This window comes from Condylura cristata, unplaced genomic scaffold, assembly GCF_000260355.1.
Source record: "Condylura cristata isolate star-nosed mole 26May11 unplaced genomic scaffold, ConCri1.0 scaffold00002, whole genome shotgun sequence".
NCBI classification, from domain to species: domain Eukaryota; kingdom Metazoa; phylum Chordata; class Mammalia; order Eulipotyphla; family Talpidae; genus Condylura; species Condylura cristata.
Genome location: NW_004567103.1, coordinates 50,870,528 through 50,937,450, shown reverse-complemented (window position 1 = coordinate 50,937,450; position 66,923 = coordinate 50,870,528). Strand labels below are relative to the sequence as shown.

The 66,923-nt window shown below is 33.7% G+C and overlaps 1 long non-coding RNA gene across 1 annotated transcript; it reads left to right on the top strand.

Moving 5' to 3' along the window:
- The first annotated feature begins 7,377 nt into the window (after positions 1 to 7,377).
- On the top strand, positions 7,378 to 49,314 carry LOC105853761. The gene is made up of 3 exons (XR_001145527.1): positions 7,378 to 7,523; positions 47,800 to 47,926; positions 49,203 to 49,314. It is a non-coding gene; the product is annotated as an uncharacterized LOC105853761 (long non-coding RNA).
- The last annotated feature ends 17,609 nt before the right edge of the window (positions 49,315 to 66,923 follow it).

The window sequence follows — 66,923 nt, the reverse complement described above, 5'->3', positions numbered from 1 at the left end:
TTTTTTTTTTTGGAATATATTTTTTGCTGTACAGAAGTTCTTTAACTCGATGTAGTCCCATCTGTTTATCCTTGCCTTCACTATTGTTGCATTGGGTGCTGTATCTTCAAAGATGTTACTGAGGTGAATGTTGTGCAGTGTTTCGCCCATCTTTGTTTCCAGGTATTTTATGGTTCTTCACCCTTTATGTACAGAAAAAGTGATTCAAATTGTACAAGACATTGCTCATTATAGATACAAAGATACATCTCTCAGATCTCTATTTGAAACCTCTAGGTTTAGGTATGGTTTAGCTGCCTTCTCTAAGATCTTTCCCTTCCAAGTGTATCTTTTAATTAGTGACTACGCAAGGGTATGGCAGTAGGCAGATCAATTTTAGCTGAATGCAAGAAATACACTTATAAGCAATTCTTTCCTTATAGCTCCATGCTCTAGCTGGTATATTCTAAAGACTGCTTAAAACAACAGGAATTTATTGTTTCACAGTTCTGTAAGTTAGAAGTCCAAATTCAAACTATTGATAGAGTTTATTCTTCCTGAAATCTCTAAGCAAAATCTCTCCTATGTCTCTGAATTTCCAGTAGCATCAGGCATTTCTTGGCATTTTTCATCACTCCAATCTTCCATTTTCTCAGGCATTCCTCTCTGTCTCAGATTGTCACATGGAAGTGTCTTTACATGGTCCTTATTAGAATAATAGTCACAATGGATAAAGGAACCACACTACTTCATTTTAGCTTAATTGGTCACATTTGCAAAGACTAGTTGTGTGAAGTGCCTGCTGCCAGATTTACACAGCCAGGACAGTAATGTGTAAGGAGAAAGGGCTTGCAATTTGTCCCCTGGGTCTGTCAACTATACCAGGAGTTATAGAGCACCATACCATATTCAACATCTTCAGGTATGGAGGGAGAAAGATTGGAAAATATTTCAAAGGAAGGAAGAGACTTCCCCAATAAAATAGGAAGTGGGAACTTCAATAAAACAAATATACTAGCATCAAAATGTATTAATACGTAACAGAATTTCCATTTGTGAAGGATAAATCAGGCTCAACTTTGAAAAAAATTACAATCATATTTTAACTAATTTAACATAAATGGAGTCACCAATGTTGATTAGATAATGATTTAAATGTAAACTTTTACCTGCATTATCTCCATTTTTCTGAAAACTGTGGTGACTTTGCCATTAAATGTATTTTTAGAAGCCTTTGTTTGCACAGTGATATAATTCATACTGGCTTAAGCAGAAAAAAAGTATTAGGTACAAACCCAGTTAAACTTTTTTTCTTTTAATAATTTTTTTTCCATTATTCTCCATTTTGTAAACTTTCATCTCAGTTATAATCCCCGTGGACTTCCACCACCACTTCACCCATGTGCCAATTTATTGCTGCTCTATTTACAATATCAAAATTGTGGAATCAACCCAAACGCCCAAAAATAGATGATAGGATCAAGAAGATGTGGTATATATGCTCACTGGAATATTACTCAGTTAAGCATTTTTTTTTTTAAGATTTATTTATTTGTGCATACAGAACTGGGGTACAGGCCAGAGGCTCAGGGGCAGCGAGAGGCTTCACCAGAGACAGAGTGGGGAGCAGAACAGGCAGATCGCTGAAGTACACTGCTGAGGGGAGCAGCGGGCGGGTCAGGAGAGGTCTGCCGCGCCATGTGGTCACCTCCTGGGCAGGCGGGAATCGAACTCATGCGCCAAGTGGCTTTAGCTTCTCAATGCTGTGCTTTAACCCACTGAGCCACCAGGGAAAAGGAAGTGAATTTGATTCAAAGAAGATGTTTTCCTGAATGCTTGACAACTAAGAGAGAGAAATAAATATTAACTATGCTAGCCAGAGTGAGTAAGTATATAGCCACAAATCTGAGTAAAAATAAACAGATATGTAGATAGCAGAACAAACATGTATAGTCCAACTCCTGGCTGACTCCATCTCCAACTGAGGAAATGGTGAAAACTAATCAATGTTGTCATAATGCAAACTCAGTTCTCTGGAACTTGGTGAGATTTTAAGTGTTTAGATAAGATTATTTTGGAAAAATTAAAAAGTTTGACTTGAAACTCTCAGTCCCCTGTGGGAGTGTCATGCTACAAAGGGTAGTGAAGAGGATAAAGGAGAATCTAACACTTGCCAAACTCTGGACGTATTAAGTCAAAAAAATTAAAACCTAGTCTCACCTGACACTGAAACTAATTATAACAATATGCACCTGTAAAATGGGTTAGCATTGTTAAATCAAGTGAAGACTATTTTTTATCACTGTTCCTTTTAGATGACAATGCCTAGAAACTTCTTCAGCTGCTACCATTATTCCACGAGAGGACCTAAGCCTTCAGTGCAGGACATCCTTACAGACTCAATTCATGGCCCCATTCTGTGAATTGTGATTATGATTCTGTAGCTAAGGACACATCATGACTAGGATCCAGTTTCCCTGACACTGCTGATCTATATTCTGAATAACCGAAAAATGGTGCCACCAGTGGCCTTTACTTTTAGGACTCTGTGGGGAGAAGAAAAATGAAGATTAAGAGGAATTGAGAAGCTGTGATAGAGAGCATTTTAAGCTTCCCATGAAGGCCCAACCATCTATAAATATAAAAACATACAAATGCACTCAAAACAAATCCATTCTTGCCAACATCAATGTAAAGATATTTGAAGGGGCTGTACTTGACTTTTTGCTGGATACAATTCAATGATATCAGATGCTGATTTGTAAACAATTTAAACAATGCTCTTTGTTGTTTTACAAATGTGAAGTGGTAGGATTCCTCTGGGAATTCTGAACAAGCAAATATTTTTGTTAGACATGGCAGTGTTTTACAGGAATATGTTATTATCATTGGTTTCAGTGCAGGTCCTGAGAAGAATTTTTACTCAGTGTATAAAGGACTTGGAAAGCCTCCCATCTGGGGTATGAGAATCAGGCCTATTAATAAGAGAATTACAAATCTCAGAAGGCATGGATGGGAGAATAAACTTCATACTCTGCTTATGTAACAGCTATATTAACATGATAGATTTTTACTGCTCTATAGGATCCATTACTGTGTTTTGGGCCAGTAGTCCATGAATTTGAAGGATTTATACAATAGACCATAACAGCTCCTTAGGAACGATTATATCCCATCAGATGAAAAAATGTCTTTTTAAAACCTTCCTATTAACCTGTTTGCTCCATAGACCATAATCCTTTGAAGGTTAAATTATATACATAGCAAAATGGGCCAAATCACCTCATTTTGTGTTTTAAAATGTATTTATGGTGAAAAAGCGCTCCAAAATGGGAGAGTAGAAATTGTACCCAAGAGTACCATCAAATCAAGGTGATTTTTAAATGATTTTAAAGCAACAGGCACTACTTGCAATTTCTGCCAAGAATGAAATCTTGATAATCCATAGTTAACACTTCTTCTGTTACGTGCCTTTGACATTTATAATCATCTAAAAATAGATCAAACAATTGAATAGTCAGAGCTCTGAACTCTTAGGCAGTCACAACAAATTTTGATAAATATGTACACTATCTATATAAATGAAATAGAAAAACATTGAAATATATGTCACTATGTGTTATCAATGATTGATACTTATTGAAATGAGAAAAATTAGATCAGAAGAATTTTGAATTGTTGATATAATTTCCTTCCTTTCATAAATAGTGTTTTACTTAGTATTCTGTTGTACACATACTATTTAATGTATTTTAATCAATGTATCAGTGGGGTCTAAATGATTAATTTTAATATCTTGCTCAAATAATAGGAGTCTTGTGGAAACACCGCCTTAACTCATAAAAGCAACTTGGAGATCTGGAGAAGTTTGATGATCAGGGCATCCTGATGTCCCCTCAGGTAAACCACAAAGCAGCCTCCCACAATAGCCCAGAAGCAGAACTGAGAAAGAGAGATGCTCCCAATTCAAATTATGATGGAATCGAAATATTTAAAGATGAAGAGTAGAGGTTAAATTATTCAATTAAAATACTTTGGAGACTAATAAATAGTAAAAGAGTCAATTCTGAAAACAGATGACTTGTTTTTTTTAAGTCAGGTTTTTTTAGAAACAGTCTTTTTACTACTACCCTTGCATGCTGTTCTCTTCTTCCTTTGAATTCCTGTGTTCATTATTTTGCTATATGTTTTGGACAAACACTTTGAAGTCTTGGAGAAAATTGCACTATAAATCTAAAGAGAAATAGAAAATAAACACAATATAAATCTAAAGAGGAAGAGAAAATCAACATCTATGAACTCTCCCATAGTCTTCTCTCTAACATATAACAGGCTCAGGGCAAAAACAGACAGAATGGACAAGACAATAAAAAGTGATGAGAAAATTACACCCTCTAGTTAAGAAATCTCAGTTTTCCTACTCAAATGTGTTAGTTTCTGTATCACCTTGATCCCCATCAGCACACAATATGGCAGTAACACATTTTTACTATCTCATGGTACAATTCTCCTCAGATAGAGATCTGTAAATGGATTTAATGATAATATGGATCCTTCCTAATCTGTATGCTATTCCAGCTCATCTGTGCGTTTATACATTATTAAATATGTTGCGATAATTAAGAAGGCCACATTTTTAAAGTTTCCCTTGCCTAACCTAAACATAAACAGCCGGTATAATTGTTTAGCCTTTCTAGACATCATTTCCTCCAAATGGTAGAGATTAAAAGTGAAAAGTCCAAATAGCTTTTTCCTTGCCTTATCCACACCTAGCAAGTAAGAAGACTACTTCAATTCAATTCAGTTGCTTCTCTTAAAGATATGCAGGAGAGAAAGGAAGTAAATCAATGTTGTAAATACCTGCAAGACTTGTTTTCCTTTTGTGTTTGCATTTGTGCTAAGGGCCCAAGTTGACAGGAAGATATTCCCAAGATTATCAGACTCCCTGGATATTTTTAATTTGCTCTGAAAATGCAGAGTAGAGTTTTATATAGGTAGGCACTATCACATGGCTAAAATATCTTGAGGATCTACTCTCATTTTCAAGTTGGAGTAACACAGAGGTTAAAAAGGCACTTGCTTCTTCCTCAGGGAAACCACAGAATGTCCTCATTTCTTTTTTATTTTGGAAGCCTCTAGCTAATGCCTGCCAAATATGGAAAGGGTAAAATTACATTGGATATTATTCAAATTCCTTCATGACATTGGGGTAATGGTCTCATTTCCTCTCCAAATAGACCAGTTATGTGATTAGGTTATAGACTTTTGATTTTCTAATACCTAGTTGTGAATATTTGGCAATGAAAATGCCAATAGGCACAAATTCATGAATATAAAATGCTATCATTTGACATAAGTCTTCAAAGGAAAAAGCTTCTGTTGAAAGGATGTTAATTTATCTCATTACTTTGTAAATCACTAATAGCAATAATTTTAATGGATTTATTTATTTTTTAATTTTTTTAAAGATTTATTTATTTGTGCATACAGAACTGGGGTACAGGCCAGAGGCTCAGGAACAGCGAGAGGGGAGCAGAACAGGCAGATCACCAAAGTACACTGCTGAGGGCAGCAGGGGGTGGGTCAGGAGAGGTCTGCTGTGCCATGTGGTCACCTCTGGGACAGGCGGGAATTGAACTCATGAGGAAGTGGCTTTTTAAGCATCTTAGTGCAGTGCTTTAACCTGCTGCGCCACCAGGGAGGGCCTTTAATGGATTTATTTACTGAAAATTAATGAACATGGGAGTTTTGTATATATTTTGCTACAATTTTTGTTTGGTCATCTTCGAAGTTTCAACTTTATTAAAGGGGAATGATACCGAGAGTTCAATAATGAAATATTTCTCAACCTTTATATTCTTTTCATTCCTGATTGTGACCTAATTTGAGCTCTGTGCACCAGAGCAGCATATGTGTTGTGCATAGCACTACAGAGGATAACATATTAGAGAGTCAACTAACCTTCTTTCTACACCTTCTCCCAGGCAAAACATGCACCAGTCACATTACTGAGCTTTAGGTAAACCTAATATTGCCCTTGATGGGAGAAAGAATATCAGGTTCATTAATATTGTAAATAATATAATCAATTGGGAACACCATGTGTCAACCACACATTAGAAACATTTGCTTTTAAAAACCTCCCCCAGCAATTACCCAATTGGTATTTATAATTACAGTCACACACACACAGATCAAGGAAATTCGCTAGAGCAATTATCTATGCATGAATGATTTCACCTTGCAGGACACTAGTAGAAGTAAGATACCAAATAAAACTAGTTTATCTTTCACTATAGCTTGGAGATTGAGTGCTAGTTATGCTTGAAAACTGGTATGAGGGGTCAAGGTTAAGGTCTTATGCCCATCCAAGTAATTAATAAACAAGGAAAAGAAATAACAAAGAAGAGTGGAAAAGTGGAAAATATAGAACAAAAAGAAAGTATTAGTCTAGCAAACTTTCATACAGTACCCAAACATCTGTCTTAATTTTTTATAATCAGGTCATGCAATCATAGGGAACTGTATTTGATCTCAGCCTAGAACTACTTTCCAAACCAGAGTCTGAAACTGCATATATACCAAAAAAGTAATTTCACAAAACTATTCCACATAACTATATAAAAGGCAATTCCATTATTTTCTATCTATCGGGAATATGGCAACCATCTTTAAGGTTTCAAACACTACCTGGATCCCATAAAAGATCGATTCCTATAGATTCAAGTTAGAGTGTGGTGAGCTTTGAGAATGTGGGAGATAGTAAGGAGGCACTGAATCATTTAGAAAACTATTGGAACAAATACACTATGATGATCTGCCCAAATGAACAATTCAAAATCACTATGAAGCTTCCATTACAAATCATGGTAAAAGATAAATAATTCAAAATACATGACAATACTGAAGCTACCAGTTGCCTGATAATTATCCAAGGCAGCTGATATTGCTGGGTAATAGCAAATATTTTAAGGTTGAAGTCACCATTTAAACTAACTGCCTACGTATCTCTATATATCTTCACTATAATTTCTATATATTGTCTTTTGCTTGACCCCATTTCAGTTCCATAAGGAGAAGCACAGTGGATCAATATAGATTATGTAATGAGTTAAATTACTCAAATAGTGCATATAGACCCTCAAATGATGAGCCATTTGATTATGAGAGTGATTTCTTCTAATCACTTAACTTTTGCTCCAGCCATATTGAACCTCTTCAAATATAGTAAACTCATGACCTTAGAGCTTTGTTCTTGCTCTTTGTTCTGCCTAGTATGCTCCTCTCATATTTCTTCATGACTCATTCTGGTCTCTCAAATTTCACCATCTAATAATCTCCTCCTCTTCTCACCACCACGATAAATTCATTCTTTTACCATGTTTTATTTTTCTGCACAGCACTTAATATTGCCTCTGGTTTTATCATGGTCCCTAATTTGTTTTTTAGAATATAAATTTTATGAGAGCTGAAACTTAGTCACTCTTATTCACTACTTTCACCTCCAGAATCTTACAATATAGAAGGCAATACAAGAATAAATGGTGAGTAAATTAATGTACTTATTATCCATCTATAGTAAAAGTCTGGCAAATAAAGTTGATTCACTGGTTAGTTGCCATCTACGCTGTAGTGTAAGATCTTGGGATTGTTGTAGTTCTGCTGGCATTTTTATTGAATAAGTTAACTATAGATAAGCCATTCAAATATGAACATAAGATCTTTAAGAATGAATATTCAAGAATACTTCTTGGTAGGACACAATGTGAGAATTAAAAAATACATTGCATTGTGTAAGGCAGTTGGTTGACTTGGACTCGATAATCAAGACCCCGACTGCAAACGTTCCTAACCAGAAGTGTAGCCTCTTCCCATTCTCATAAAAGCTATTTAATGTATTTATTACTTACATATTACCTAGCTTGAAAGTAGTCCTATTTCCAAATTGTATCCTAATCTTAATATCACTTAAAGCTGTGTCTTTAGGAGAAATCTATTTTAAATAAAAACAATTACTTAAACATCATACCTGTATTTTGAAATTTTGGAAATGTAATCAGGGTAGACAGCTACTATTTTGTGTTACAAATCTGAATGTGAAATTTCAGAAATCCTCTTTGCATTAAAAATGAATTAACTGTGTGATTATTAATTGTGCATATTCCAATCCCTTTGTGCTGTACTGCATGTTTCTTGAATCTCATTTGAATCCTTTGGCTAAGTAATGTGTCAAGGGGGGTTCGAGCCTGAATGCCTGAGTTATTTAAAAGGCAGGACAGCACTTCCAGATTAGAATACCAATGAGTGGGGTTAAAAAGGCTCTACTGTAGTTGGAGGGCAGCTCTCAGTCTGAGAAGTACCTGAAAAGGACCTCTATGGACTAATTTTCAGAATCACATTGTAATGTGGGCTCATGTCAATCATCAGAACAGACAGCTTCATCCCATGATATAAACTAGTTATACATTCAAGAGCTGCCAGAAGATCTTCATTAAAAAGGGACTCAGCATTAAAGGGAGAAGGTTGTTTTATTATAATACTTCAAACACAGTTTTTTGTTTTATATGTTCCCAGAATTCTTTTTTGTTCTTTGCTGCAATATCAAAAAAGTACCACAGAAGAAGGAAAACATTAAATATTCCATTTTTTAATAGGAATCAAGGAAGCTTTCTGGTTTAAGGCATTAAAATCATATACATTTTCCCTAAATTTATTCATGGCTTTGAATAACAAAAAGAAATCTCTAGATGTAATAGGAGGATGTTTTTAATCTTTTGTGGGAAGGGATTTGCAGAGCTGACTACTCAAGGTAAAATATCTACTGGCAAAGTATATCAGTGAAAGCTTTATACATATAAATTTGTATAAAACCTTTGGGCTCTCCACAAGCTTCCAGATACCAGTTAGATATTACAACTGATGTCATTAAAATTTAATATAATTGTGTTAGGAGGAAAACAGGAACAATATCCATGTAAGTAAATCATTGACACTGTAATCTAGTATTTAAAGAAAACTAAACAGGGGTTTAATAAAATAGATAAATGTTATCTTTTTTACCTATATTTAAAAGTGTCATTTCCAAACATGAAATGTATTTGTTCCAGTTAGATAAACTCTTCAAAAATATTCAGTATATATACTTATTTACCTACATCATCCCTTTTCTATCATGAAAAATGTCAAAGCAAATGGCTTGGCAAATGGAATTAAAAAAATTACATGATCTCTTGCAAATAAGGTATTTGCCTCATGGACAAGTTCTGTTTCTGTCACTCACTTTCAGTGAAGAAGAGACAATAATTGTGAATCATTTTCTCTCCTGAACTGAAATTGCCAATTCGAGAACACATAATCTCAAGTTGATCTCATTATTTAAAAGTGTTCCTAATAGATGTATGAGTATTTACTTACAGACAACTCATTACAAACCACAATTTACAACTTTTCCTTATGACACGATCCTGCTCTATGTTAATTTTTAGTCCTTCCTCTCAGGAGTCTGTCTGGAAGCAAAATCATTAAAACTACTTGTGAAAGTGATGGGCCTGTCCTGGCAGGATGTTCTCCCACCATCAGGAGAAACAGAGCTTAATTAAAGGTCTTCTGATGTTCAAAGTCCAAAGGCCCATGATTTAAAAAAAAAAAAAAAAAGTGTGCTGGGAGCCTATGTCTTCTGTCTTCCTTCTATTTCTTCCCTGTAATATATTTTGCGAAAGATGACCCACTTTTTCCCATCATCCTCTTATAAACAGGCTCTAAATTCACAGCTTAGAAAGGATTGTGCATCCATTCAATGCTTTTGCTATTCATAGGGGGTGGTGACTTTAGCAACCAAAATTTAATAGAAACTGTTAATCATATTTTTGTCTAATTTCCACATTACTATGGAGAGATTCAAGATGGAAAGTGGAGTAAGGGAAGACCATTATATGTACACTTTCCTCTTCAGCTTGTACACTCTCCTGTTCAGATTTCTCTTGTTTTATATCACTGAATAGACTGGTGCTTTACCTATACTCAGAAGACATAGCAAACAGCATTCTACTTTAGCAAATTAATAAAAATGGCAAATAAATAATAGCACGTGGTACCTGAGCATCATTTTGATAGTAAGCCAGGAAAAATTTAGTTGGGACATAGAAAAAGGAACTGCTTTGCACTGACTGTTATTGGACTCAAGGTGAAAAATTGCTAGTTCACTGAATTTTATTGTCTGATGTAAATGTCTCAATTCTGAATCATTAAAAAGATCATATTTGTAGCACTTTTTTAATAATTAGAAATAATATTTTTAAGGAAAAAATATTACTATACCCACAGAGTTAACATATGTGAATAATGTAGTTTTATATGTGAATAAATGTCCTTTCATGGTTCATAATTGGTGTTCAGAATACATGGATCAATATAGAAGAATCTGTGCTGAAAGTGAAAAGGAAATTGATGTAAGTGTCTCAGCAAGTAAATTATTATTCATTGTGAAGTTGTTTAAAGTACATCTGACCAAAGAAGTCATTTGGGAAGCAGTATAAAAAGGTATAGGAATATAATTAAAAACTCTGTAATAAACCAAAATGATGATGATAATGTACTGTTCTTAAGTGGCTGGGATTCATGGTTAAAACCTATGAGTTGTGAATGTCTAATTAAATTAATTCTATTGAAACTCGTTTAGGATGTCTTAGGAAAAATCTGTTACCTATTTTTAGGTTATCATGATCAAGAAAATATATTTTTTGAATTTTTAAACTACCCATCACCTTTATAGTAAAGGATAGTTTTATGACAAATTAATCACAGTGGCCTGAAATAAAATATCTTCTCAAATTTTCATAACTGTTTTATAGTTAATCATATTTAGCTTAAACTATACTGTTTATTGATATTTTATGGTTATAAAAATTATTGATTTATAATACTAAATGAATTCCAGAGGTACATCTTTCCCTCTATGTGTGAATAAATCTTACCTCAAAAATAACCAAAGTTCTACTATTCCACTTATCACATTGACTCTGTCCTCTTTCCTCCCTCCCCTCTTCCTGTCTCCTTCTGGTATCCACTGTCTATTTTAAAGAGTATTGACATATTTAAATTGATATAATTTTGCTTAACTTTCCTCTATCTAATTTTTAAGGAAAACAGTATTGATAAAACAATGCTCATTTTAACACTTAGTGATTCTGTTTTATATCATATAAGCTCCAACAAAACACTGTTAACTGTTATAAGTGAATCTGATACCAAGACCTGTAGATATTAGGTGAGTATATTTCTTGAAGGAAATTATCATTTTCATCATTAATACATACAATGGTCAATCAGATATATTTATTCAATAATTCAAGGACTACTGTCATTAGCATATGAAATGAGCCCAAAATTCATAAGCCATTGAAACAATAAAATTTCCAGTACCTTATTTTATACAAATACCAGTATCTTACTTGAATACCAACATCTTATTTTATATGAAAGCAACTTCAAAGGAAATTTCAATGCATTTTCTTTATCTCCATAGAGCTTCTATTTCCAGTTTCTGTAACTGGTAGCTTCTGAATAAATTTTGTTTTGAAATGAAAACTGTGACAAGAACGACTCTGTCTATTTCATGATTTAATTGATTCAGTCAAAGCTAAGTTAAAGGGGGAATAATGCAACTCTATTCTATGACTGTTGGGGTGACAATGCAAGACCAATTTTGCCTCTGTTAGGGTGTATGAAAGAGGTTAAGAGATTTGATAGTATTATACAAATATGTTAAAATACATGACTGGATCAATAGTGATTAAATCACAATTAGAGAAAACTAAGGACTTTAACACCTTTTGTATATACACACATAAAATGTTAAATGCAATAAATATATTTCAGGATGATGGTGGTCAATAACCAATATCAATTTACGTAAATCAGAATACAGAGCAAAGAGCAAAACATATTCGGATTTATTTAATTACATTCTTACCAACTGTACAAATATTACTAACAACTTCATTGTCACAAATTTAAAGGGCAAAATATAGAACTCAAAATGGTGGTAGATATTGCAGTAAAGCAACATAGACATTGCTGACCCAACCTGACAATATTAAGCTTCAGAAAATATTCAATGATAGAATTTAAAAAAGGCTCCCAGTAACAACAGAAAAGACACCATCAACAGCTACTTCACACAGTTCAGATAGAGCTTCCCTCTGAGGATGATGAGAAGTGATAAGTGGAATACTGCTTTAAGTACCAGGACTTAGAAAGATTTCTCTACTTTATATACTGATGGCCAACTTGAAAGAATGTGCAGCAAAGCAGCAAAGTGAGAATCTTGCTGGTGAAACAAAAAACAAAAAAAAACAAAAAAAGCAAGGAAAGAGTCAATAAAAAGGTGTGTAGCATTGCAGTTGCAGGATGAGAGACCTTGAAGTTAAATGGCATTTTGCAATTCATCGTGAAAGAAAGAACAAAACCACTGAGACTGAACAAGATGGATCTCAAAAGAATTCTCCATTTACAAATGTGCCTACAGAAAAACTGAACACATAACAGCTAACAGCCTTCAGTTCTGATTATTATGCATCACAGTCTCTAGATGAAGAGCAAAACATTGTTTAATCTTTTATGGTTATTTTGGACATATGTGTAAAAAATAAAGCTGAAAACATTTTACTGATTCTTAAAATCTAAACATCTAGTATAGAGTCACATTGTCCTTTGTGATAAAAAAAAGTGTGTAATAGTAATAAAGCTCTCAGAATTGTATCCTTAAAGACAATTTTTCTAAAATATTGGAACAGAGAAAGTAAAATGAATGTGAATTTCAAGTTTTCTGTGAACTCTATTGTGCTAAAAAGGATAGTCATAACTATTCTTTTTGTTTGTTTGTTTATCTATGTAGGATATGTTTTCGTTTTTATTATTTATTTGGAATATCTCAGCAAATACTACTTAAAGATATATCTAAGTGGTAATTTTGGTATATAAATGGCTGAATTTTTCAGTTGTTTTTTTTTTTTTTTGAAACTTTCATGAGGCAACCAGATATTTTGCTTTGTTTTGATTATTTGGGGGAAGGTTGTATTATTAACCAATCAATGCAATGATCATACTAACTAAATAACTAAATGGGGACAGAAACTATTAATATCCCATTTTTTATTCCCTTGTGGATTAATGGCCATACTCTATTTCTTCATAACAGCAAAACACAATAAAATACATTTAAAATATTTAAGTCAATTAAGACAATGCACTTTGATGTGGAATATTCCGCAAATTACAGCGTTATAGTTCCTCATAAGTCTACAGGGACAGGGCTGCTATTTAAAGAAACTCTGCGGTTTGAGAAATGACGATATGACAAAGAAATGTACACAGTCCTGAAGGGAACCAAAAGGACAGATGCTGCAGGCTATCTGAGCTTCTGTTAAATATGAGAACCAAGGGGCATGAACTTAAGCTAGAGAATGGCCTAGCACTAAAAAGTGCTTCCAACTCTTTTGCAATTGCCCTTTGCGGAATAAACAGCCCAGAAAAATATAACAAGCAGCATACACAACAAGAAGGTGGACAAGAGATTCTGGAAAGTGCAATAGGGAATTTAATGAGTAGAAATCCTCGGTGTTCTATTTTCAGATTAAATACGTACATGGATGCTCCTAAACTCAACATTTTTATTATAGCGTAAAATTGCACTATATTTGGAAATACAAATTCATACTATTAAATGCCTAGTACTCATCTATTAAAAATCTGTAGCTAAAGAAACACCTTTTGGAAATTATTAAGAAATCAGAAACATTTTCATCCGGGAAAATTGTTTTCACACACATAACTTATAATTTTTATAAAGCTATTAAATTTCTTGTTCCCCAATTTAATTCATGGATTTAAAATAAAGCTTATATCTTAATAGGTATCTATAGAATAGAGAATGTTAGAGAATTAACAAAAATAGGTATTAAACCTGCCCTCTTAAAGCACTTAGGAATCATAATTTTACAGAGACATTATAGCTGGTAGGGGTCTTGGAGTGAACTCTGCTTATACTGAACATGTAAAATAGAGATATGAAATGATTTATTTCTACTTTTGTGATCATGACATTCAAATGTTCAATGCATCATTATATTACTTTTATTAAGCAGGACGAGGCATATAAAATTCCTAGCACACTGCATGACACAGAAGTATTACTTAATTAAAGTTATATGCAGACAAATATATGCAAATAGTGTGCATATATGATCATACACAAATGTTGATGCTTTCAATCAACAAGCAAATACTCTTTTGAGTAGTTCAGTGGAAAGTAGTTTGAAATTGATTTGTCTAGTTTGGTAAGAAAAAATTTTTTTCAACAACTACTTATTGTTATATATCAGGCTAGGTGCTTCTTTGCAGCAAAAACCACATCTTTAAATTTGTATGTCAAATACAGGTTGCAATTCCCTTACAGGTTTGCAACTAATGGTGCTCCATGTGGATGAATGAAATGATAGTAAATAAACAATCACAAAGTAACAGGAAAATTCTATCTCAGAAAACTCAAATGTGAATGATCAGGATATGCTTATTGCAAATAAGGAAGGTATTGGCTCCCCCCACTATAAAAAAAATTTGCCTACAGATTTATAAACACAGGTATGTTATTCATGATTATTTGGGGAGCCAAAACATATCTTCCAGTGCAAATAAACATGTTTGTGGAGACCATGTTCTCCCTGGTCTCTCATTATTTGTTAAGACTGACCTGAAGGTTTTTAACCTTAAGGAACCTTAAGGACAGGGTTTTTCATTTGCATAGTTTTGTCCTGATAGAATTCACCTTGTTTGACTAACCAGCCTGGGTTGGGTATCTGGGAGTATAAATGAACAGAGAAAAGAACTAATTAAGCTGGTTTATACATTTATAAATGACTGGGAAATGGTAAAGTTAATGGTTGCAAACCATTCTGATATCTTAGTCAAGAAGTCACTTTTTTTTTTTTTTTTTCATTTTCAAAATGTGACTATGGGAAGGAGGGAAAGCAAGAGTACTGTGAATCTAGCCCCTTGTCTTCCTTTGTGATAGCTGTTCCGCCAGTGCATTAGTGGGAAGAATAAAGAATAATAGGGTTAGTAATTGGCAGGGCTGTACAACTACACCTCTTCTCTCTCCCACCACTTGGCCCTGCCCAATTTATCTCTTCCACAGCCCCTTGATGCCTCTTCTCTTCCCCAAACTTTTAAAAAGTTGCCCCCTGTATCTGGTGCCTTGTTATGTAAGGATTTTTCATCAAAGCTTCAACCTGAATGTTCTTCCACTTGTTAAATCAATATTAAAACAAGAAAGAACCCCTAGTTTAAAGCATTTGAGTTGCCAGTCCCTCAGCTGGATAGCCAGTGCCAATGGTAAGTCGTGAGGTAAAAGTATAATTAAAACTTAACTTTCAAATATATTTCATAGTTTATACCCAGTAAGAAGCTCTTTTCACCATGTGAACTTTCAGGTGGCTGTTCTGCACAAAATAGGTGCTGATTCCTTTTATGTGAAACCCTTAAGATAACTTTAACATGGTCCTTTGCAGTTTAATTTATCATAAATTCCAGCACCATTTATCACTAAATGCAAAATGATGAAGAAATGGCTCTATTAAATCTGAATAGCTGCTGAATTAAAAAGCTGTTAAATGAGTTGAAGCACATAGTACTGCTAACAATATGTGGAAGTGTGTTTGGCTGGAATAAATTACTTTCACAGTCATCATTTGAAGAGTCTACCTTTGGAGAAATATGTTCAAAATTTTACATCTTGATTCTCTGACTAAATCCACATGCACTGCTAATGTACTTTTAAATTGACTTCACAGAGAACGTGAGGAAATGCCTGGCCTGAAATTCTTAGGTATCAAAACAAAATTCTTCTATTTGAAAATTGAGGAACAGAAGAATTTCAAATAGGCATGTAATACAATAACATTTCTGTTAAGTTATATTTTATTTTCCCACTGAGTCTTTACAGGAGAAAAATTAATCTAGCACACTAAATTTTCAACAACAGGGACTCCCAAGACACATATTTTAGTATGGCCTATATATAGCACTTTTAAAAGTAATAATAATAGGGTTGACTGAAACTACTCAGGAATTAATTTTTATTCTGAGAAATTAGTTGGTAGTTAAAAGCAGATGGATTATTAAAACAAAGACACCACATAATTTGTATGCCTTTATATTCTGAAAGTCTTAACAAAAAAAGATTTAAAAAGCAAAACATTTATCAGTTGCAGAATATGAATATCTGGATTCTAGACTTTTACAAAAGCATTTGTGGGATCAGCATTGATACAGCACTGTTCTCCAAGTATGTCCCTTTGCAGTGCTTTAGTAGATAGTGAGGGGGCTCTTAATCCCTACCCGCTTGAGGGCATTTTCTAATGTCTTTAATTATCACCCTGGCATTGTGATTAGAAACAAAGACTTTTCAATAATAGTGTCCTATTGCATGTTTGGAGATATTTCTCTGTGAAATCTTTAATAAAGGATTTGTGAATGAACTTAATTAGCCCTGTTAAAAACATCCATCAGACAGCAATCTCCTGTCCACAGAGAGGACTGTGTCATGTCACGGGGGCAGGTTCCTTGGAGAAACTCCATTTTTTTTTGAAAAGCAAAGGTACCATTGTTCAAGAAGTCATAAGCTTTACTTATATATTTAGCCAATACAATATCTGGCTTAAGAAAAGCATTTTATTCAAACATTCTCAAAGCCAACCAGATGGCATTGTTTTACTGGGTTTACAAAAGTATCTATGAACACAGTGCTAATACATACACACACATTCTTGAATTCCAAAGTATTACAGACACCTTTGTTCTTTTATTATGTTTTAAAGGAAACTATATGTCTATGTAGAAAAGAAATCACATCAATAATGTCTATTTATATAATATTGGCTTCTTCTATTTTATTTTGTTTTGATGTACATCTCTTCATCTTCCATTCTACCTGGCCTCCCTTCAATCCAGAAAGGGAGCTTGATATTCTTTACATGGTTGTGTGGGTATGGTGTGGGGCAAAGAGAGATTAAGAAAGATGACAGAATTCAGAAGACATCTCTTGAATGCAAAAGAGAGTAAATCTTACTCTAAGAGCTAGAATACTTGTAGGCTCTGGTGGCTATTGGCTTACACGATACTGGAAGACTCTGGATTAATAATAAAATCACATCCTCCTCTCCAATTTTTTCTGAAAATGCTTCCTGCTTAGTACATGGGCTTTAAGTCTATGTCTAAGTCTAACTCTAAGTCTACTAAAGCTAAGGAAACTCAGGAGAAGGCCCAGAAGAGAAGTATTATGTTGGTTACTTAGCTTAAAACTCTTTGTTTGCTTGATAATTGTAGATTTCTATTCTAGTTTTTCCTGTCCTACTTTAATAGAAAAAAAAAAGTAGAGAATGGCTTATGCATAATAATCTACCTAGGATTAACATTAAAATTATGCTTTTGACTGATTCCTCCTATGTGTGTGTGCACATACCTGTATGTATTTGTATATGTGTACAAGGAAGCAACCTTCACACACAGCTACTGAGGAACCTAATTAAGGAGCACCACCAAAAGTAGGAAAAAGTAAATCATCTTCTATATTTTTTCTCTTTTACCCATACACTTAGGGGTACAAAAAGCTTAAAGATCCTGCCCTCCCCACCTCACTAAAAGGTATCCTGGCTATTTAGTAAGCACTAATCTAGGAATTTCTGCGAAGGAATATTGTAAATGAAAGTAAAAATTAGTTATGAACTGATCTTACATTGGTAGGGCTAATATAATCAAACAAACACTAAAAATGAAATGGGAAGATAACAGGAATGAGACAATGTGGGAGGAACCCAAAGCACAACTGCTGATTCTGAAATATAGGAGGAGGAGCAGGAAGTAGCAGGAGCGCTTGGTAGATACTAAGGGCCATCCTTAGACAACAGTGGACAAAATAAGTGGGGACCTTAGTTCTATAATTATATGGAATTGAATTGTGCATACAACCTAAATGAATGTTGGAAATGCATCTCTCCTAGAGCCTCTAACCATGCAAACATCTTGACTTCAGCATTCTGAATCTAGAAGAAAAAAACCTGTTATATTTCTGGCTTTCGGAAATGTGATTTAATAAATAAGTATTTTTTAACTGCCGCTTTGCAGTAATTTGTTATGGCAGTAAGTGTACACTAATATACTCTTTCATATATTCTAACATTAAGTCCTATATAATCTATATTCTAAATTTCTAAAATCTGTCATTGCCACTGCATGAGTGAATCCTCATAACTTGCTTCCTATATTACCAAAGTAACCCTAGTGGGGTTTTCCATTTTATTTTCCATTCTCCTCAGTCCATTCACATTAATGCATAGGGTGTTCTTTCAGAAACACAGCCCTAAGGCTTTTATAGTTCATTTGTTGCACACAATAATCTCTTCACCTTCCAATATCCAATTAATAAAATACTATACAAACCTTTAAAGTCATAAACACATGGTTTATGAAAACAAAATGGAAGACAAGTCTACAAGCTGATAAAAAATGGCCACAACTTGCTGCATAGGGGGAAGCAGATAGACGACGAATTCCCCAGACCCAAACTGCATAAGCCTTTAAGTGGAAAGTATCCTCTATAACTGATGTAAAGTAACCAGACCAAGATACATTATGAACTGACCAGATGTAGTGAAAAATATTTGAAATATTTCCAGAAAGAAAAACAGTTCTCTTGATAAGAATTAGGCAGGCACCAGAGTTATCATTTTCAGTAATAGATATGTGGAGAAAGAAAACAAAACTCCAATGTTCTGGGGGAATTTTCCAACTTAAAATTTTATACCCAGCAAAATTAAAATATAAATATGAGGTTATAAAATAGTTTCAGATATGAAACTCACATAATTAACCTCACATACTCTTCTGAAATTATCTAAAATGTGTGCTATCAGAATATGAAGGTGAAAAATGTGAAAAAGTCTAATCTGATATTGGGGGAAAATATGGATATATGTCAGGAAAGTAATACAAAGAAACTACAAGGTGATAGGTATGCCTAGATCTGGAGAACTTGGTCTGGAGGAAAGAAAAATGACAGAGATTTCTCAGGGACAGAGAGTTTCAGAGACTTTGTATTATCAATGATTTAAAAGTTCTTAACTATGTATTAAAGAATCTTTAAATATCCCAAACTTCATGAAACAAGGAGAGAACTAAGTTACTTGATAAAGATATATCTGAATAAAATCTGTAGATTAGCTAATCATAAGCCAATATTAAATTCTTAGTCTTGCTAATTGTGCAATAGATGGGCAAGATGATCACAATAGGGAAGTGGAGGAGGGTGTGCAGGAATTTTCCATACTTGATATTCAACTTTTCTCTAAGTCTAAAATTTATTTAAAAAAAAAAAACAAAAATAATTTTATTTTGATGTTAGCTGTTTGCTACTTGAGTATACCGTGAACAATAATTACATAGGCAAATGTACATAATGTAAAATAAGGGAGTAACAATATACTACAATTAGTAATTTTGTGTGTGGTATGATTTGTAACAAAAACAGTGTCACTTGAGTGAAATTTTGCTAATGTTATCAATAGACTGTCAAAATGCCAAATATTAAAGACTTTAATTTTAGTGTCTACAGAAATTTTTATCAGATATCACAAACACTCAGCAACAGATTTTGACAAAGTTCTTATTAAAAAATTAATCAAAAAGGAGATTAGTTTTGAAATTGGTGAGAGTATGAATGTACAGAAGAATGTTTACAATGCTCAGAGTGGCTGTGGCAAAATCAATGACAACCAATTGATACTTTTGAATATTATCAATAACTGCAAAATTGTGATAGCCAACCAGTTTATTTGCTCCACCCTTCCCTTAGGGGTGGCAGATAAGACAAATAAGCTCAAAGCCCCAATTTTGACAAAACTTGCTGTAAATACATTATACAATGATCATACATCCCCATCATATACTGATCATACATCCTCCTAGTAAATCCTCCTAGTAAATAACTTGCAGCTGTTCTAGAGTAAATTTTAAAAATGGACATGAAAAAAGCAACTATTTTTGCACCTGATGTTCAGAGTCAAGATAGCAACCTCCAGTAAAAACCACTTGAGCGAGGGCTTTATTGTAATTGACAAAGATAAAAAAATAGATTTTATCTAATAGAAAGAATCTTCTGTTATAGTTGAACAGGAAAAAATAAATAAAAAGGAATAGACAAACAGTATGAAGTGCATGGAAATTATGGGAAACATAAGGAATCAGTCACCCACCATTATGGTTATTAAAGCTGCAAATATGAGGTTTTTTGTCATTAAACCAATATGATGAAGACACCTGAGATTTCAGTCTTACTGACTTATGGAAGCCTTTCTTGCATCAATAACATGTTTTAAGAGAGTTATCATCACTGATACCAAACATCTATAAGTCTTACAATGTTTTTTTTTTTTTAAAGATTTATTTATTTATTCATACAGAACTGGAGTACAGGCCAGAGGTTCAGAGGGTGAGAGGCTTCACCAGAGACAGAGTGGGGAGCAGAACAGGCAGATCGACGAAGTACACTGCTGAGGGAAGCAGCGGGCGGGTCAGGAGAGGTCTGGCTCGCCATGTGGTCTCCTCCGGGGCAGGCGGGAATTGAACTCATGCGGAAGTGGCTTCAGATTCTCAGTGCTGTGCTTTAACCCGCTGCGCCACCAGGGAGGGCCGCTTACAATGTTTAAAGCAAGATCTAAAAGGATTAAACACTTAACTATTTCCAAAAAAAACTTTACCACATACCAAGAAAAAGTCAAAGCAAGCTTAAAAGGAAATAATAGTGTAGATGCCAAATACTGTGATTTAAGGTAAAAAAAGACAAAAATCATAACATCCTCCATCTACCCAATTAAAAAAAAATGTTGTTAGTAAATGTAGCCTATATCATTAGTAGACAATAACATTAAAAATATATATAGTTCATGTATGCAATGAACTAGAAGTAAAGTTGAACATGTTAAGGGGAGGCATGGGGTGTAGGCCAGAAGTGCAGGGACTGAAATGATTCACTAGAGACAAGAAGGGGTGCAGAACAGGTGGATCCACTGAAATACACTGCTGAGGAGTAGCAGCAGGAAAGACAGAAGAGGTCTGCTGTGCCATGGGATCGACAATCTGAATCCTTCAAAAAAAAAAAAATCATCCTAAGTATGTCAGGATATCTTCATCATTTTTCAACTTGTGATTGTCTTTGACACATCACAATCACAAGAGGAAAGTATCCAATACTTAAAATGATACAATGAAATCCCCTTGCTACAATTTCATATATCCTGTAATTGTGATTTGACATTCTGTATGAACTTGCTAACAGGTTAAGAGGATTTATGATCATGAGTCATGGTCAATGCTTTTTTCCCTTATTACAGATGGACGTGTATGTGTTTGTCCTTTTAATTTTGTCTAATTATAATTCATTGCTCAAAGTCTAAACATCTCTGGGATTCTTACTAACCCAGTATCTGCTAATCTAAAAATCAGGGTACATAACATGGGGATTCTATTGAAAATGTATTATCCTTTCAGTAATTATCTAGACAAAACACAGTCTAGTGAAGGCCTATGGAATATAGCAGCAGTCACTGGGTGTATGTGTATTTGCACATGCAGAGACATTCCCACACCCATGATGAATTCCTTAATATTGCCACAGACTTTAACCTTCCTCTGCACCTCAGTGGCTACTCATTATAGGTTTTACATAACCACTTCGGGTAGTTTCTTTTTACCATGATGTCAGTATCACCACTGTCAGCATATATCAACAATGAAGATTTTGTAACTGAAGAGATAGCTTTTAATATAATTTGGAAGTGGCCACATATTCCTCCTTTTGATTTAATCGATGTAAAAAAATACATAAAACTTCCAAGAGAATTTCTGAGAACTTTCAGTTCTTTCAAATTTCCAAAGGAATTGATGGCTAACATTTGAATTATCACAAGTATTAATAATCTTCATTTGAATGTCACTGTATCTGTATTAAAATATTAGGATATTTAAATATCTAGGACCTTGGTTCCATATGTTAGACTCTAATTTCATCCTCTCTGTCTTCTGGTCTAATTAAAATGAGACTTAAGACCTAAGGGACTCAGTGGCAGCAGAGAGAAACAGCCTGGGAACAAATATCACAGGTATTTGAATAGATGAAAAGAAAAAAAAATAGTATTTGAGGCTAGAGGGTAAGGAAAGGTAGGTAATGAAGAGATGAATTTCACTGAACACCAGCTGTCAGACATCAAAAAGAAGAAAAAGAGTTGCCCATGAGATTTAATTTCTCTTCTTTTTTCAGCTGTTTTCATTTTTGGCTGCAATGTCACATCTTTAAAATGGACACAGTCATGACTTACCTAAAATTACTCTGCTAACCTAGTTGCTAATTTCAAGTCCTCTAAACCAATGATTCTGTGACAATCAAAAAATTGAGTTAATAGACTCCCACGGGGTAGCGAACTCAACATTCAATTGATATTTTGTAGACAAAAATTCAAAATTCTGTAATGAGAAACCAGACCATGCTAAATTGATAATATTATTCACTGATAAAAACAAGAGAATCAAATAATACTGGATAGCAAAATAACAAAATTATCATAATTGAATGCCTTCTTGTTACTAGATAGCCGTTAAAAATTATGCAGTGCATGTAACTTTTTTATTGGTTTGGATTTTAGCCATTGCTCAAACTTTTAAATTTTTATGACTACTTTAACTCTTACTACAGGCCTCAAGAACTCTCATTTTCATTTCCACAATAACAGAAAATTCCATACGAAAAATTAGGAGAAGTGTATTTGGTGTATTGTGCCATTGCCTGCAATGATTTAGTCATTTCTCATATTTAGAGTTATAGATGAAATTAAAGAACATAGCTTTTGGAAAAAGCTGAGATTAAGGATTATTCTTAGAGAATGAAATCCTTTACTTTTTTGTATGATAGCATATGTTATAGAAAATAAGCTAAAATACATTACATATAGAAGTGGAAAATTAAATATGCTGAGAACCTGTGAAATGAGAAGATGGTCACGACCAAATGCGTTTTCCCATATGTAGAAACCACTCCTAATTAAAGGCTTGTTAAAATAGAAATATGCCCCCTCCTGGTGGTGCATTGGGTTAAAGCACAGCACTATGAAGCTACCTGCAGCCACTACAGCATGAGTTTGATCCCTGGCCAGGGAAGTAACCCACATGGCCTGGCAGATCTTTCCTGAACTGCCCGCTGCTCCCCTCAGCAGTATATTTCACTGGATCTCCCTATTCTGTTCCCCACTCTGTCTCTGATGAATTATCTCACCCTCTGCACATCTGGCCTGTACCCCAGTTCCATATGTGTAAATAAATAAATCTTAAAAACAAATAAAAATACAGGGTTGGTGAAGTTATAGGGAAATCTGGTTATTCTTTCCAAACATTTATTAAATCCCTGTGGCAGGGTGGACATTATGCCAGGTGTTGAAATATAGAGGTAAATATGATTCAACCTTTGTCTTCTAGGAACACACAGCCTAGCTTGAGATACAAAGAAAGAATAATGATATAGTGCATTAAACACAGTGATAGATATTTTTACATTTTAAAGATACAAATGCTTCTCCTGGTCCGTTTAAGCCTGAGTGCACCTAGATATTTCATGAACAATCTCAGTCTTTCTGCTTTTAAGGGATTCCAGAGAAAGTGCAGCCAGGGTGATTTGGTTAATATTCTCTCGTAGAAATAGATTCCCATATTAAATGTGCTCCAGTGACAGGTTAGTTTTCTTTGTATTCTCTAGGGATCATTTTCTTTCTCAACAGGGGAGTTGATTCAGTGATCTAATTAATAGCACATTTTCATGTTGGAAACGATAAGTACAATGGTTGCCAACTAAGAGATGTAATTTGGCAGCAATGCACAAGAGATCATGATCTTCGAATTATGTTACTTCTTTGAATTAGTGAGAAGACAATGGTAATAAATGAAGGTCTTACTATAAGGCTTAAGTGCCACCTTCAAGAATGCAGAATTAAATGTATAATCTAGGTTGTTATTTTGCCCCACATATATCAGAATTGGGTTAATTGAACAAATTATTTTAAAGTTTTTTTCTATAACAAATAGGATTCCAAATTGTAGAAATAATGTAAAACCTACTAACTTGTTTGTAGAAAAATCACCCTAGCACAGAATTTATTTTAAAATTTTGGAAAATAAGTATTTAGAACTTCACCTTCTCAGAATCTGCTAAGAATTGACTCTAGTTAAGTAAAACACTCCTTTCATCTGTTGATAATTTCTTTTTTCAAGTGCCTAAGTTAAATCAAGATCACAATCACTTTATAACTATCACACAGAATTTGAAATAATTCCTGAAGTTTTTTTTTTTTTCTATCATATCACTACAAAACAAAAATCTTCTTGGTCAATGTATCACCCATTTTACAGTAAATAAACTTGACAAGACTTTCTGGTTGGTGGCTTTTTTCAAATATATTGAGTAGTAAAATGAACAATCTGAAATGAAATGGTGTTCTCTCAATAATAAGTATATAGGGTATAGTCATTCAGCAAAAATGTCAGTTGGTTTCTGATAATTCTCATAAATTGCATGTTTTCCTCAGTCAAGACAGATGTGTTTTTTTTTTCCATCTTAACAATTTATATATCATTTATGACTGCAATTAAATGCTGGTAATTGCTATTTAAAATTATTTTTATACCATGAAAGATCTATATCTTTCACTGATATATTGTAATGTTTTTGAAAACAGGAATTATGTGCTAGAACTGCCAGTATCTTGCATAGAAGTTTACATACAATTGGTGTGAAAACAAATATTTAATTACGGTAGCTAAAATGAAGCCAAAATTATTATAAATAAGATCCCTTTTCAAGATTTATATATTTATGCATATTAGAACTAGGGTGTAGACAGGAGGTACAGGGGGTGAGAGAATTTACCAGAGAGTAGGGAGCAGAATAGGCAGATCTAGTGACATACACTCGTGAGGGGAGGAGTGGTTGAGGCAAGAGAGGTCTGCTGTGCCATGTGGGTTAGCTGCCTAGCAAGGGATTGACTCATGCTGCAGTTGCTGATATTACTGAGACTTAACCCCTTCCTCCACCAGGGAGGCCCCATAAGATCCCTTTTTTACGAATCATGTGAGCTCAGTAAATCTGTTCCAGATGTGTTCCTAATGAACAAATTTGGGTCATGAATCTAAACATTGCTAACCAATAACATTGTTGCTAAACATCTTTCTAAGGTAGATAATTATCTATGCAGTATAGACATGAGAAAGAGGCAGGTTACAATAATGTACTAGCTCCTATGTAGAGATTTTCATGTGTGCACTACAATAAAATGGAAACCAAATATCCAATCTGGAAAGAAATGTCTACATCATCTATTTTGACCTGTCTCTAAGTGCTGGCTATACAGATAGTCCTCATGAAATAAGGTAATTCCAAAATTATGTTTTTTATTTATAGCAGTTTAGAACATGGGTTAAGAACATAATATATTGAATCAGTTAGATTTAGATTCAAAATCTTGTTCTACCATTTACTAAATGTGAGACCTGCACAAATGACTAAACAACTCTGTTTCTGTTTCTATTCCTTCATCCATGAAATGGGGGTATGGAGGGGAGAATAATAACTGTGTCCACAACAATAAGTCATTGTAAGAACTACAAAACACAAACAGAAACTGTGCAAAAAGCACCTGGAATATGATGCATGGTCAGAAAATGACTATTTACCATAATATGAGCACATCAAATCTGTTTCCTAAAGTCGTACTTCTGTCTGAAATGAATTGTAGCCTGTGTTCACAGGATACTTCAAAAAACTTAATTCTTCTGCAGATGCCCTGTTTCACCACAGACGCTGAATAAAATGTCCGGAAATGCACATGGAAAGAGAGAAAAGTTACTAATGATATTCTTTTTTTTTAATTTCATTTATTTATTCATACAGAACTGGGGTACAGGCCAGAGGTACACGGGCAGTGAAAGGATTCAGAGACAGAGCGGAGAGCAGAACAGACTGACTGATGAGGTACACTGCTGAGGGGAACAGCTGGTGGTTCAGGAGAGGTTTGCTGCTCCATGTGGGTCACCTCCGGGGCAGGCGGGGATCGAACCCATGTGGAAGTGGCTTTAGCTTCTTAGTGCTCTGCTTTAACCCGCTACACCACCAAGGAGGGTCCAACTAATGATATTCTTAATTTAGGCTAATTCTAAGATCATTCTCTGAATATACTCAGGTACTTAGAATACTCATGAATACTCTCCACCCTTTATTCAGATATCTACCTGTTTGATTTGGGGGCTTAGTATAATCAATGCAATTATTGGCCAATTCTTATTGAGCATTTACTATGCCCTAGGTACTGGAACATTCACTTTACATAGATTTTCTCATAATAATTTATTTCATGCATCAGAAAACAGAGGCTCAAAAATGTTAAGTAACTCACTCAAATTCAAACATGTAAGAAGAACATGGCAAATTAAAATGTCTTAGAGTTAAGACTACTACATTGTATATTTAAAAGTTGCTGAGTACAGGCCCTCCCTGGTGGCGCAGCGGGTTAAAGCACAGCACTGAGAATCTGAAGCCACTTCCGCATGAGTTCGATTCCCGCCTGCCGCCTGCCCCGGAGGAGACCACATGGCGAGCCAGACCTCTCCTGACCCGCCCGCTGCTTCCCTCAGCAGTGTACTTCGTCGATCTGCCTGTTCTGCTCCCCACTCTGTCTCTGGTGAAGCCGCTCACCGCCCCTGAGCCTCTGGCCTGTACCCCAGTTCTGTATGCACAAATAAATAAATCTTTTAAAAAAATCTATAATAAATTATGATACAGAATAATTCTAAGGTCTATAATAAAAAGCCATATGCACAAAAATAGAAGGATAAAAATAATTTTACAAATTGCTAAAATAAAGGAATACCAGTCAGTATTCACTGAGTTAAACCAAAGTTTGTTGCACTTTTCCTAGAGAAACTGAGCAATATCATCTGGAAGGATATCTCTGCTTTCTACAAAATTTAAGAATGTATCTTCTGCATTACCCAATTTAGGCTTCTCATTTAAAGGTTAACCTAAATCTATTTTGAATTTATTTAAAATTTTTAGTACCAGGAAAACAAAGTTTTTAAGTTTCTTCCCAACCAATGTGTTTATACTTCCTTTCATCTTTTCTAAATTTGTTTCTATTAACCTTCAAGGGGTCTACTTCCCTTATCCTTAAGTACATTTGTATATTCTAGTCATGTCTTAGCCTTTGTGATTCCAGTGATTAATATACAACAGTATAACCTAAGTAGTTTCCTAAGACAGAGCAACTCAATGTACCTGCTTGAAGATTTCTGCTACTCTGCAGTGGCTCTTCAGATTTGAGGTATAGTGATGACAGTTTCAACTGGCATATTAGTTGAGAAGTGCCAGGTTCATGGACAATTGGATTTTTTTCCAAATGCTATCCTATGTTATAGCCAGTATTCTACTGGAGGTTTTAACCACAGTAAATTTAACTTTTAACTGAATAATAAAAAATGTTGGGTGTCATTATATAACCAGAATCTCAAATCTACTTTTGATTGTTTTATTCTCAAAGTTTAACCTTACAATTGAAAATAGTAAATAACTTTTATCCTTTTATATTTAACTTGGATATTCTTACCAGAATAGGCGCATGCCTATTGGCTTACCTGATATCTACTGAATAAAGTCTTCTCATCAGAATATATTAAACCACTGAATAAGGCTGTTTCCAGGGCCTCCGTGGTGGCTCAAGGGTTAAGTCTCAGCACTATGATGCTATCAGCTGCCACTGGATCATGAGTTCGATCCACAGTAGGGACCCAACCTACTGGCACAGGAGACCTTCCCTACTTCTCCCCTCAGCAGTGCATTTCAGTAAATTCACCTGTTCTGCTCCCCACTCTATCTCTGGTGAACCCTCTCACCCTCCTCCACCTCTGGCCTATACCCCTACTCTTTTTGCATCAATAAATCTTAAAACAAAGACTATTTCCAGGTCACAAATATCAGCGAAACTTCTTCACTAACTCTACAAGACCTTTAAATTCAAAACATAAGACGGTCAGAAAAGCAGAGACCGTAAGTGTGACACAGGCCAGATGTGCAGTGTGACTGTTGATTTTAGTGTACATACAAATAGAATTTGGAGTGAGCAGCTCTAATAACTATCAAATAATTCCCAAACCCAGGCTTGGTCTAAGAGCTTGAGAGTATAATATTATTAAAGGTTTATGAATCAGCTTGGACTTTTCTCCACACTGACCCCTACTTACCCTCTGCCCTTTACTTCTGGGCAAAGATAAATTCTGCTTTTCACATAACATTTTATTATTTGTAATAACAACAGTATTGTCACAAAATATTAAATCACAGTAGTAGGGTTATTTTCATGTTTGGCCTTACAGCTTATTAGCAGGAAAAAAAGGCAACTTAAGAAAGCTAAACACAGACACTAAAAAATTAATTTGTAATAATTACACTTTTCATATAAAGATTTTTTATATTTTCCAAAATGCCTTAAAAAATACCATCTCAGGGTGGTCCATAAATTAACTAGTGGTGCATAGCTGTTGCATGGCTTATGTTGAGCGTATCTGTGGGTAAATTACACTGTTTCAATTTCCTCTCATGTAAAGTGTGTCTTATGGTACCTGGATTATCCACAAAATTTTGGCAAGATTAAATGAGTTAATGTTTACAAAGTATTTAAAGCAATGTCTGGTATATAGAAACTATTTGTAATTTGTGATTGTTTAAAAACTTTATTATTGCCTTTCCAGAGCTATGAATTTGTAGCTCAGAGAAATAAAGGACTAGTCTAACTCCTTTGACTACTAAGCATTGCAACTCTGTTTCTAATCCAGCTATTCTGCACCAAATTTAACTACCTTTCTTGTTCATGGACTTGAAGTCCAGCAAATTAGATCTTCAAATATACCTATTTCAGCAATTATTTAAACATCATGCATCCAGTAATTGTGATGCAGTTTCTGTATAATGAGGTATCTTTTTCTACCAATCTTCCATAAACATTTTTTTAAATATTTATTTATTTATTCATACAGAACTGGGGTACAGGCCAGAGATGTGGAAGGTGAGAGGATTTACCAGGGACAGAGTGGGGAGCAGAACAGGCAGATCAACGAAGTACACTGCCGAGGGGAGCAGCGGGCGGGGTCAGGAGAGGTCTGCCACGCCATGTGGATCTCCTCCGGGCAGGCGGGGATCGAACTCATGCGGAAGTGGCTTAAGTTTCTTAGTGCAGTGCTTTAACCTGCTTCGCCACCAGGGAGGGCCCATTCCATAAACATTTTATAAAGTATAAGATCACATACTTTCAATGTATTATATACCTCACAACCAATTTCTTTACCAATTTTATCAGCAACACTTAAAACCTATTCCTGGGCAAGATATACTCTAACTAGAGCCCAGATGATAGTTTAAAATATGCATTATTATATCTGTATCTTTTATGGTCTGGTAAAAATGAAGGTCATGCTACAATAGGTCCCCACATATCATAGTCAGAATTTTATCTGAGACATAGGTCTTAACAAAGATGGCTGCACTAGTCTTATTACCAAGCATTTATTTTGACATTCCATGTGCCAGGAGTTTTGTTCAGGGCTGGGGAAACAGGAAAGACAAAACCTCTTTCCAAAATGTTCACAGTCGGGTAATATACATATATATGCGTTTAAAGAGTTACAATAGAATATGATTTCTTGCATATTGCATATGCATATTGGAGATGTATATAATCCAGATACCAAATTATTTTAAAGTTATTAACCTTGAATAAAAATATAAACAGGATGGCACTCTTGGGTGGTGCAGCAGGTTAAAGTACAGCACTAAGAAGCTAAAGCCATGTCAGCATGAGTTGGATCCCACCTCAGGAGGTGACCACATGGTGCAGCAGATCTCTCCTGACCTGCCCATTGTTCCCCTCAGCAGTGAGTTTCACTGATCTGCCTGTTCTGTTCCTCACTCTGCCTCTGGTGAATTCTCTCACCGCCCTTGTACCTCTGGCCTGTACCCAGTTCTGTATGCACAAATAAATAAATCTTCAACAAATATATAAACAGGAGTTAAAGTAAACTTCAATTGTTTTTTACATTTGTCTTTTTTTGTTCCTTTCAAAATGACCATATGTATTACTGAAACAAAAAAAAATGAAAATTAAAACTGAGTCTAAAACAAAAAAAAAATCAGTGTATAGGAGAACAAATGTAGTAAAGAGGGAGTATCTGTAAAATTTGTAAGAATTTTAGTCATTTATCAGGCACATTATATGAAAGAGCTCTTTCAGACTTTGGGAGAGGCACTTGCAAAATTGCAGAGGAATGAAACTACATGGGTTGCACAAGCAATGATCATAGTTTTCTCTTTAGTAATATCATAAAATGTAGTGCAGAAATGGTGCTGAGAGAAGACTGCAGAAGTCAACAGTGCCTGAATCTTGATATCTCTACAACTGCTAAGAATACCATCTTCTTATATTTGAAAAGATCTTAAGTAGAGAACTACATTGTGAGGTTTATGCCTTGGACTGACAACTTTTAGATCACTTCATAGAGCCATTCAATCATTCAATCATTATTCAATATTAAGTGGTAAGCCCCGTTTTATGTACTATGGATATCCAAAAACAAAACAGGCAAATACCCAATAATATACTGAAGCCAACTTGGACTATATAGATTGTGAGAGCCAATTTTCACACTGAATAATTTTAAAAACTGGTCATTAGAACTCGGTAGCTTCAAATGGACATAATGGGAATATTTTCACCATGGAAATAGCGTATGTTACAAATCAGCCCTCCCCCACTCAGAGACCAGGCTATGTATCTACCAACTAACCACTGAGAGAGCCAAGAGCTCATGGAATGCACATTTAATATAAACATTCGATTACATCAATTATATTGCATATAAAAATATATGTATACGTGGCCCTGGTGGTGCAGCAGGTTAAAGCACAGCACTAAGAAGCTAAAGCCAATTCAGCAGAGTCGAACCCCACTTCGGAGGTGAACCACTTGGCGCGGCAGACCTCTCCTGACCCGCCTGCTGCTCCCCTCAGCTGTGTACTTCATTGATCTGCCTGTTCTGCTCCCCGCTCTGTCGCTGGTGAATCCTCTCATCGCCCCTGCATCTCTGGCCTGCACCCCAATTCTGTTTGTGTAAATAAATAAAACTTTTTAAAAAATGTGTATACCTTACATTTTATACAAGATATGCTATGGAGAAAAAAATAGAACAGGGTCCTGTGAGATTTGGGCAAGGTTTATTCTGTCTGTGCAGAGCGCTGAGATGGGAGTGATCCTGGTGTGACTCTGGATGAGCAGCACAGCCAGTGCAGCCTGGGCAGAATGACTGAGAGGAAGACCATGTAGGGAATAATAGTGATAGAAAGGTTAAATATGAGAACTGACTTATATGGACTTTATCTTTTAGGCTACATGAAATAGAGATTAAGGGGAGAATTTCAAGCTGGGGGAAATGACATGACCCAGCTATGGGTGGTCATTTGATAACTACCTCAGTATCCATATTCTCATTGTAAGACTTTACAAATAAGAAGTACATTTTACAATACTTCATTATGCCCTTTTTTTTAAGATTTATTTATTTATTCATACAGAACTGGGGTACAGGCCAGAGATGTGGAGGGCGAGAAGATTCACCAGAGATAGAGTGGGGAGCAGACAGACGAAGTACACTGCTGAGGGGAGCAGCGGGCAGGTCAGGAGAGGTCTGCCTCTCCATGTGGGATCACCTCTGGGACAGGTGGGGATCGAACTCATGTGGAAGTGGCTTAAGCTTCTTAGTGCTGTATTTTAACCTGCTGCGCCACCAGGAAGGGCCCTCATTGTGCCCTCTTCTTGATGTTAGTTTGGCCTCATGACATTAACAAACCTGCCCCAAGAGTGCTTGACCTCCTAATTTTCTCATGTACAAGCTTATTCTTACCATAACTGAACTGAAGTGAAAACCTGGCTCATGAAATAGAGGTTCAACATTGCCTACAAGGTAAACCTCCTCCCCTTCTCAAATATAACCAAATGAGACTATAGCTTCAGTTGGACAAAGCCACAGCCTTGTACACAATTGTCCATGACCAAGTGCAGTGAAATAGCTCCTGACTAAATAGAAGAGCATCTTTTATAGCTAAAAAATCTGTATTATAGGTTTTCCTCTCACAAATTGTCAATGAATTCCAATGGTATAAGTCTTTATGTACACTGATTTTTTTTTTTTTTGAAGTGGCAAATTCTTAGAGGGCAGAGACTGTTTCATTGAAAATGAGAACCACACAAAGTTATTACCCACAAGGAACTATTAAAAATATTACAATGCTAGTGATAATGGTGTTATGAAACAAACCTCAAAAAAAAAAAAAAAGTGAAAATCATTTTAAGCCTGACTAGCAGATGACTTTTTCTCTTTCTCACACACACCAAAATGAATTTAGAAAGTGCTAGTGGAAACACGAAATAGAACTAGAGAGGTTTGTTTAGTGTAAATATTAGTGAACAGTCAATACAGAAAACCAAAGAAAAGATAAAGAACATAGAGCATTCTGAGAAGCCCCAGTCTGTACTGATGTCATGATGTGTGGTGGGCAGCTTGTTCTAAATCTTTTCAGTAACCGTTCCACAATAGTGGCAAGAGTCTGAACTAGGGAAAGTAAGGGAACTAAAATGTGCATTATAAATTATACAAGGGTAAATTAAGCAAAACATTTCCCAGTCCTTGATCACTTGGCAATGTTTTACATAGACCACAATGATATTTCACAAAGGCTTCAATTATGTAGCCGTTACATTTAGTCATAAAATAAAAAACAATATTTTAAGACAACATCTAGTCATGAAAATAATGTTGGTAACTGCAAGTTATTTTTTAGGGGTATCTATTTTTTTAACCTTATTTCTTGGAACTACTGGATAAGCTGAATAAACTACAGCCATGTTTTTCCTGTCAGCTGTATATTATTTAACAAGCTGAATTTTTATTATTTATCATTTTGTTTATGGGCTCTCTAGTTCTGAACACAGTTCAGTGATTAAAACAGTTTTATTTCAAGATACAAATAGGCTATTGGTGCTCTTTGTTAATTCTCAACAACTTAATAAATAGATGAAACAGTTAACAAATGTGATTTGAGGATTTTTTGAGGCACAGATTATTGATAGCATACATCAATAGAATGAATATATGCCACTGGCTCTTCACTCTGTTTCAATTCTTTGATAAGTGTAGCAGCGATCAATACAATAAGACTCAGCACTTCTCCATCAAATTTGTATTTGGTACAAACAAATGAAAATAATACCTCCTACTTGTCTGATATAGAAACATGTATAATAGAATAGGATACATAATTTCAGTCTTCTTTAAGTTCAAAATGCTTTGCCTTTTGTCTTTTTTAAAAGAATAATGTTTAAAATGTAATTCTACTTCTTGCATTGATATAACAGATGGCATCTAAGAGTTTTCTAAATGTATAAGTAAATAATAAAGGCAAGAAAAAACACAAGTACAAAATGATTCTGTGTAAGTTATTTCTATACAAATAATTTAGTGAGCTCAAGCAGTGACTAAACTGTTAATTAATATAGTAAAAAAAAAGTGTCAGAAAACATCATATCACCTAAAAGATACTTTATTTTTCAAAAGACAATATTAAAGAAAGTACATGTCATCAAATCTCCTGGAAAATCAGAAGCAATTTTTGGTAAGATTTTCATGAAAAAAATCAGCCAATTCTAACATATGTTTCTTCAACAGAATTCTTTCCACATTAATGTTTCTGTCTTTCAGTATATTTTTCTTATGATAAAAGCAAAATATGTCCAAAATAAACCCATACTTCAAATAACTATAAAAAACTATGACTATATAGTTATATTATCTATATCTATACAGTTATGGCTTTGTAATAGTTAAAATTCCATCCATTTAATATCACTAATTATTTTCTCTCTGCAGCTTTGATGGGTTAGTTATAGCCTGGAATAAAAAACACTGTGGTAAGGACAACTGTATAGCAAGGTTAAGTGCCTTCTTGTCTTCAGTACCAATAATTACCTTTAAACACAAAAAAGGCTGTTTTCAGATTTGACAGTTAATTTACTAATGAGTATGTGGACCCAATTTATAATAAAGTAATATTGACCAGAAATAATCCTGCATTGGTACTCATCTGAATTATTTTATTGTTCACGTCCTCTATTAAATATATTGGAAAGGATTAATTTTGCAAGATGGGATTGTCAGAGATTGCTGCATAAACTAGATGCATGTCAGCACTAAATTTAATTATTGATCACAATACAATAGTGCTGAGTGTTCCAATCCCCAACAGCTTCCAGTAACTATCAGCGGATTCCAAATATAGAGACTGAAGTAAAAATTTGATTGCAGATGACTACATTTTTAATAAATAAATATTTCATCAGCACTAAATAAAAATTTAATTTTACAGTACTATTTAGATTATTCATTGAACCATGGAGCAAATGAACAATGAATGGAGGTGACTCCCTTCAAGATACAAATTTTATTTTAATGGCTTAATGGTCTTATTATCCATAGGATAATTTTGCTCTTTTCATTTTGGCAAAGAAATGAAACTCATAAGAAAGCCATTTGGAGCATACCTTTGTGTTGTTGAAAAAAATAAAGTGCAAACTGAGTGGTTTGGATTCACATCTAGATTTTTGAATCAGTCTCCTGCTATATACATTATAGACTGGTGCTGCGTAAAAATCTGTTTAGGGGTATAACTTGAGCTGTGACAATTTGAAACTAGTTCAAAACTAGTTTTTATAATTGAGCTTGTCTATGTACACAAACTGTCTGGATTGTCAAGTAGGTTTTAGTCATCCTGGGTATTACTTTAACTGAGAAATCATTTTGACATAATGTAACGTTTTTCTCCAGTTTAGCAAACAGACTCATAGTCACTCCTCATACAATTATGGTTGAAGAATCAATGAGTGTGTATTGAGATATACTATATCTATCTATAAGAATTGAATTAAATTATAAGTCTGCTTCCAAGAAAATATATATGATCTTAGTTTCAGGGCTAGTTTCTATGAAAATGCAAATATTAAGTGTATGCAACATTTTATTATCTAATCATAAAATTTTACTTCAAATGAGAAAACAGAAAGATAAATTAGGGTAGCTACTACAGTTTGTATGACTTATACTATTCATTCTATGGTTAGTATTCAAATAAAATCATCATAATAATTAATACTATATGAAGTCCATGGTAATAGGAAAGTCATTTTATCTTAAGTCAGAAAAAAGCAGCAATTTGGGATACTAGATAAATCTTAAGAGAATCAAGATGCCTATAGATTTTATTAAGAATTTATAGAGTGAAATTCATGTAAATGCTGATTAGATCATTTGACTCATTCAACCCACGCTAATTTGAAAAAAAAATTTAAATTATATTGTTTTCATTTGATAAGCATTGGTAAGGCAGAAATTCATCATTATTCTAATAAATTTTTAACATTACCTTGACAATTTTTCAATTTCTTCTGACCTTTTAAACAATGGCTTTATACATAATTCCTTACTCTAAAATTCATCAGTTTGGTTTGAAGTAGAAGTTATTCTTTTCTGCATTGAATTTGAATCAAATTATTCATTTTTGTATTACTATAATAAATTTGTAAACTGAAAATAAAAAGATTCTAAGATGGATCTTACCTTTTTATTTTTAGCTCACTAATTTACTGCACATGAATACAATTCCAGAAATTCCCTTTACTTCTCAGTTTCAATTTATTTAATTTTTAAAAATAATTTTAATTGAATACTAATAAATTTGTATATGCCATTAATATGTAAAGATTAGTTTTAAGAAGATTCAATTTGTGGTGAAATTCATTATTTCATTCACTATTTCTCAGATCTTCACTATTTCACTGATCGTCACTATCAGTAACTATCAGTCACTATCAGTCACTATCATACATTTATACGTCATAGTATGCCCATTCACTTTAAATGTGTGTCATCATTTTTAGTTGTTTGAAGCTGATAGTTGGAGAGAGTACTTGAGGTATTTCTCTTCAGTTCTCACTCTGAAGAACTGGTGGTGGTTGAACCCCATACTGAAGCTGGCAGTTTCTGTCAGGGAATCTTCTTTTACTGTTACAGATTTCATCCCTTCAAGCCAAGAAGTGGTAATGGCTTCCTACTGTTACTAATATCAAGGTACTTCACCAACCTTACTCATCTTTACTTCCAGACCTTGGAAAATACTCTGTTTATTACAAGCTCTTCAACCATCTTTTGGGTGTGTGGTCTGTCTCCTGCAGATTTATAGCTAACAGCAATATAAAATAAGTTCTAAATGTGTAAAGAACCAACCACTGTTCTGAATGTGAAAACAGAAACTACAAAAATGTTGTTTCCCAGAAGTAATTTATAGATTTATGGATAACACTAGTGAAAAGCCCTTTTATAATTTAACTTTATAGAATGTAGGATACTACCAAAACTTAGAATGTCTAAAAAAAAAATTGAAAAATAATATTGATACCAGAGAACGTCTGTTAAGAAACATTAAAACAAAGAAAAGAGAACACTCAAAGAAATTGAAGTTCGGGAATTGTGTCCAGAACACACAGACAGATAATAGATAGGAAAGATCTTTGCAAGAAGACCCAAGAAATTAATTTAAAGTCAAGTATGGGTAATATCACTTATTCGAAAACTAGGTAAATTAATTAGTATAGGATAATTAGCCATTTAGAAATGAAAAGAAATTTAGATTCTCCTCAAACACCAAATAAATGTCAGAAAACAAAATAAAAAAAACACACAACTACAAAACATTGCAAGTCATTATCAGTGAAAAGACCTAATTTTGACTATTTTTGACCCCTAAAAAGAATTTATGAATAGTATAAACTGGTCAACATTTGCAATGAATATGTTCATCTGAAAGACTAAAGAACAATATATAAATCTGTAAGAAAAAGCATAAGCACAATGAGGAAACTGTAAATTGACAAAGATTAAAAAAATCAAATAATATAACTGAACAAAATTTTCACTAGTTCTCTAAAATTGGAACATTAAAACTATCAATTTGATATAGGAAGGAAATATTACATGCTGGCTATAATTTCATAGTAAAGAGAGGCTTGTGGAAGTAAAATAAAATGTTTTCATCTTTCTAGAGATACTTAGCAATTATTGGAATAAATAATTATTGGAGTGTACAAAGTTTTTTGTACACTCACATATCACACTGTTTACATGCTAAAATCTGATAAATACCTAGTACTTTGACAAGCCTACTTAATTCTTTTCTTTAAATGACAACCCTGGTTTACTTTAAATATATATATGTTTTTTCATTGTTTTACATCCTTGTTAATCTTAAGCAATTAGTTTTAAAATAATATTCACACTCAGTTCTAGTACTCTTTAACACATGGTGTCATCTTTGTATCCATGTGTAAATAATAACATACATAAACATATAAAGTAGAGATGGATCCAATCACATTACTATTAAAACTATAAATGACTACCTTCTTTTCTATATTATTTTTGCATTTTAGTTTTTTTCTAAGTGATTTTGCACTGTTTTTACAAAATAAGAAAAATAATATACAAATGAAAACATATCTAAAACTCTACTTTGCAGATATTTTAACATTACATTTTAATTTTTGGAGGACGGGGTTGAACTGGAATCATTAGCCTAAATAAAATTATCCATACCTTTTGCACAATAACTGGTTGAGGTAGGATAAATAAGAGAAAATCACAGATTTGATTTATTTTTTCAAAAAGATTCATTTTTATTTATGCATACAAGAGTTGGGGTATAGGCCAGAGGTGTGGGGGTGGTAAGAGGATTAATCAGAAGAAAAAATGGGGAACACAACAGGCAGATGTATTGAAATACAATGCTGAGGGGAGCAGCAGGCAAAACAAGAGATGTCTGCTGTAACATGTGGGTCAGTTCCCTGGCTGGGGAATGACTTCATGTTGCAATGGCTGGTGATAGCTTGATAGCACTAACGTTAACCCCCACACCACCAAAGAGGCCCAGACTTGATTTACATGACAAATAAGAAAAATTTTCTTTGCCGTGACAATATAGTGCATAGATGTGAGGTCTAGAATTTCTAGGCTTTTTTTTTTCATGAGGAAAACTGGCTTAATAACAAAGTTAACATACGGGGAAAGGCAAGGAAGGTTGTGAAAACTACAGGAAAAAGACACCTTGTCAAATTTTACTTGAAGGCTATCTGTACAATATTGGAATTGGATTTAGCTACAAATAATAGAAACTTCAGAAAGTCATGGTTTGACAATTCATATGAATGAAATTGCAAATAGGTCATTCAGCTTAGGAACAAAGACTCTGATACAACAACCAGTAATTGAGGCTCCTTTAGTCCTCCCATAATTTGATACTTAAGATGGCTGCTGGAGACACCCCCAGCTTCTCCACTTTTCTGGCAGGGTTAAGGGAAAGGGCAAAGAGTTCAAATAAAGAATACCAGTTGACTGAGTCTTAGCAGCCTCACCTAGGTGTTCCCAATTTTTACTATGTATCCATAATAGCAGGCTAAGTAAATACATATGGTTCTGTTTGTTTTTTTTTTTCCTACTCTACATTCATTACTTCCTTAAACAAAATCAATGTCATATTACTAGGAAAGAATATTTTGGCTAGGTAATGAATAGACTTAGCTATCCCATGAAAATGAGTATTTTAGTTAAGTAGGCATTCTATGAATTATTTCATTATTAAACAAAAGTCAAACACAACAAAAGGTGAAAATAGTGGCGTTGTTTATTGGTTTATTTTTGGTTTATTTGGATGGCTGGTAAATCTGAGTTTGTTGCATATAGAATTTCTTTCCTTCAATATTACAATAGAGGGCAAAGATATAAGAAAAGGCTGTCATTTAATGATACCTTCAATACCTCTTGGATGCCAGCATTTTATACTGTTATTTTATACACACAGACAATATTTAATGTGTAAATCAATTTAATTTTCAAAACAGTGATTAACTTTGACTAAAGTATTTTTATCTTACCTGAAACACCTTGCAACATTATTGAGATTATGTCTCACAAAGAGAAATATTCATGAATTGCAATAAATATTCTATAAGTTTATTTTTCATTAATGTTATCCTTGAAAATAATAGCATCCAAGTGTATGGCACACTTAATCTCGGTATAAGTCAATCTCTGAAAACCTTAACAGTAAAGAGATTTCAATATATTGAATCACTACTATAATAAGTATGATGTATTAGAACTGGTATTACAATACAATGTATTGACTGCATTTATTTTATTTAGTTCATTTATATAATTTTAGTCATTCATCAACATAAAAATGAATGTCTACTTCAACTTCCCTTTTAATTCTTCTGCTTCAGAAATTTCTGCTCTCTCCACAATTCAACTTTCCAAATGAGATCTTCAACTTCATTATTTATATTAACTTATATATAAACTTACAACATCTACCTCTAAGATATTTTTCAATACCATTTCACCAAGTGTTATATAAACAAACTATTAAAATCCCAATATACATCAAGCATGATTTCCTGAATATGTCCTTACTCAAAACTTCTACTATTTTAAACAATAAAATCTATACAGTAATTTCTATCTTAACTGGCAATGAGGCTGTAGATAACCACAATCAGCTTCAACCAAAACCACAGGCCCAAATTAAGGCAATAAAAGGCTCCTGAGTATCAGAGAAAGTAGATGTCACAAAGATTATGTAATATAGGTTAGGCATGGAATTATCCTCAGGACAGAACAAATTGATTTAGTGTAGGTTTGACTAAAGTAAACATTAAAGGGTAAATAAGTAGAAACAAGAATCTAAGGGTAGGTTAGAGACAAATATTTCTCAAAAAGAACCTAGAAAATAATTGGGAGACCTAAAGACCATTATTCATCCATTCATTGATCCCACACTTATGTATTAAGGACTGTTTAAATGTTAAGCATCTTACCACCACATAACATACATATCTATATATATGCATACATGCATATACATACATACATACACATAGATAGGCAAATAAAATAAATGAAGCTCCTTTCTCAGCAGTCTTACATCCCTTCTTGGATTAGGGATGTACAGATAAATGTATATAAAATGAACAAAGTCATGTAATAGACTCTGATGAAGATAAATAAAAGTATGCATGCTTTTTTTTTTTTTTCACTAGGATGGTCAAGGAAAAGCTAACTTTTGAGCTGAAGGTATGAAGGAAGCAAGTTATAGGGAAATAAGCATTGGAATAGAAAAAAGTATAGGAGACACAAAAGCCTTACTTGATGAATCTGATGAACAGCAAAAGGCCAACATTATAGTGGGAGATAAGTTCATGAGAGTAAATAAGACTGTAGACAAACCAAATGGCCACAATACATAGCAGTTTGTGGTGATGAGTATTATTATTATTGTTGTTACAAAGTTGGTTAGTAATGCTATATATGTTTTAGAGGTATACTATCATTCATTGCAGATATGTTACCATACCACAACCACAACTAAGGTACCCATATTTCACCACCATAGTCCATTGTGCCCCCTCCTGACCCTGCTTTCTCCCTCTCTCTGCCCATTTGCTATCCTCAACTCTACAGTCAGATTGATTGGCTTGGTTTTAACTATGTGTTTTGTTTCTCTATAGTCCACATATAAGTAGCATAATCTTGTCTTTGTCTTTTCTCCTTCTGACTTACTTCACTAAGTATAATCTCCACCAGTTTTACCCATGTTGTCACAAATGGCAAGATTTCATCTTTTAATAGTTGCATAGTATTCCTTTCAACATATATGTGAACACATATCTTCTTAATCCATGTATCTGTCTTTTACTACTTAGCTCGTTCCCATATCGGATTTTGTCAACAGGGCTGCTATGAGCATAGAAATGCATACATTCATTTCAATTTAATATTTTGCATTCCTGGACAGATAAGATAGAAGTGAAATTGCTAGATTATGCGGCAGTCCATTTCTAATCTTTTGAAAAACGTCAACATTGTTTTCTTTAGAGGCTGAGTTAGTCTACATTCCTACCAACAATGTGTAAGGATTCCTATTTTGCCATATCTTTGTCAACACATAGTGTCATAGATGTGGTAGCTTGTAGTGGTTTTGATTTGCATATCCTTATAATAAGTGATGCTGAGGATTTTTTCATGTGCTTGTATGTCTTTGGAGAAGTCCTAATTATAAATTTTGCCCATTTTTTATTGGATTGTTTTCTTTTATTAAATTGTATTAGTTCTTTATAGGTCATAGATAGCAACCTCTTGTCAGATATGGTGTGCAAATATTCTCTAACATGTAGTAGGATGCCTTTTTGTTTAGAATTTTCTTCACTATGCAGGAGATTTTTAGTTTTGGTTATATATGCTTATATTGATTTTTGTTTCTTTGCTGTTGCAGGTGAGTGTACAAGGACATCACTGAAGCCAGTGTCAGGAAGTGTTCTGCCTGTGTCGTCTTCTATATATTTTATGGGTTCAGATCTTATATCCAAGTATTTAATTCATTTTGAATTAAATTGTGGTATGATGTGAAATAGTGGTCTAATTTCATTCTTTTGCATGTGGCTATTCAGCTTTCCCACTACATTTATTGAAGAGGCTTTCTTTGCTCTGGTATACATTCTTGGCTCCTTTGTTGAAGATTAATTGTTCATGTAAGTGTGGTTTCTTCTCTGTTCTCAATTCTATTCCATTTATCTATGTCTTTGGTTTTTTTTTCCAGAATAATATTGTTGTTATTGTCATAGTTTTGTGGAATAAAGTCTGGAAGTGTATAATCCCCACCAGTTTTACCCATATTGTCATAAATGGCAAGTTTTTTTTAATAACTGTGTTTTATTCCATTGTGATATATACACATCTTCCTATATGTTATTTCCATCACCTTATGTATTTTTTTTGTCAGGGTTGCTTTTTGGCTTATTGGGGTCTTTTATGTTTCAAATTAACTTCAGTACTGTTTGTTCTATTCCTATAAGAATGTCATTAAAACTTACAGGGACTGCTTTGAATCTGCATATTGCTTTGGTTAAGATGGCTATTTTAACAATGCTAATTCTTCTAATGCATGACCCAGAAAATTTTAATAGAGACTAAGTTGTAAATCATGGGGTTTGAGAATTTCAGGAAAACCAAAGTAGATATTAGGAAGGGATGTCTAAAGCATATGGATAACTGAGTTGAACAGATCTGAAAGATTATTTTTTATTCTGGTGTGTGTTATATATAAGAACTGACTTTGGGAAGTTAATAAGTTATTTACCCTCCAAAATTTCTCATATATAAATTCAAAGGGAACAAAGAGTACTATGGAATCTGGATAAATAAACTGAGTTCCAAAGCAATGATACTTTTATACTAACACATACACACACACACACACACACACACACAGTGTCCAATATCAGTGCAGGAAAGGAATAGATCGTTAATCTTTATGCGGGAAAAGGATATGATATGATATAACAAAATCCAAATGTATAATGCAACATACAAATAGTATTTAATGTGTGTCATTATAATTAGCTATTAATCATTACAATTTAACTATTAAAAATGTTTTTTCGTTCTCATTATGGAAATTTCCAGGGGTGCTAGCAAGAAAGGGGGACTGTGACAACCAGCCATAGTCTATGAAATCAATTATCTGGGAAAATCCATGTAACAAATGCAGATTCAGGTGTTACATGTCTAAAATTAAGATCACTGTTTTAACAAATGTGGTTGTCTGGTTTCCCTGGCAACTAAGAGTGACAGGTGACAGAAGAAAAGCAGTTGAGAACAGAAGATCAACCAGAAAAATGCAGCAATTTGTGTCCATTAGATACTAGATGCAAACCATTCTGTCTAATTCAATGGTCTCTGAGGTCTGCATTGTTTTGCTGCAAAGTATAGTGATTAATGTTTATTATAATGGACCTGAGTCATCATGAAATGGTTAAATCAATTGAAACCTATTCTCTTATCTAACACATATAATACAATCTTAAAAAAATGTTTATCAAAAAGAGCTAAAATAAAGAGTTTTAAGGGATTAGCTTCAGCTATCTGAAACCTTTATTTACCCAGAAAGTTTTCTTATGCCGATATTGAAGGCATGAAATAAAGCAATCATAAGTGAGCATTCAAAAATAAATTAATTTGTTCAACAAAACCTTATGGCAAATTCACTGTTCTTGGCAATGGGAACAGATATAAAGACCTGTCCTCTCTAAGTTTGTGTTCTAACGGTTAGATAGGTGTCTGTCTTCCAAATTTCTCAACAATTTTTCAGACCAATCGAAACCAGTTGTCTGCATTGTCATAATCAAGATATTTCTGAGAAGGAGAACGAGTTCTGGCTTCTACTAATGAAATGATGAAAATTACTGCATATGAGATAAGCCTAAAATTTGCATAGAGAATGGGTGGATAACATTCTGATTTCTGTAGTTTTTTCCATATTAAGTCTAATATGCAAAATTATAATATAATGCTGAGTATTTTGACAACAATGGCTACTTTGAAATGGTCTTTGCTACCAGAAGTGTAGAAGTAAACTCCAAATATATAATTACATATTTTTTTAGGAAAAGAACACATTACTATATACCAGTCAGTTTAGACATTTGTCTAATGTGTTTTGAATCTGAACTCAAGACTTATGATTATCACAAGAGTCTGCCAGATAGTAAAAATTGAATTTCTGCCTGTTTAATTTTTGTACTAGATTGTCCTGTCACTTTAAATTTGATTTGATTCTGTATATCAGATCAATTTTTTACACATTCATAAGGGCATAATAATGATAATGTAAATATTCATAAGATCCACATACTCATGTATCTGAATCAAAATTCAAATTTCTCAGCACATTCTAAAATTAAAAAAAGCTCTGACTCTTCTCCCCTGTTAATGGTGACATAAATCTTTCAGTTACAGATATAAAATCTACATTTGTGATGAGTTTCCAAGTGTTAAAAACACCAATCTGGTCAATTCTCCCCTCTTTCTCCAGACTTCCTATATTCACACAGTCTTGCTTTTAAATTGTTATCCACTCTAACTCACAATAATCAACACATAACTGTTACCTTCAACACCTGTCATCTCCCTCTTGTCTATAGGTTTCCTTAGTATGGAGTCCAAAGTCTCAAATATCTGATGCTTCCTAGAGTCTCTAAGCTGATATACTACCCTCTACACCTAAAGATATATGCTGATGTAATACAAATTGCTAGTGAATATATGTTTCACCTTTCCCTTTCATGTTTTCATTCCAGCCCCTCTGCATAAAGGCCCTTCTCAGCTTTCCAAGCCAGTCTGGATTCTTCGCAGTCTTTAGAACATATTGCAGGCATCATTTCCACCAGGAGCATTTCCTTAAAGGATCTGTTCTCTGATTTCTCATACTTGGATATTCTGTGAACATGCCTATCAGTTGGAATTGGTACTGTTTATTTGCCTACCACTACCACAAGGCTAATGACTGCTTGAGAATAAAAGCCATATCTTACATAACTGTTACAAATGTATGTTCCCTGGACAGAGCACTTCATAGGCAGATAATTGCTAAATTACTGTAAATAAGTGTCCAAATTCTTTTACAGTCTGGTTCCTATTTTTCTTTTCAATTTTGTTCCCATCTGATACTTCCAATTCCCAAATCTTCCTTCATCATCCTCCAAAACCTTCTACTTTCCTTCCTTCATATTTCTTCATCACTTTTAGTTCACTCTTGCTTCTTTCCTTGATTACATTTTGAAGATCAAAGTCTGTACCCTCTACACACTTAGATGCCTGATAGAGAATTCCCCTGGACTTTTCAAATATAGTCATGAATGCCTTGGACAAATTATTCAGGACCTCACTGGTAATACTTCAAGGATCTTTCTTAAATATTGTACAACTCACTTTTAAAATTTACTCTCCTTACTGTAGAGTTTAGAAAGTATCTAGTAAGTCTTTTGTTATACTTTTAGATGTTTCCCATAGCATAGCATGTAGTAACATTTGTCATGTGTCTATGAAGATAAAAATGCCCAAAGGAAGTTGTTTTTATGAAAGAAAAAATGAAAAAGGAAGAGAAGATAAAAATTGGGGGTGTGGCAATAGGGAAAGTTGAGAAGATAACAACAGAAGGAAAATTTCTTTTAAAAGAGATTTATTATGGGTTAGATCAAGGGATATCATCATTTGGTCAAGAAGAAGAAGAATGGAGCAGGATAATATCTACCTATTAAAATGTCAATAATGCTTTCAGACTTAGGTTTTCTAGCATTTTTTCATGTTCCACTAAATTCTGCCAATAGCGTAATCCATTGTACCCTTGTCCTATTTTCCATTGTCTTTTTTTTTATTATAAGTTTTTTGTTTGTTTGTTTGTTTTTTTAAGATTTATTTATTTGTGCATACAGAACTGGGGTACAGGCCAGAGGCTCAGGGGCGGTGAGAAGCTTCACCAGAGACAGAGTGGGGAGCAGAACAGGCAGATCTACGAAGTACACTGCTGAGGGGAGCAGCGGGCGGGTCTGCCACACCATGTGGTCACCTCCGGGGGCAGGCGGGAATTGAACTCATGCAGAAGCAGCTTTAGATTCTCAGTGCTGTGCTTTAACCCGCTGCGCCACCAGGGAGGGCCCCCTTGTCCTATTCTTAAATTAGTGTCTATATTTGCTTTTCTCCCCAACCACGTTAAAAAAAATATTTATTAAAAAAAAACAATATAGGGCCATTCCTAGTGGTGCAATGAATTAGGGCACAGCACTGTGAGCTAGAGGCAGCCGCTTCAGTGCAAGTTTGATCTCTAGCCCCGGAGGTGACCCACATGGCACAGCAGACCTCTCCTAACCCCCAACTGCTGCTCCCCTCAGCAGCAGTACTTCTTCGATTTGCCTGTTCTATACCCCACTCTGACTCGTGAATCCTATCATCGCCCCTGTACCTCTGACCTGCACCCCAGTTCTGTATACATAAATAAATACATCTTTTTAAAAAATAACAACAATATAAGATAAAACATATTCTGTATCAGTAAGTCTAGGAGATATGTGGCCATGGCAATAAAGTCCTGGTACCTGCAATAGCTTAGCAGAGCCTCTGACTGGCAAATTCCCTATTACTTCCTCAATGCACCCAAATGGGACATACTAGCTGCTAGGTTGTGGTCTTTAATGATTGCTCCATATGAGGTATCTTTTTCCTTCCCAAAAGAAATTTTATTACTATATTCATTTGTCTATAGGACCCCAAATGCAGTGTTAGTCTCCCAAATGAATACTGATTCAAGGGACTAAGGTCTTTTCAGTGAGTGTCCATCAAGTATCCAATACTCGGGTGCTGTGAAATTGGGATCCTTTGAGCTCCTGAGTAACTGGAAATTCTTCACACTATGTTTTGTTTCAGCAGCTCAAGCAAGGATTTTTATCCTTTGTCTACTCCTTTATTTCTCAAAGTACAGAAATAGAATTGCCACAATGCCACAAGGGAAGCTATTCTCATTGTCAGGTCAAACTGTAGCCCCATTAATAATGCTAGTGGAAGTAAGAAATATACAATTATACTGAAGATTGTTCATGTTAGAATTTTGCTCTCTTGATTTGAAATAATCATTTTTTTTATTAACAGAAGTTTTAATTTATGGTTGTTCTCTTCTTATTAAGGAAACCTATCAGTTGTGTGCTCCCTTTCTGTCTGGTATTATTACTAGATAATATATTTAAATGACAGGTGTATCTGTCCTCTGACTAAATATTGAGTTCCAAGCAATCCATACACTCAGTCTGAAGAGTGGTTCATGTTCTCCTACCTGGTTTATTCTTCAAATTCTGATATGACGATTCTTCTGCCTTCACAGCATAGAGTACAAGTGAGCAAGTGAGACAAAGTCAAGCTCCTATTCATTCCTCTCATGTTCAAGAAAAGGGTTGGAAAACTGGTCCTTTAAAGGAACAGAGAGCAAATATTTTAGGTTTTGTATGCTAACAGTCCTTGTGGCAACTATAAAACTTTGGTATTGCAGTGTGAAAGTAGCTATAGATGATACATAAATAAACGTGCCTAAGTTCCAATAAAACTTTATTAACAAAAATAGGATATATACTGGATTCCTGTCCTTCAGGAATTTATTCTGGCAGATGATCAGAGAACACAGCTATCATAGACTGGCAAATACTAGGATAATTATTTAGTTGAGCAAGCAGAACTTCCTGAGTGTTCTGTCTATTATCTAATTTAGAATTTATCTTAATTTTGGTGACAAAGTATATATTCATCCAACCTTAGACTAAACTTACAAAATAGAGTACATTAATAATCAAGACTAAGCGATTCAATCTAAAAATTACCAAAATTCCCCAGTAAGGATGAACATAAATACTACTTTGATGCATACTTGACTATAATATAGTATAATTAATATAATTAATATAGTATAATATACTATATATAGTATAAGAAAGTACTTGTTATATCATTAATAAGTCAAACCTACTGCTAAGCCTACAAAGACCTTTTATATTTATAGTTGAAATAAATGCTAATTTTCAGATATAGGATAATGAAAATTGTGGTAGAACTCTCCTTTTTCACATGTGTGCTCCACTCGGCTTCTCTCCACAGATTATTTTATTGATGGACCCCATGAAATTAAGAATGACAATGTGCTATCATTTGAATGGTCAAGGCTACGTCTCTTCATAAACCCTCTGTTATAATCAAAGAAAAGTGAGGCCTGGAATTGTCATAGGTAATGAGCTGTGTGTTTAATTAGGTCTTAGAAGCTGTACAAACCACTTCTGCTATATCCTGTTTGAACAAACTTAGTCACAGCACTACCAGACAGTGGAACTTTAGTCTATTATTGTGGAGTCATGTGCTCACCTTACACTATCTGCTACATTTAATATAATGAACATAAAAAAATGTAGAACTGGGAATACGAGCAGTTGCTGATCAATAAATATATTTTCCCTCAAATGGCTTCTTTCTAGAAAACTAGGAAAGGTGTGAAAATCAACAATATCTGAAAATTTAGGACACAAGTTAAAATAATATGCTGGAAGAAGTAAGAGATAGACCCTAAAATGATTAATAATGTTTACCTGAGCTTTTGTTGTTACCAAATTATACCATAAAAAGATAGTTATAAAGTATAAACAAGTTTCACTATTCTTATTTGTTTTTCATCAGAGTTCTCACAGTCTGGACAACTCATACTTATTTTACATGGTGTGTATGAACTAGCATCTCTTACCCATAGCACAAAACTAGGCAAGTAGAAATCACATTATCCAGGCCTGGGTAATAGAACAATGGATCTCCTTGGAATTTTGACTTATGATAAAAACAAAACAACTCTCAATTACCATAACCAGTAAAGGTAATGTGCTCCTGTTAGCCCATGAAGGGAATCCATCTTGATATAAGCAAAAGTGAATAAATCTGGTGATTATGAATCATAATCCTAGTCACATCATGAAGATTCTGAAGACAGTATGTGTAAACCAGAATACCAACTGCAAAATTGCATAATCTAATCAATTCATTGTTAGGTTAAATCAATATAGAAAACAATTAAATCAATATAGAAACACCATATCTCTCTGTTTAGGCATGTTGATGGTTTTTATTGCATATTAAAGCTTTAGAATAATATAACAGTTGGGAATTGTTTTCCATAAATACCACTTGTATAGTGTTAAGACTGATTAAGTAATAAATGTCTCCTCAATGCATGTCTTTACTTGTTTTTGGGCAAAATGACAAGGATACTAGTATCTTCTGTTATATACACTAGGGATACAACTAACATCACAATGTAATTACCTCATAAATATAAAATAGTTTTAATCAACCCACCCTGTGTAAGATATTAATCTGAATAATACTCCCTAAGTTAAATAGTGCCTACTCAATGGAGACCCCGAGGAAGTTTTGCCTTGATAGTAGTATCTGTGTAGCCAAGGCAACTAGATTATGGATCTTATGAATTATAAAACTCACAATGTGTTTTTTTCTAACAGGTTACTTGAAAGCTTAAAAGTGTGTGACTCATCTCCACAAGGATATCAAACTTTTCCTGCACTTTGTATTCCAATATCACCCAAAGATTCAATTTTATTTATTTTTTTTGCCTTAATTCACTCAACAGTAAAAGATTTTTGTTTTGTATTTTGTTCTATGGATCTTCACATATTTAAATTCTTAGGTTGAAAACAGTGATGTGCAAATATTCTCTTACTGTTTTATTAATGCAGTGATACATTATTATAATTAATTATATAAATTAATGAAGTCAGTAATTGGAAGTGATCCATGATTAGATATCATTGATGTCTATTATTGCATATGATTTATTATTTTCATTAGCATGATTTGATTTTTTGTTGTTTTTTATTGGGGTCATGTACATTTGTAACATTATATATTATGTAATGGTAAAAGCTGATCTATTTTCAGATATATGTCATCAAATCACATCCACCATCCAGGCTGAAATAATCGTCTACCATAAATCCATTGTTCTTTATTTTCACCCTCACCTCCCACCTTCCTCAGTTTCAGTGCTGCACCAGATTTCAAGAGTTGGTTTTGTTTTGTCTGTTCCTTTGTTTTTAATATTTCACATGAGTGAAATAATCCAGTATTGTTTTTTCTACATTTGACTTATTTTGCTTAGCATGTTACCCCCTTCAGTTCTATGCATACCAAGAATGGCAACATTCCATTTTTCATAGCTAAATAATATTCCATTGTGACAAAATTCTACATCTTTTTGGGGGGTATGGACAGTGCTTAGTTTTGGTTTGATTTTTAATGGAAGTACCATTGGTTTACCTCATTGTTAGTAATTTGGAAGCAAAGGCTCTCTCCCTCTAGGTGTATTCACCATAGCACAGCCTCTACAAAAGCATCCATAGGTCACCTCAGTCCATTGTGCTCCCTCCCCATTTGATTGCATCCCTCCTGTTCTCCCTTCCCTTGCAAATGTTTCAGTGTACAGTCAACTTTCAAAGGTTGTATACCAATCTTCTTAATGTACTCATCTGTTCTGGAGGCAAGTAAGCTGTTCCCATATCTATTGTAAATATATTAACAAATGAATATAGGAGTACATATATCCTTTCAAATAAGTGTTTTTAACTTTTTGGAAAATAGCTAGGACAGGAATTACTAGATTATATAGTAGATTTATTTTTAATGAGAAACATCCATAGTGTTTTCCCTGGGGACTCCAGACAATAGCATATGAGGATTCCTATGTTTTCACATCCTCCCAATAGTGGTACTTTCTGGTTTTTGATATTGAACATTCTTATTGGAGTCAAGTGGTATCTCACTGTGGATTTGATTTGCATTTCCCTGATAAATGATGCTAAAAAATGTTTCATGTTCCCATTGGCCAAAATATATGTCCTATTTGAAAGTGTCTATTTAGCTCTTCTGCTCATTTTATGATTGGATTGTTTCTTGTTAAGTTTTAAGCATTCTTTCTATATTTTTGATATTAGCCCCTTGTCAAGTATGTAACAGTCTCCCTTTCAGTAGGGTGTCTTTTTATTTAAATGACAGTGTCTTCCACTATGCAGAACATTTGCAATTAATATAGACACCTTTGCCTACTTTTGCTTTTGTTCCCGTTACTTTTGGAGTTGAGTCTCCAAAGATCTCACTAAAACAAATACATATTTTTTAATGTTTTTCTTCCACCTATTACATTTCCAGCTCTTACATTCAAGTTGATCTATCTTGTATATGTAATTTTTGTAATATGGTATGGTGAAAGTTCATTACTTTGGAGGGACTGTCACAACTACAGTTTTCACTACATTTAAAGAGTCCATTTTTTTCCCCTTTCTCCTTTGTATTTTCTTTAGTTATAAAAAGTATATCTAGGTGGGGAAGTATGAAAGCACAAGTGAAGAGCAAACAAGAATACTGTGGAATATTACAGTAAAATTCTGGAGTTTTTATCTTAATTGTGAAATATACAAGTTTCTCCTGATCTTTGTTATTTGATATTTTTTCTTATTTTTTAAGTAAAATATACCTCAACTGAAAATGATGTTATTTTAGCATAATACTTATATTCCCTATTACATATTAAATAATTTTCCAATTGACTTGTAATTTTTCCTAGTCCTGTTTGCTTAGTTCTATAACTTATTCAATCAACATTTATAACACTGTGAACAGTCTAACATTTACAAGTTGCAAATGAGAAAAGCAACTCATGCACTAGCTATGTCTCAGTTACATAATATTTATCTGGACAGCCTTACCATCACTTTGTTTATAAAATTTCAAAACCAACACTGACTCAGAATAAGTTAGACTGTACATATATACACAGAGAGAAATACTTGAAAATAAAGTTATTGACTGAGCTTTTCACTTTCTCTTTCACTACCCTCATTTAACTCAAACATGGATTCATGATAAATATAATCAACTTATTCTCTCATGGAAGAATGTTTCCTGCAGTAAAGATGTGTGATATAGACAAAAGATAACAAACAAGAAAAGTATTTATAAAGTTCTTCTCTCCTAATTACTGTCTTAAGTAATCCAAAACCTCATTATTTTTGGTAAATTCCTTATACTATTTGATGGTCCTAGATGTACACATCACAGTGGTGTGTACATTCTAGTTCCTAAAAAATACAGGATCTCTAGACTTTGAGAAAAAATGAAGAAGGAGCAGTTCTTCCTTTTGTTGAATCACTAGGTGATAATGAAGTATTTTCTATGTGTCAACATAGTACATATTATTTTATGATGGAAGAGAATTTAAATATTCTGTGACAAACCAACACTAAAAATAATGACAAGTTTGGGCTATAAAATGAAACAGTATCTTATCTAAATATAAAACAAAAAATAACCCAAATAAAATATATAAAACAATGATGAAACCTAATGGATAACATTATGAGAAAATGAAGTGTTGTCCAATATTGAAAGGAATAGCTTTAAAATATGAAAAGCACAATTATGTTCTAATTTTATTTAATCTTGGATATTTTGCATTATCTAATGATGAAAATGGTAATGAATATTCAATAAATATGAATGATGAATAGTAATAAAATAATGAGATGAATATTCTACACTTCCAGTTTCTCCAATTTATGAGAAAATTTTATGTCTGATTTAAATTGAAATAAATTCCAGATAAATGCATAGAAAGCAATAATAGTGTTCTGTTATTCCCTTTCTACTATATACATTTATCAATAAAATTAAAAATCTTCACAATATAAAATAATATATTGACACACTCAAATTTCCAGTAATATGAGAACTAATTAGTAGAAAAATTTGAATCTATTCTCACTAAACCATACTCCCAACTCCAGAAAGCAGTAATAATTTAATCAGTGGGCTATTTCAATGATATTGAAAAGAAGTAATAAAATCATTCTACTTCTTCATAATTCAATATTATAATTCATACTAGAGAATTTTAAATGGATTTCACATATTTAAAGATACATTTTTATTTTTATTAAATGTATTTTACATATTACCAGAGGGAGAAGCCAAACCGTTCTGATAGCATTGTAACTGACTAAAAGCTTGAACTCAAGCAAAAAAAAAGCAAATTTTAGACTCTATTTTGTATTTTAATAGGATCAGTTAGCAAGTTTAAATTCCCTCTGCTCATTGTGCTTTCAAGTTATAAATGAGATCTAAGACCATAAAGTAAAAGCAGAAAGAAAATTATTTTCAGATTCTCTCTGGTGCTGGTGAAAATATATACAATGGGTTATATGAAGAAGTGACCTTTATCTGCCAAAGTAATCTGAATATATTTCAAATGCATTTTTGTATAGTCTATAAGAAAGCAATTATGTGAGATAAAGTTGTTAAAGTAAAGTTAAATAAGACAAAATGTCACTTGATTTAAAAATGCAGTGCTACAGAAATAAATTATTACAATGTAACCGCATTTATAAAAATGCAGAAAGGATTTGTATTATATTTCTCTATTAGTAAGAAGCACACAGTACTGCTTGCTGTATCATAAGATACCCCAGTATCGTCATATATCAGACCTTCAGATTTAACCTGACCTCCTCAGAATGGATATCCACACTACAGTATGTTAGGAGACCTTTTTGATACCACTTTGATAATTCTTTGCAAACCTCCATTAGAAACAGAGAAAAGCCACTTCAAGAGTGTGCACTTACAGCTTACTGTTTACCTATACACTCATAAGATCAAAACCCCTGGTCTTACTGTTTTTGTTAACAAGGAGCAGTAAAAGTCTTCCCACATACTGAGTTTTGGTTTCCATTTTACAATCTGAGATGACAGACGGCACAAAAATGATGAGAAAACTGTGGGGAGGCTTCCAGAAGATTGATTCTCTCATCAGCTGATTCTTTTCTAGTTAGTCTTTTATTGACTACAAAGGTATAGCCAATGCAGAAAAGGAAAACCAGACTGCCCTGTTTAATCCTGAGGGCATTGGCAAAAGGTGATCACTTTTTGAGAAAACAGAGGCCTACAAGGAAATCAGCACACTGTATGAGCCGTTAAGCTGATTTAAACACACAAGGGATGCCTGGGGTTGAGCGCAAGATCTCTGAGGTGTGAGATGAGAATGAAACCATTCCACAGACTAATATTACTGAGCTTTAGTAGCAGGTGGTACAGTTGATCAGTCAGGAACCTGTCATTTGGAGAATAGGCCAATATATCTGAGAGACATGAAAAATCCTTCATTTTTTCCTACTTCTCACCAAGAGTAAAAATATTGCAATTCTGAACTTTTAACAATTATCAACTACAAGTTATCACAATTCAGGTACCTGTAAGTGGTGAGCAAAACCAAAATGCAATAAATTTTCTAATGGTTTTCTAAGACTGCAGACTATAATAATTCATAGATGCTGAAATAGATATTTAGTTCTAATTTAAGTCCATCTGGAACAAAATCTTTACAAGCTGTCAGCATAATCTGCAATCCAGACAGCTTAGAAAAATCCACTTATAATTTTCATAGCTACAGAAAGCAATAAAGATTCACATTGTCCATTTTGTTTTGCTGATTTTGTGTTTTATACAACCAGTTTTCTTATTGGCATTCTATTATTTAAACAATTTCAGAGAGAAGATTGCAATTTGACAAAATGCACTTATTATTGAAGCCTTAGAGAGAGGGTAAAATGTTAGAGTGTTATTAATTTATATTTGTAATATCCATATATGATACTCTCTGTTTTCTAATTCCTAGAGACCATTCAGCATCATCTAAGACAGAAGTGACAAGTTATATAAAACATAACCATATGAAATAATACATGTTTAAGAGGGTATTTTACTACAGTTAATTTTGCACTATGAACACTTAGTTAATATCTGTTAAAAATTAAGGTATCACTGGCCCTCCCTGGTGGCGCAGCGGGTTAAAGCACAGCACTGATAATCTGAAGCCGCTTCCGCATGAGTTCGATTCCCGCCTGCCCCGGAGGAGACCACATGGCGAGCCAGACCTCTCCTGACCCGCCCGCTGCTTCCCTCAGCAGTGTACTTCGTCGATCTGCCTGTTCTGCTCCCCACTCTGTCTCTGGTGAAGCCTCTCACCGCCCCTGAGCCTCTGGCCTGTATCCCAGTTCTGTATGAATAAATAAATAAATCTTAAAAAAAAAAAAAAATTAAGGTATCACCAATTTCAAGGTACACTTAAATTTGATATGTTGTGCCCTGAATTGAAAAACTACAATATTTGATGTTTTTAGAATTCTGAACACAGAAAACTTCAGTTAATCCTTTATGACAGACTACATCATTAGCGATTATACCAACAATTACCTTTTGAATATCCACCAAATACCTTGTGATTTCCTAAGTTCTAGAAAACTACTTATTTGGTAGTTGTCAGAACATTCCCTTCATCAAATTATCCATTAGCCACTTTTTTTTAGATTTTTTTTAAATAATAGTGCCCAGAAACAGTAGATAAAAAATGTCTTTGCATAAAAACTTTGCAGAAGATAAATTCTTCTTAAAACTTTATCTTTTTGATAGTGTTTCTTTTATTTACAACATACGTCTTAATATTTTTCACAGCTTTGTCGTTTGTACCTTGAAATAATGCATGATAATTACATGCATGAATTCAAATCATTAATTAATTATTAATTATTGTTTTTTACTATAGTCCTTTGTGTTTGTCTCACCCCTTATACCTGGTGATTTCAAATCATTTTATTCTAGCATATTGCAAAACTCAACCAGCTCCTTTATACACTTCGGTATCTTCCTGTTTCGGATTAGCCATAACCAAGATCTGTCCATCTTCATTCTAAAGATGATGTCCCCAGATGTCAGAGAATGGCCAACAGACACAAACACACACAGGCTAACACAGAATTTTCAAAGGCAAACTCATGGACCAGTCACCATGGCAGATGCTCAGGCTTGGTTGTCCAATAACACAGGATAGCAGAAAACAGAAATTCTGTCAGGGACAGATCTCAGATTCCTGGTGAGATTAAGATCCTTCACTGTGAATCTTTAATTGCAAGATAAATTCCTCTACTGACCTGACCAGGAGCTATGATACAAGGATATTATAATGTGCCAGAAACTGACTCCAACTTAACCTAGCAGTACCAGCCCTTCCTCAAATTACCTCAAAGGACTATACAAAAGTAATGCAAGTTGTAGTATACAGAAAGTGCATTGTTCAGAAAGGCATCAACCTTTCCAAGTGAAGAAAGCCCAGTCCCTTCATTGGTAGGGGTAAGGAAGCTGTGGTCCAAGTGTTTTGAAGACTAAATGCATCAGAAGCATAGTTAAAGACATCAGTTTTCATGATAATGAGCCCCCAGTTTCTCCCTCATGTGGGTCTGAGATCCAAGCATAGTCTTTGACTATGATCAGTTACCTGGTGTATCTGGCATAGTTGGTTTCTACAGAATTTTGCAGGAAGTCACCACCTTCTCTGGATGACCAGGCTACACTGGATGTGGTGTGATAACACACATTTCAAGAGGTGCGATTCAATATCTCTGAACCATAACAGTTACCTCAAAAAAATTAAAAAATACAAAAAAACTTCACACATGAAAAACTCAAAATTAAATAGTTCTAATAACTTATTTAAGTTTTATATTATCTGGGGTTCACATTTTCTTTAACTCTAGGAAAAGTGACATCTGCTCTCTCAGTCCCTGCTCCTTCCTCTGCCAGGTACTGCTGAGAAAGTCAGTAAACTCTGCATCTACCCTACTATCAGTTGGAGGCTTAACTCCTCTTCTGAGCAACTCGTATATAATTTTTACTCTATATCTTAAAATATCTATTAAGCTTTTTATCTTTTTGCACACTCAAATTCTTAGGAAAAACTTTACTGCTATAACTACAGAACCTTAGATAATAAATATCATCAATACTTCAACCTGAAACTATTTCTCCACATTTATTCTTTTTCTCCTGTTTTACCCTTTCTATATCAGAGCGCATAATTCTTTTGCAGCTCTACAACCTATAAGTTATCTGTATCTCTCATGATTTTCTTATTCATACATTTCTCATCCATCACTAAATATGCTTCAATTAATTAAAATTTAGTGTCTCCATTTCTCCTCCAGTTAACTTTGCTCTATATTGCTCCTTTCATTGTAAACTCTGTATGTCTTTCTCATTGCCTTGGTGTTTTTACCCATTTACTCATTATTTAATTCCCATTAACCAAGCTTCCACTACCAAAAATGCCATCTCTGTGATCTACAATATCAGCAGTTACTAATGAGGGTAAAATCTGTTAAGTGTTTTACAAATATGAGAGGTCATGCTTATCAAATATCCTCAACTTTTTAATTCTCTTGCTGTCTCTGTTTCTCCCTGGTTTATTAGCTGAACCTCATATTAGAGCAATTCCTTCATCTTTAAAAATCTTTTTATCCTTTATCTTTTCATATTTAGCCTGACCCATATCAAATAGTTATTGGAAGACTTAGCAAGTATATAAACAAATTAAAGTGGTGAAACCAATGCATTCAACTACAGTAGTTTACAAAATGCACAGGGACATACATTTAATTTTTTCTTCTCTAACATTATTTTCTCACAATGAGTCATGAAAATCTGATGAGAAATATATATGTGTGTGTGTATATATATATATATATATATATATATATATATACACACACACACACATACAGACACACATATATTTTAAATGCATTTGAAAGTAAACTTTGTCAGTTGTATATTTGTGTTGCTTAGCCTTAAGATTATTAATTCCTTATGGCTTTAGATGTTTCGTGAAATATTTTAAATGATTCCTTTCTAACACTATAGCAGTTTTTGCATCAGCTAAGCATGTATTATATATGACATGCATATTTAATGTAAATAAGTCACAAATAGATGAAAAGATATGACTGCACAAGTCACAACTTACATTCAGGAGTGAAGGTTAAGAGCCATTTTATTTTGAAAACTAAAGATAAACAAATCTTCCTAATTACCAACTAAATGTAAGAGTAAAGACTGAAACTCCTAACAGATATAAACATACAATGAAATTGATGAATAAAATAATTTTGCTAATATATATAGTACCAAGATATATATTTCAATATCCATTTGCCAAATAAGATTAAAAAAAAAAAGTAGCAGGGGAGAAATTTTATTTTTGCATCTCTATAGATAAAAGGAAAATTCTGTGTAAGAATACATAAATTGTAAATGACATTTAACAGATATCACATGTGAAAGTGCCTTCAGTGCACTTTTTCCAATTTGCTTAGACAACCTGAAAGTAAAACATCAAGATAAGTGCCCATAACTTGCCCCGGAATGGCCAAGCTTTAAAGAGAAGCAGTATTTTCTGATTTAACTTATTACTATTGATTCACAAGAGAGAAGTAGCATTCAAATACGAATTTTCAAAATAATGCATCATACACTAAAAACATCAAAATACATAAAAATACTGTGTAAACAAAGCAAAAAAATGAAACTAAAGATATAATTCACATGCAAACATAACCACTGTAGCTCACACTGGCAGCCTAAATCATGAAAAATTTGTTTCTTTTAATACACACATGTTAAAAATCCAATTAAAGTCTATCAGAAGAAAAAAGAATCTACCAAATATTTAAGTTTACATTACATTCAAGATTATTTTCTGTCTTCTTCCAAGTAGTAACCTTCTCGTTTAAACAGTTCAATCATCTAGCATATCAGACAGGCATAATTACTAGCTTATCTCATTCAGTCTTGCTTTTCATGCCCTATCTCCCTGCAGCTGGCACTGAACCACAGTTATATGCCAGGAAAACTACCAGCTGGAAGGACTGTACTATATAGCTCACAAGGGACTTTTTAACAGACCCCCTCATTTTAAAGAGTTACATGAGCAGTGTTAAGCAAGTAGTACAAGGAAGTCTAGCTTTTTATTCATAATTTCACCCAACTTGCGGTACACACAAGTATTTATTCTCAATGGTATGGAACCATGTGAAACTTGGGACACTCTTTGAATAGTTCACTCTATGAAGCTCCAAACCATAACTATGAACTATCCTTTTTTTTTATTTAAAGATTTATTTATTTATTTATTTGTACAGAACTGGGGTACAGGCCAGAGATGCGGAGGGTGAGAGGATTCACCAGAGACAGATTGGGGAGCAGAACAGGCAGATCGACCAAGTATAGTGCTGAAGTACAGTGCTGATGGGAGCAGCGGGCGGATGAGGAGAGGTCTGCCACGCCATGTGGTCACCTCTGGAGCAGGCGGGAATCGAACTCAGCGGAAGTGCCTTTAGCTTTGAGTTCGATTCCCGCCTGCCCCGGAGGTGACCACATGGCATGGCAGACCTCTCCTGACCCGCCCGCTGCTCCCATCAGCACTGTACTTGGTCGATCTGCCTGTTCTGCTCCCCGCTGTCTCTGGTGAAGCCTCTCACCGCCCCTGAGCCTCTGGCCTGTACCCCAGTTCTGTATGCACAAATAAATAAATCTTTAAAAAAAAAAAAGATTCTGGTCCTTCTATTTCTGAACTGACTTCTTTACTTAGTTATGTATTGAGTTGACTAAAAGTTTTTGCAGAATAATAATATAATCTTTACAAGAAAAATATATAAGCCTGTTACTAAAGTTTCAACAATATAGAAGTTCTGAATGAGGGTTTTAAAAAAACACTCAAGTTTAAAAGCACACCTAATGATAAAATAAAACATAATAAAATGGAAAACTATGTACAAGACAAATATGACCCATATTTTGTTTAGGTAGTAAGCTTAATATGTAATGAAATCGAACTTAAGGCAAAACAATATAAAAAAGAAACAATATTGTATTATAATGAAAGGAATGACAAAAAAGAATATATAGCATTATGAACATACATACCTAACTATATAGCCTCATATCAATATTATCGACCAACTTTAAGGAGTTGTAAAAACTACTGTAGCTGGTGATCTTAACAAATTCTACATAGACTACCAGACAAAACTACACACACAAACATTGACAAATAAAACAATTTAGAAAAAATAAACAGGTCAAACACAGACCCTGGCATGTAGAGGAATATTTTAGAACCATGATTAGCCAAAGGATGGGGTTTTTGAATGTTATTTCAAACTTGTATTACTGGATAAACACCACTTAGTAAAGATTGATTAATATTTTTACATATGGTTAGATTAAATTCACTAAAATTTTGTTTAGCATATTTTATATTTATGTTAATGAGGGTCCATAGTTAAATGTAATAATTTTGTGTAGCTCTGATATCAGGGTAATTCTGACTTTCTAGATAAGACTGTAAGAATCTAACTTCTATTTTCTGGAGAACTAACATTATTTTTCAAAAATATTTGTTGGAACTCGCCAATGAAGTCCACTGCGACTACAGGCCTCTTCATGAGAATATATTTAACAATAAATGTGTTCACTTAAAGATGCAGGATTAATTATGTAATTATTTTTTAATACAATTTAGCAGTTTACGACATTTTTCCATTTCATCAAAACTCAAATTTATTGGCAGAAAATTGTTCATATTTTTTTAATTATCTTTAATATCTGTAATGCTATCAGTTTATTCTTACATTCCTGACTGTGGGTGCATATCTCCTCTCTCTTCACCACTTTCTTCAATTTTATTGATCTTAAAGTACCAATTTTTTAAAACTGATTTTCTATGTTTTTCTGTTTTCAACTTGATTTATATTCTGATTTTTTCTTTCCTTACTTAGTATTTAATTTTGTATTCTTTTTCTATTTATTTGAATTGTATCTTAGGTAATTAACATGAGATCTTTCCTGTTTTCCAACACAGCTTTCCGTGCAATGAATTTCTTAAATTCTACTTTTGCACCATCTTATAAATTTTGATGTATTCTCATTTTCATTCACCTCAAAATTCTAGTATCTGTTTGTATTTCTTCTTTGACCTTTGAGTTATGCAGAAATATGTTCTTTAGTTTTCAAATTTTGCCTACTTTCCAGATACTTTTATTGATTTCTAAATGAATTCCACTGTATTCATATAATACATGGTCTATGACAAATCCCTTCATTCTGACTGAGAGTTGTGTTATGGTGCAGAATACAGTCTATGTTTATAAATGATAACAGACCATTGAAATAAATGTGTATTTTGTTATTGTTGCACAGTTTCATGAATATCAATTATCTCAATTTTTTGAGGGATATGGAGTTACGAGAGAACATATAAATTAAATTGCTAAATATATTTAAAATTTATTACAGTCCCAACAGAAAATGGCCATGTACAATCAGTGAGTAAAAGACAAATACCTTTTGTAAATATATCTTAATATATAAACAAAAAAATTTTTTTTAAAGATTTATTTATTTATTCATACAGAACTGGGGTACAGGCCAGAGATGCGGAGGGTGAGAGGATTCACCAGAGACAGAGCGGGGAGCAGAGCAGGCAGATCGACGAAGTACACTGCTGAGGGGAGCAGCGGGCGGGTCAGGAGAGGTCTGCCACGCCATGTGGTCACCTCCGGAGCAGGCGGGGATCGAACTCATGCGGAAGTGCCTTTAGCTTTCCAGTGCTGTGCTTTAACCCGCAGCGCCACCAGGAAGGGCCCAATATAAACAAAAATTTTAAATTTAAAAACAAAACAACTTATAAACAACAGATGTCATAAAAGCAACACGTAGAGCACCATTATCACCAAAGACCCACCAAAGAATCTTCTTTGGATATTGATATTTCTACCACTATGGTATTATGAAAGTGTCTCACCATGTGCAATGCTCAGGAAATTAGCAAGGACTATAAGCAATAGATCTAAGAATATTTTCAACTTAAAATAATATGTAATGTACAATCATATAAAAATCCCAAATATATTTCTTCTGAAATATACACTGTCTGTCCATTCCCTCCTGACCCCCAAAACCCATTCTTTATCTGACTATAACCAGGGCCCTCTTTTTGACTTTCACTTTTCTTTCTTCAATTTCATAGCATACATATGGATCTTTTGTAAGCACAAATTCTATATTTTATTACGTCGTGATGCTTTCTAGATCGATGTACAGATGATAGATGGATTCACTAGATATAGTCACTAAATGATAGCAATTATTCAATTTAAAACACAAACACCTAAAAATGTAAATCACAGGATTTTGACCACTGTTCTTCATGCAAACCATCAGCACTCATATATGCGAGATCACACTTTAAATTTCTGCAGTCTACTTATTTTAGACTATTTTTCGCTGGTTGATATCCAAATTATCTTTTCTTTAGAATTTCTTCTTCAGAGAAGAGAACTTTGGAGTCAAATTTTACTTACAAAAACACAGAACTCTTTCTACAAGAATTGTAGGCATTCTTTTATGGACATTAAAACTAGACATCTTTTAAGCTAATTTTACAAGTTCTTTTGAGAGGAAAGTCTTCCATAGATTATATTTCTGCCAATTAATATGGGCAACAGAAAGAAAGAATGGATTATGAAGACGCTTAGTTTAAGCAAAATTCACTGAAGCTAGTTTTGAACACTTACACAAGGGTTGATATGCATGAGTTCAACCTTGTATTTTAGTTTTTAGTGGTGTTCCACAATTTGCACACATCTAGATAATACTTACTCTATGGGTGATACATCTTTAAAGACACTAACACATTATTCATACTTGCCAGCTCCCCCACCCCCCAGATTTATTTATGAAGAATAAAGTTGATTTTTACCACAACCCCCAACCACCACAGGACATATTACCCACAGTGATTTTTGCTACTTTCCACAGGTGCTATTTCCAGAATTTCCTGCAACATTTTCTTAGCTGGGTAATGAGGAATTAGCTTTGTTTCAAAACATAATCATGCACACTCGCATTTTTAAATCTTTGCAAAATATGAGAAAATTCAAATATAATAAAACCAAGAAAACTGCTTCAGTTTGCAGCTCAATAAAGAATCAAAATTCCTGACATGGCACTTGAAGCATCTTTTTTTTCAAAGTTCTTTTATGAAAGGTTTCCTTAATGTAAACTAAAATATAAAGTTACTATTGATGCTAATTGCTACTGTTCCTAATGTTCTTTTCAGAATACCATTGTTCTAAATGGGTTCATTTATTTCATGATAAATCTGATGTTTCAAATTATCACTTGTTGGAGGGAACCATCTGTGCTTCAGTGTTGGCGTTTCTTATTGCAGGCTAATAAATTTGTCATATTAGTAACTCTTTTAGCCAATAAATCCATGGATAGAAAAATCTTATTATGGGATGTATCATTAACAAACCATTACTTCAAACTGAAACAAAAGGACTTGTTATCCAATTCTTAAAACCTGTATATTTCCATAAAAGTGCTCATGATGCTATTTTGCACCAGAGTCTACATTCACATAGTATTTATTTGCCAAAGACCCTATTTGCCTAAGGATAGTTTGACTATCTGAATATACCACTGTTATGTTAATGATGCATCACCACTGTAAGCAATAATTAATTATTCAAAAACATATGACTGCTCAGTAAGGTTCCAAGTACAATGGGATTGATACAACTTATAGTTAGTATTAATGCACAGTAATTTTGTAGAACAAACTACTATTTTATAATTGAATTTTATTGAGCTTTTTTCCTTTGTTTGATTTTGCATGTGCTATTTAGAAAGAAAACATTTCATCACATTTGTCGCATATAAAACTTAGAATTTTAAGGATCAAATATTTTTCAGGTAGATATTTTAAATTAGTTATTGATTTCTGGAGAGATTCAGAGTTAAAAAATAAGGATAGTTATTCTGAAATGGTGATCTTTCATATCTAATTCTTTAATTTTTTTCAGTTACAGGAATTATGTTTTGATTAACTGGCATGATGGTGAGAAATTAGTCACATGTTAAATACTACTCACTCACAACAATACAACATTAAATAATTGCAAAATTATTTTTATCTCTTACATATACCTGGATCCATACATGCCTTCAATACTTTCATATCATATCTTTAGTTTGATCAATATTTACTACTTAGATTATTATGACTAGGTGAACATTAATTCTAGCTGAACTAGGAACTAGATCAAGATTAATTTTGGGGGACGTGGAGTTACACATTTTTGTTTACTTTGAAGGTAAGATTCTTCTTGTTTTACATTTTGGTATTATCTTTCCCACATTAGCCTCAAGCTCCACTTCTCCATAATTTTTTCCCCCAACATCTTCCACTGTTTCATCATGGAAACAAGCCTCCTATAGTTTTTGGACTGGCTCTCTGTACCTGGAGCACAGCTCTCACAATTTTTTATCATCATCCTGGAACTTTTTCTTTATCTGGAATGAAAGCCATTATTTCATGAACCCAATTTCTTCATCCTAGGGTAACCTACTCTTCAGATCTTGAAAAAGGATGGTAAATGGTAGTGTGGTTAATCATATATAAAAATTCCAGTTCAGATGCTCTTTTCTTTCAAAATTTTAATGCCAATTTCCATTGCCTTTTAGCTTCTGGTTTCACGATAGAGCAACAGAGAAACCCACAAACATTTAGACTATTGATTTTCTGTGTGTGTGTTTTTTTTAATGTTTTCAACAAACTTTTGTTATTACCCCATTTACCCCATGTTTTGATATCTCATGATGGTATATTTTATAATAGGTCAGATTTTTTGTACGTTAATGTGCTTTTGTTGATCACAGACACTCATGTCCTTTAACTTCCTGAAATTTTTAATCATTTCTTCAGTGATTTTATTCACCCAAGGTTCTCTGATTCCTCTGAATCACCTGTCATTTATACTATTTGGACTTCCTTGTCTAACCCTTCTTCCTATCTGTATGTTTTTGTCTAATTATTCCTGACTATCATATTTAAAGGTGAAATACCTAAAAGTTGATTTGAAACTGTGCACTAGTAAATGGTCATTGTCAGCTAGAAACCTTAGCTAGAAACCTTCATTATGGAAACTGGATGTTAGTGACTAGATTGTTCTCTTTAGCTACAGGACACAAGGCTGAAAACTAGTATTCTAAGATCCAAGTTCAGGGAAAAAACTGGGCATTTCATATCAAGAGAAACAACTGGAAAAAGCTACTTAAAATGGTTGTAGTGTCAACAAGAAGGCAATTCAAATAAGCAGTGTAAGATAACAATAAACATAAAATATAAAATCTTTTAAATTGTTCATATTTTTGTAAATCTACCTTTTAAATTCTAATTGAAGATAACATAAATTTAAATAATTTTATACAATAAAATTATAAAGTTAATATTATTTATGATATAAAAACTACAAAACATGTAAATGCCCAAAATAGGATAATTCTATTACACATTAATTATTATACACAGTATATTATTAACTATATTATATAACAAGAGGATTATTATATGTATGTTTTATATACAAACATGGAACCTGTTAAACAACCTCAAGGTCTTTACCCAATTTTTGTAAAAGTAGAAAGAAGGGGGAGAGGGGAAATAAAGACTGGAGGGAATAATCTTTTCTGTATCTCCTGTAGTCTGGGTCAGCAAAAGCAATGTCAGAATTTTGACTGTGTCCTTTATTTACTCTAAAAGCATTCAGCTTTTTTTTTTTTTTTTTTTTTTGGTCTAGTGGAAATGTTCATATTATCAGTGACCAAGACTACAGAAAACACAGATGACTAGTTTATCAATTTAGATAGGAAAGAATACTTTCTAAAGACCCAACCTACCATAGTTAATCCTGTCTTTATCAAAATGCTGTAAACACTGAAGCACTGAAAATCAGATTCCCAAGCCATAAAAATAATGTAAATTTAGCTCTAAGTCTATCTCAATGCCCTTTTCAAGGCTCTGGTCTTTGAATAAGCAGTCAGAGTCAGAAGTGCTGATCATTTTCTTGTCTTGTAAAGGCAGTAGCAACCTGGCACAAATCAGAACACTGCGGTCAGAAAGCCTAAGAAGTTCCTTTTGTTGCCTAGAACAAAGAAATGAGCTTAAAATCCATCAGGACTTATGGAACAGTCATATATATATATATATATATATATATATATATTTGTTTCAGAAGTATTAAAAAAACTCTTATACACCAAAGGTTTTTCATTAAAATAAGCTATGCTCTTGGTATGAGGCAACAGGAATTAACTAATTTTAAGAAATCTATCTTTAAAATTATTATGATGTATGACCTACAGTGCAATATGTCACAAAATAGGTACATATGATTTATACAAGTATAATCAAGGTATGAATGTAGTCTTCCCTACTTTCAAGGTAAATTTCCTTCAATGGTCATAAAACAAGAAAAAATAAGTGTTTAAAAGTTAGGTCTCCATATTACAAAGAAAATACAAAACAAAACTACAGAGAGATATCACATATCTCATCCATGTGAAATGCCCTATATCAAAACCAAAAGGTTGATGTGAATTCATATTTCCTCAAAAAAATAAAAAATACCCTGTGTGTGTTCCAGCAAGACCACTACTATTTAAACATAGAATATGAAAACACTAAAAAAGAATTATGTTTTGCTATGTTCATAGTCATATTGCTTTTAATAGCCAACTCAATTCATGAGAACAACCAAAAAGCTCATCAATAGATGACTGGATAAAAAAAAAATTCATGTGGGACATATCCTAAATGGAATACTATCCAACTATTTAAAGAGATGAAATAGTGCTGTTTGGGATAAACTAAATGTATTTTGAAGGTGATTATGCCAAATGAATCAAGTCAGAAAGTGAAAGATGGTCTCACTTATTTGTAAAATATAAATAACCAAAGAAAACAAATTGTCAAAACACAAACAGAAAATATTCTTAGACACCATGAAAAATATAATGGTTATAGAGCGGATCGGTGGAGGAGCAGATAATAGGGTATTGACACTAGGGCTTTGTGGAGGCTGAGTGAACTTGTTAAATGTGAAGGTATGAAGTTGCAATCCCAAAATTATATAGCTCTGAGAAGGACTGGTGAATCAATAAAACTGGGAAAAAGTAAGTAGTCTTCGTCCCTCCCCAAGATGTGCTAAACTACTCCAAGAAGAAAAATAACTGGAGAAGGAAGGCATGTAGTCATGTAGTAGATATTCCTTATAAAATTTCAGTGACAATGATCATTTTTAAACAACTACTGATATTCATGTATCTTATCTTCATTTGCCTAAAGAGTCTTTATTTATAAGTTGGAGGACTTAAGTTTTCCTGGAAAGTAGATTGCATGACTAACATGCAAGTTCTAAGGCAAACACAAAACATTAAAT